This window comes from Mobula birostris, chromosome 21 (genome assembly GCF_030028105.1).
Source record: "Mobula birostris isolate sMobBir1 chromosome 21, sMobBir1.hap1, whole genome shotgun sequence".
NCBI lineage: Eukaryota > Metazoa > Chordata > Chondrichthyes > Myliobatiformes > Myliobatidae > Mobula > Mobula birostris.
Window position 1 is genome coordinate 14,651,501 of NC_092390.1, and position 72,089 is coordinate 14,723,589.

A 72,089-nucleotide genomic window follows, 5' to 3' on the forward strand; every position below is an offset into this window, starting at 1 on the left:
GGCTAGTAACGGGGAACTTCAGTACCTCACTGACTGTGTGACGTTTTGGGACAGAACAGTACAGGCCGTTCGGCCCACAATGTTGTGCCAGCATTTTAACCTACTCCAAGATTAATCTAACCCTTCCCTCCCACATAGCCCTCCAGTTTTTGTTAATTCATGCGGCCACCTAAGAGTCTCGTTAATATGCTTAATGCATCCGCGTTTATCAGCACCCTGGCAGTGCATCCCCCATTCCCCACACTCTGTGTAAAAAAAACCTACCCTGACATCCCACTAATACCTTACTCCAATCATCTTAAAATTATGCCCCCTCATGTTAGCCATTTATGCCCTTATCATCTCATATTCATCTATCAGATCACCTCTATGCTCCTTTGCTCCAAAGAGAAAAGCTTTCCTCACTCAAAGCTTCCTCATAAGACATGCTCAGGTAGCATCCTGATAATTCCCCTCTACCCTCTCTCTAAAGCTTCCTATAATGAGGCCACATGTTAGGAATGCAGATCTGTGGCATGGCAAAGAGACTCCATGAATTGAAATGAACGAGGTTCCCAGGAGGTACCTTACGGTTCACACAGGCCTGTAGGCTCTGAACCAAGCACTTGCAACCTAGTCTGTAATTGTCTAAATCTAGCACTTGTACCTTTCTTACTCATAAAATTATCACGTTTCCCCATAAAATAAGCTGTTGACCCATCTGGGGTCAATGGCCAATCTGGGCAGCGTAGTATCGTAGTGATTAGCATAATGCTTTATAGCTCTTTTCACCCAGAGAGTGGTGGATCTGTGGAATGTTCTGCCTCAGAAGGCAGTAGAGGCCAAGTCTCTGGATGCTTTCAAGAAAGAGATGGATAGAGCTCCTAAAGATAGCAGAATCAAAGGTTATGGGGATAAGGCAGGAACTGGATACTGATTGTGGATGATCAGCCATGATCACAGTGAATGGCGGTGCTGGCTCGAAGGGCTGAATGGCCTACTCCTGCACCTATTGTCTATCGTCTATTGTCTATAGCACGCCAGCTGTAAGATCGGGATTCAATCCTGCTGCTGTCTGTGAGGAGTTTGTACGTTTTCCCAGCGATTGTGTGGGTTTCCTCCAAGTGCTCTGGTTTCCTCCAGGTGCTCTGGTTTCCTCTCACATTCCAAAGTTGTACGGGTTTGTAAGCTATGGGCATGTTATGCCGCCGGTGGAAGCTTGGCGACACTTGCCGGCAGCACGTTCTCAGTCTCTTGGCTGTTGCTGTGAGTGTCACCTTTCACTGTATATTTTGATGTTTTGATGTACATGTGACAAATAAAACTAACCTTCAGTCTTTAATCAAATCTACCTCAGTTCTCAGACTAATCCCTCATTAATCCCATGGTTCACAATTCGCTGTAACCTCCTGTTGGAAGCTTCGGTAGGGTCTCAAAGGCGAGGACTCTGGACACGCAGCCTTGGTAGTAAAGGATTTCATTTACAGAAGGCAAACGTGGAAAAGTGGCAACAGAAGCAACACACACACGAACACAATTTACAGTAGTCGGATTGGCAATAAAACACACGTGGACAATAACGAACATGGGAACGAAGTACACGCACGTGCACACATACATACAACCAAGGGAAAAGTCAATACGATACCTGACACCCGTTGACTCTGTGCAGGCACGGCTCTCTGCTTTTAGGGACAATAACCAACGCTCCCAACCCTACTCAATGCACAACTCACCAATAATTTCTCCAGCGCTGTTCCACGGTTCTCAGCCTGGAGTGAAGCAGGGTGGTCCCTTGGATGGCAAAGAGAGAAAGGGTCCAGCACACATGGCACCTCTTTATAGTGCAGCAGGGCTGGAGGTAATTCACCGGGGGGGGGGGGGGGCAATGGCTCAGTGCCAGCCGAGTTAAGCTGATTATAAAGACCAATTGCCCGAGGCCAAGTACAAGGCTAATTAAAGGGACCAATGGTTAGGTCTGCATTGATGGGCGAGGAGGGGTCAAGCCTTGATTGGCAGGTGGTGTGTCTTTCGACAAGGTAATGGGCAGTGCTGTCACGTGACAGTCACGACCCCTCCAATACACCTCCTTCTCTCTATTTCGATCTACCACCCCGTCTTACCCACAGATTCTACCCCTCACCCATACACTCAGGATAATTTACAGCCACGAATATTAACCTACCACCTCGCGCACTTTGGGATGTGGGAGCAAACTGAAGCAAGCTGAAGAAACTCACGTGGTCAGGGGAAGAGCCGGCAAACTCCACATGGACAGTGTCCAAGGGCAAGATTGAATCTGAGTCACTGGAGCTATGAAGTTGTGGCTTGATTTGCTGTGCTTCTGTGTTCGATGATCATGCACTTTGTGGAAGGAATAAAGTTGTGAACTACTTTCTAAGTGGGGAGAAAATTCAAAAATCAAAGGTGAAAGGGGAATTGGAGGTGCTTATGCAGGATTCCCTAAAGGTTAACTTGCAGGTTGGGTCAGTGAAGAAGAAGGCAAATGCAATGTGAGCATTCACTTCGAGAGGACTAGGATACAAAAGCAAGGATAGAATGCTGAGGCTTTATAAGGCATTGGTCAGACCAACCACACTTTGAAGTGATGTGAGTTCGGAAGTTTTAGGCACCTTATCCAAGAAAGGATGGGTTGGCTTTGGAAAGATTCCAGGAATAAAAGAGATAATGTACGAGGAGTGTTTGAGTCTTTGGGCCTGTACTTGAGGGAGTTCAGAAGAATGAGGGAGGATCTCACTGAAACCTATCAAATGTTGAAAAGCCTAGACAGAGTGGATGTGGAGAGGATGTTTCCTACCATGGGTGAGTCTAGGACCAGAGGGAACAGACTCTGAATAGAGAGATGGCCATTTAGAAGAGAGATAAGGAGGAATTTCTTCAACCAGAGGGTGGTGAATCTGTGAAATTCATTGCCACAGACTGCTATGGAGGCCAAGTCATTGGGTATATTTAAAGCAGAGGCAGGTTCTCGATTAGTAAGGGCATCAGAGGTTACGAGGAGAAGGCCGAAGAATAGGTTTGAGAGGGATAATATATCAGCCATGATGGAATGGCGGAGCAGACTTGATGGGCAACATGGCCTAGTTCTGTTCCTCTGCCTTACGGACTTGTGGTTTTATCTTGAGTATCTCTTGCTTGATGGTGTAATGAGAAGTGGGCAGGATCCTCACCATCTTCTCAACACAGCCATCAGGGAGGAGGTACAGGAGTCTGAAGACCCACACTCATACATTCAGAAACAGCTTTTTCTCCTCCTCCACCAGATTTCTGAATGGTCCATGAATCTATAAACACTATCTCAACAATCCCTTTCTGCACTCTTTAGTTATTCCCTAATTTATAGTCATCTTATGCCTATGCACTCTCTCGCTGTTGCAAGACAGTAAATTTTGCATCATAAACCAATGAAATTCTGTAGCCGCTGGAAATCCAGAGCAGCATGTACAAACTGCTGGAGGAACTCAGCAGGTCAGGCTGCATCTATGGAAAAGAATAAACAGTCAACATTTCAGACTGAGACTCTGATTTGGGACTGGAAAGGAAGGGGGAAGATACCAAAATAAAAAGGTGTTGGGAGGGGAAGGAGGATGGGACCCAGTGGGGTGATGGGCATGTGAGAAGAGGTAAGAGGCCAGAGAGGGGAAGAGAAGAAGAAGGAGGTGGAGGGATTTTTTTTACCAGAAGGAGAAATCGATCTTCATGCCATTAGGTTGGAGGCTACTCAGATGGAATATAAGATGCCTCTCCTCCACCCTCAGTCTCCTCCATCATTGTGGCGCAAGAGGAGGCCATGGACCGACATGTTGTAATGGGAATAGGAGACTGACATGTTGGAATGGGAATGGGAGACCAACATGTTGGAACAGGAATGGGATGAACGGATGAACTGGAAAGGGAATTACGATCATCTAAAAAAGTGATAATAAATCTGATTCCGATTTGAGGTATCTGGCATATGTAAAATTCTGGGAATTTGACTGATTTTCCAAATTGGAGGTAGCTCTCCGCTGTGGATGAATTCAGGGTGTGGAGTCTGTTGCGAATACACTGGAATAGCAGGGAACTGCTAGGCCTGCCTTTACTACATCGGAAAGCTGTCTCTCTGAGCAAATCGCTTTGGGAATACCTTTGGCCTCATAGAGTCACACAGTCATACAGCTGGGAAACAGGCCCTTTGACCCATCTTATCCATGCTGACCACAATGTCCCCCAAAGTAATCCCATTTGTCCACATTTGGCCCATATCCCTCCAAACCTCTCCTATCCAAAATCCTTTGAATGTTGCTATTGGTAGAGGTATACAAGATGAAAAGAGGAATGGATAGAATAGACAGCCAGAGACTTTTTCTCAGGGAGGAAATGGCTAATATGAGAGGGCATAATTTTAATTGGAGGGAAATTCAGGGGGTGATGTCAGATGCAGGACTTTTACACAGGGAGTGATGGGTGCTGGCAGGTGCAGTAGTGGAGCAGATTCATTCAAGATATTTAAGAGACTCTTAGATAGGCACATGGATGAAAGTAAAATGGAGGGTTATGGGTGGGCGAAGGGTTAGATTGATCTTGGAGCAGGTTAAAAAATTGGCACAACATCATGGGCCAAAGGGCCTGTACTATGCTATAGTATTACATGTTCTATGTTCTACGCATCTGTCTCAAGTACACAGCACCCTTCCCCTTCCCTTCTAAATTGTTCACCTCTCATCTTAAACCTAAGCCCTTTAGTCTTAAGTCCCCCTTCCCTGGGAAATAGACTGTGCGTTCACCTATCAAAGCCCCATATGATCACTAGGAGCAAGGTCCTAGCCTGCCCAACCGCTCCCTGTATCTCAGGCTCTTGTATCCTGGCAGTGTCCTCATTAATCCTCCCTGAACTCTTTCCATTTTAATGATATCTTTCCTGCAAGACTCCCCAGGCTGAATTGTTGGTAAAGAGGGTAAAGAGCATTCATTTCAAGAGGACTAGAATATAAGATTAAGGATTTTATGCTAAGGCTTTGTAAGGCAATGGTTAGACCACTCCACAGCCATCTGTAGCAATGAATTCTACAGGCTTACCACCTACAGGCAAAAGAAATTCCTCCTCATCTCTGTTCTAAAGGGACATGTTTTTATTCTGAAGCTCCCCTATTATTGGAAATATCCTCTCCACATCCACTCTATCTAGACCTTTCAATATTCAGTGAGGTTTCCCAGCTTTCTTCTAAACTCCAGCGAGTCTATGTGGAGCTTTGTGCCCTTTATCTAAGAAAGGATGTGTTGAGATAGGAGAGGGTCCAGAAGAGGTTTATGAGAATGATCCCAGGAATGAAAAAGTTAACGAATTAAAAGCATTTTATGGCCCTGGTCCTGTACTCACTAGAGTTTCGAAGCAAACAGTAGCTGGGATGTGGACTACAGACTACAACAAGAAATAGAAAGGGTGTGTCATAAGGGCAATGTTACGATAGTCAAGGGAGATCGTAACATGCAGGTAGATTGGGAAAATCAGGTTGGTAATGGATCTCAAGAGAGTGAATTTGTTGAATGCCTATGAGATGGCTTTTTAGAGCAGTTTGTTGTTGAGCCTACTAGGGATCAACTATACTGGATTGGGTGATATGTAATGAACCGGAGGTGATTAGGAAGCTTAAGGGAAAGGAACCTTTAGGAGGCAGTGATCACAATATGACAGAGTTTAACTTGAAATTTGATAGGGAGAAAGTAAAGTAAGACATAGCAGTATTTCAGTGAAGTAAGGGCAATTACAGTGGTATGATAGAGGAGATGGCCAAAGTAAATTGGAAGGAGATGCTGGCAGGGATGACAGCAGAGCAGCAATGGCATGAGTTTCTGGGAAAAATGAGCAAAGTGCAAAATAATTTGTATTCCAAAAATGAAGAAATACTCAAATGCCAAAATAGTACAACTGTGGCTGATAAGGGAGGTCAAAGCTAATGTAAAAGCAAAAGAGAGGACATACAACAGAGCAAAAATTAGTGGGAAGATAGAGGACTGGGAAGCTTTTAAAAACCTACAGAAAGCAACTAAGAGAATCATTAGGAAGGAAAAGATGAAATATGAAAGCAAACAATGTCGAGGTGGTAGAAAAAGCTTTTTCAGGTGTATATAAAAAAAAAGAGAGATGAGAGTGGATATAGGACTGCTAGAAAATGAGGCCAGAGAAATAATAATGAGGGACAAGTAGATGGCAGCTGAATGAAATGAGTATTTTGCATCAGTCTGCACTGTAGAATTTTTGTTACAGTTATTGTTACGGGGGAGAAGGTGCTCAAAAAGCTGAAAGACCTAAAGGCACATAAGTCACCCAGACCTGATGAACTGCACCCTAGGGTTCTGAAAGAGGTAGCGATAAAGTTGTGAAGGCATTAGTAATTATCTTTCAAGAATTATTGGACTCTGGCATGGTTCTAGAGTACTAAAAAATTGCAAATGTTGTTCCACTCTTTAAGAAAGGAGCAAGGCAGCAGAAAGGAAATTATAGACCAGTTATCATGACAGTGTTTGTGAAGATGTTGGAGTCAATTAAGGATGTACTTGATGAGACCAGATAAGATAGGACAAAGTCAGCATAGTTTCCTGAAGGGAAAATCTTACCTGACGAACCTGTTGGAATTCTTTGAGGAAATTACAAGTAGGGTAGATAAAGGGGATGTAGTGGATGTAGTATATTTGGATTTTCAGACGTCCTTTGACAAGGTGCCACACGTGAGGCTGCTTATCAAGCTAAGAGTCCATGGTATTACAGGGAAGTTACCAGTATGGTTAGAACATTGGCTGATTGGTAGGAAGCAGTGAGTGGGAATAAAAGGATCCTTTTCTGGTTGGCTGCCAGTGACCAGTGGTGTTCCGCAGGATTTAGTGTTGCGACTGCTTCTTTTTATGCTGTATATCAATGATTTAGATGATGAAATAGATAGCTTTGTTGTCAAGTTTGCAGATGATAGGAAGATTGGTGGAGGGGCAGGTAGTGTTGAGGAAACAGGAGGCTACAGAGTACAGATAGATTAGGAGAATGGGCAAGAAAGGGACAAATGAAATACAATGTTGGAAAATGCTTGGTCATGCACTTTGGTAGAAGATATAAATGTGCAGACTATTTTCTAAATGGTGAGAAAATCCAAAAATCTGAGATGCAAAGGGACTTGGGACTCCTTGTGCAGAACACCCTGAAGGTTAACTTGCAGGTTGAGTGAGTCGGTGGTGAGGAAGGCAAATGCAATGTTAACATTCATTTCAAGAGGTCTGGAATACAAGAGCAGGGATTGATGCTGAGGTTTTTTAAGGCACTGGTGAGGCCTCACCTTGATTATTGTGAACAGTTTTGAATTCCTTATCTAAAAAAAGGTGCTGGCATTGGAAAGGGTTCAGAAGAGACTCACAAGGATGAATCTGGGAATGAAAGGTTTATCATATGAGGAATGTTTGATGGGTCTGGGCCTGTAAACACTGCAATTTAGAAGGACGAGGGGGATCTCGTTGAAATCTTTTGAATGTTGAAAGGCCTAGACAGAGTAGATGTGGAAAGAATGTTTCCCATGGTGGGGGAATCTACGACAAGAGGGCACGGTCTCAGGATAGAGGGGCATCCATTTAAAACAGAGATGTCAAGAAATTTCTTTAACCAGAGGGTGGTGAACTTGTGGAATTTGTTACCACAGGCAGCTGTGGAGGCCAGGTCGTTGGGTGTATTTAGGGCTGAGATTGATAGGTTCTTGAATGGCCAGGCATCAAAGATTACGGGAAGAAGGCCAGGGAGTGGGGCTGAGTGGGGGAAAAGGATCAGCCATGATTGCATGGCAGAGCAGATGGGCCAACTGGCCTAATTCTGCTCCTATGTCTTACGGTCTTATGTTCTAATGATGGAGAATCCCATTGAATATTAAAAGGCCTAGGTTGAGTGGATGTGGAGAGGATGTTTCCAATAGTGGGAGAGCCTCAGAATACACTGTCCATTTAGAACTAAGATGAGAAATTTCTTTAGTCAGAGGCTGGTGAATCTGTTGAATTCATTGCCACAGACAGCTGTGGAGGCCAAGTCATTGGGTATATTTAAAGCAGAGGCAGGTTCTTGATTAGTAAAGGCATCAGAGGTTATGAGGAAAAGGCAGAAAAATGGTGTTGAGAGGGATCAGCCCTGACTGAATGACGGAGCAGACTTGGTGGGTTGAAAATTCTGCTCCTCTGTGGTCTTATAGATCAAAAACAGGACACAATATTTTCAGGAATTAAACTGTTAAGAGTTTAACCTCATAAGCAATTAACACATGTTGTCTGAACGAAGCTAGTGCTCTTGGTTTTGTGTTGTCAGGAACCCCTGCCTTTCTCTGTCACACTGCCCCACCAGCATTGTGCTGCAGTTCACCAAACAAACAGGAGCAATTACAACAGAAAAGACAAAGCAGATATTTATAATATACCATCATGCTAATTCTGTTATCTTCCTTTTATTTAATGTGAGTAGGTTCTCGACTGTGGCAATATTGATAGGCATTTAAAAAATTTTTAAAAGATGGCAAACCAAAATAATATTTAGATAAAAAGAACAAAATAATCACTGTTGATAGGTAGCTTTAAAATACAATATGACATATAAGTGTAGACTCCCTAGTCACTGTGCCTCAGGAGCAGAGTCACATCTTTTCACATTAGTGGTTCTAATACGTACAAACACTTAATCCACAGTAGATGACCAGGGTGATTATCCCCATTCCCAAATAAAGCATAATCAACAATTCTTGTTATGTGGCATGACACTATATGACAAAATAACTATACCCTCAAGATCATTTTGGGTGTCCCATCTCTTTCTGTACCCAACAGCTATGCATTTCTGTCAATTGTTGTCATTCACAATCCCAAGCATGTGCTGTGTATCTTTAACCCATGTCACCCCTCACCCAAGGAGTCTGTGACCGCCCCCCCCTCCAACCCCAACCCCACCCCGGAGAGTCATCTCTTGACTATAGCAAGTTTATGCTGCAGCAGATCCACGGAGCCTGCTCTTCTCAGGAGTACTTGATCTGAATCATGTCATACATTCCAAGACGCTGATTTATTCCAACATGTTACGTCAAAGGATATTCCTGCTGCCAAGGTATCAAGGCCATATTATCTCTGGAGAGGAAAGAGAGATATCTATAGAGACAGAGAGAAAATTGGACTTATTTTTAACCCCTCAGATCTGGAACTTAAATCGTCCATTCATTGTTCGCATCCACTTGGAGCAGACTTTCACTTTCTTTCTGGTTATTGGCACAAGAAAGACTATAAAGGAATTGCTATATATGGATAAGATCATTTGGTAAGGCTTGCAGAATCAAGTGTGTTTTTTTTCTTAAAGGCGCTATAAAAGCAATTTTTGTGATTTTGCATAAGACTTTGTCCCAAGCGACTGGGTTCCGCAAGAGGAGTCACTGGAAGATGTGGTGATATGTCGGACACTGGTAGGTTTTCATCAGTTTCAGTGCATGCTTCAAATCCTTGTTCTTCTTGTCCCATCTGTGGATGACAGTGAGGAGAAACTGGTTGTCCCACTTGCGTCCCATGATGAGGAAGCTGCTGTTGGGGTTGTCCAGCTGGTTGCAGGGACAGCTCGCTCCATTCTTTATATACAGAACTAACTTTTTCAGGTCCTTCTTCCTCAAAGGTCCCATCTTCAGCACCTTCTTTCTCTTCTGGGAGATGATTTTGCGATCTCCCTTCTCCCTCTTCACCTCCTTGATTTTCATTCTGAGTGCTGTAAAGGCAAGATACCAGAAATCATTAACCATCGCTTTCATCCACCGATCCAAATCATCATTACAGAGTCATAGCAACAGACCCTTCAGCCCATCTACTCGGTACAATCTACCAATCACCCATTTACACTAATCCCATGCTATTCTCCTGAATTCCCATCAAGGCAACCACCTCCCCATTCTACCTCTCATTTACTACAAATAATGATGTTCCTCAGAGTGACCATCATGGATAGCCTGCCCTGGTTCGACCACAATGATACCACAGCCTAGAAAACTCACCAATGCTTCGACTGCCTTAGGAGACTAAAGACATTTGCCAGATTCCTGTTGACCCTCACCAATTTTTAATTGATGCATGTTAGAAAACAACCTAACATGATGCAGATAATTGGGACTTGGTTAGATAGGCAGTTTGGTGAGCACAGAAAGCTCAGTTTCTGTGCTGAGTGACCTCTATGACTTAACGAGGCAACCACTGGATTTTCTCTCTCTCAACACTGACACTTGTGGTTTATGTTCTTACACTTACAGCTGTCTTGTGAACAATCAGACCCTGTGTGTGTGAATCCTGCCTCTGGGTGAAGAGATTGCGGAGGCATTAGTAATGATCTTTTAAGAATCACTAGATTTTGGAATTGTTTCAGAGGACTGGGAAATTGCAAACGTCACTCCACTCTTCAAGAAGGGAGGGAGGCAGAAGGTCCCAGGAGGAGGTGAGGGGGGGAGGAGGTTGTTGTGACACACAGGAATCTGAGGCAGAAAAGGAGGGAAGGCAGACCCTGTACGAGGGGTGAGGCGGTGTCCTGTATGTGAGTGTGACTGAGTGTTTGGACATGAGTGGTATTTCTGCTTCATACTGTGTGTGTGTGTGTGTGTGTGTGTGTGTGTGTGTGTGTGTGTGCGCGCGCATGTCTGTGCATAATTCAATCAAATCTGATTGTTTCCCTTAAGGTTTTCATAAATAAAAAGGCAGAGGCTTTTAAGTGTAAGAAAAACCTCAACATTCCCTTTATTGACAACCAAACACAGTACATAAAGCATGGTAAAAAAAAATCATGCCATTACATCATCATGGCATTACATGGTGTTCATGCCATTACATCATCATGGCAGACCAGCCTCTCAAAGTGAGCCCCAAATCAAAGTCAGTAGCTGTGAACTATGGGTGGTTCCACCCATTAGCCTACAGGTCATCAAGGCCAACACAAAGAAATGAGACTGAAGGTTGATTTCAGGAAGATTGGACATAGAGAGGTTGTGTTAACGCTGCCTTGTACCCTGGTCGGACCACAGGTGGAGCATTGTGTACAATATGAGTGATGTAGTGACACTGGAGAGTATGCAGAGAAGGTTTTACAAGAATGACCCCTGAAATGACCAGATATTGAGTGAGGATGAACAGACTGGGTCTCTTTCCTCCTGAGAGAAGAAGGGAGAGGAGACATCCAATATGGAGATCTGTAAAATGCTGAGGGGCTTTCATTTAGAGATAGCGCATGGTACTGTACGTACTTGGAATGCGGGAGGAAACCAGAGCACCTGGAGGAAACACACCCAGTCATGGGGAGAACGTACACATTCCTTAGAACCCTGCTGCTCCAGGTTTTGGGAGAGCCGATTCAGAGAAAGTGTTGCCGCTTGTAGGGGAAGAGGGGAACCAGAGGTCATCTGTATCAGAGAGTTAACAACAAATCCAACAGGAAATTCTGGAGAAACTCTGAGAGAATAGTGAGATTGTGGAACTCAATCCAACAAGGAGAAGTGAGGTTGGAGAGGAAAGATGTGCATAAGGGAAGCCTTACAACAGAGGAGAGAACAAAGCTGAGAGATGGAGATGTGGGGGAGCACATACACCATTATGGACTGGTCTGGCTGAACAGCCTGTTTCTACCCTGTATAATCCCATAAAAGGGCAATCACTGGTGCTAACTCTCATGGCCTAATAAGACCATATAACACACATAAGAGCAGAATTAGGCTATTTGGCCCATCGAGGCTGCTTTGACATTTGATCATGGCTAATCCATTTTCCTCTCAGCCCCATTCTCCTGCCTTTCTCCCGGTAACCTTTGCCCAGACTTATCAAGAATCTATCAATATTCACCTTAAATACACCTAATAGGCCACCACAGCTGCCCATTGCACCAAATTTCACAGATTCACCACCCTCTGGTTAATGTAATACCTCCTCATCTCCATTCTAAATGGGCAGCCCTCTATTCTAAGGTTGTGCCCTCTGGTCTGAAACTCCCCCACTATAGGAAGCATACTCTCCACATTCACTCTATCTAGGCCATTTAACATTTGATAGGTTTCCCTTCATTCTTCTAAATGCCAGGCCTAGAGCCATCAAACAATCTCTCTTCATATGCTAAGCCATCGAATAAACTCACCTCATATGATAAGCCTTTCATTCCAGAATCATTTTCATGAACCTCCTTTGAACCCTCTCCAATGTCAGCACATCCTTTCTTAGATAAGAGGCCAAAAAGTGCTCACAGTACTCCAAGTGAGGCCTCACCAGTGTCTTATCCAGCCTCAGCATTACATCCTTGCTTTTATATTCTGTTGTTGAGCTGTAGACGACTTTATGGATAGTTAGTTGTCCATAGGATTTTCATGGCAAGTAGATTGCCAGGCCTTTCTTCCCTTTTATATTCTAATCCTCTCAAAATGAATGCTAACAATGTACTTGCCTTCCTCATCACCAATTCAACCTGCAAGTTAACCTTTAGGGAACCCTGCACAAAGATTCCCAAGTCTCTTTGCACCTCTGAATTTTGAATTTTCTTCCCATTTAGAAAATTTATTTCTTCTATCAAAGGTCATGACCTACCTCTAACAAAGCTTCTACCAAGGTGCAGAGACTTGCCTTGGACCCATCATCATATATATATAGCTGCGAAGAAAGCACGACAGTGCCTCTACTCCCTCAGGAGTTTGCGGAGGTTCGACGTGTCATCAAAGACCTTAGCAAACATCGACAGATGTGTGGTGGAAAGTGTGCTGACTGGCTGCATTACAGCCTGGTGTGGGAACACCAATGCCTTTGAGCGGAAAATCCCACAAAAGATAGGAGATTCGGCCCAGAACATCACGGGCAAAACCCTCCCAACCATTGTGTACATCTACATGAAACTTTGCCGTAGAGAAACAGCATCCATCATCAAAGATCCCCACTGCCCAGGCCATGCTTTTTCCTCACTGCTGCCATCAGGAAGAAAGTACAGGAGTCTCAGGACTCGCACCACCAGTTTCAAGAACAGATACTACCCCTCAAACATTAGGCTCTTGAACAATAGGGGATAACTGCATTCATTTAAAGAATGTGTTATGTTGTTATTTCATGCTTGTTCTTTACTGCTATTTATTTATATCTGCACTTGTACAGTTTATTTATAGCTCACAGTTCCTGATGTTAATAGTTTACAGTTATAGTTCTATACATTTGTTAAATACGACCACAGAAGAAGAATCTTGAAGAGTGGAGTGACATTTGTGGTGACATGTATGTACTCTGATAATAAATTTACTTTGAACTTTGATATACTTTACCTCATTATATTCCATCTGCCACTTCTTTGCCCATTCCCTTAATCTGTTTAAGACCTTCTGTAGCCTCTCTGTTTTCTCAACACTACTTGCCCCTCCATCTATCTTCGTACTGTCCACAAACTTTGCAACAAAGACATCAGTTCCATCATCATTGACATACAGTGTGAAAAGAAGCGGTCCCAACACCAACCCCTATGGAATACCACTACTTAACGGCAGCCAATCAGAAAAGGCTCTCTTTGCCTCTTATCAATCAGCTAATGCTCTATCAAGCTAATACATTTCTGTAATACCATGGGCTCTTAACTTGATAAGCAGGCAAGTTAAGAGCACCTTGTCAAAGGTCTTCTGAAAATCCAAGTACACAACATTCACTAATTCTCCTTTGTCTATCCTGCTTGTTATTTCCTCAGAGAATGCCAACAAATTTGACAGGCAAGATTTTCCCTTAAGGGATTCCTGCTGATTATGGGCTGTTTATCATGTGCCTCCAAGTACCCTGGAACCACATCCTTAACAATTGACTCCAACATCTTCTCAACCACTCCAACATCTTCCGACCAACTGGTCTATAATTTCTTTTCTTCTGCCTCCCTCCCTTCTTGAAGAGTGGAATGACATTTGCAATTTCCCAGTCCTCTGAGACAATTCCAAAATCTAGTGATTCTTGAAAGATTATTACTAATGCGGCCACAATCTCTTCAACCAGACTCCAGCCCTGTGGCTCAGATGGGTAGGGAAGGGAAGAGAAAGGCAGTAGTGATAGGGGACTCGATAGTTAGGGGGTCAGACAGGTGATTCTGTGGACGCAGGAAAGAAACTCGGATGGTAGTTTGCCTCCCAGGCGCCAGGGTCCAGGATGTTTCAGGTCACGTCCACGATATCCTGCAGTGGGAGGGAGAACAGCCAGAGGTCGTGGTACATATTGGTACCAATGACATAGGTAGGAAAAGGGAAGAGGCCCTGAAAGCAGACTACAGGGAGTTAGGAAGGAAGTTGAGAAGCAGGACCGCCAAGGTAGTAATCTCGGGATTACTGCCTGTGCCACATAACAGTGAATAGAACGAGGTGGAGGATAAATGTGTGGCTGAGGGATTGGAGCAGGGGGCAGGGATTCAGATTTCTGGATCACTGGGACCTCTTTTGGGGCAGGTGTGACCTGTACAAAAAGGATGGGTTGCACTTGAATCCCAGGGGGACCAATATCCTGTTGGGGAGGTTTGCTAAGGCTACTGGGGAGAGTTTAAACTAGAATCGTTGGGGGGTGGGAATCGAACTGAAGAGACTGGGGAAGAGGCGGTTGGCTCACAAATAGAGAAAGCTTGGAGACAGTGCAAAAGGGAGGATAAGCAGGTGATAGAGAAGGGACACGCTCAGATGGTTTGAGATGTATTGTGAACAAAGCGGATGAGCTTAGAGCGTGGATCAGTGCTTGTAGCTATGATGTGGTGGCCATTACAGAGACTTGGATGGCTCAGGGACAGGAATGGTTACTTCAAGTGCCGGGTTTTAGATGTTTCAGAAAGGACAGGGAGGGAGGCAAAAGAGGCAGGGGCATGGCACTGTTGATCAGAGATAGCGTCACGGCTGCAGAAAAGGTGGACGTCATGGAGAGATTGTCTAACGAGTCTCTTTGGGTGGAGGTTAGGAACAGGAAGGGATCAATTACTTTACTGGGTGTTTTTTATAGGCCGCCCAGTAGTAACAGGGATATTGAGGAGCAGATAGGGAAACAGATCCTGGAAAGGTGTAATAACAACAGAGTTGTCATGGTGGGAGATTTTAATTTCCCAAATACCGATTGGCATCTTGGTAGAGCGAGGGGTTTAGGTGGGGTGGAGTTTGTTAGGTGTGTTCAAGAAGGATTCTTGACACAATATGTAGATAAGCCTGCAAGAGGAAGAGACTGTACTTGATTTGGTATTGGGAAATGAACATGGTCAGGTGTCAGATCTCTCAGTGGGAGAGCATTTTGGAGATAGTGATCATAATTCTATCTCCTTTACAATAGCAGTGGAGAGAGATAGGAACAGAGAAGGTAGAAAAGCATTTAATTGGAGTAAGGGGAATTATGAGGCTATCAGGCAGGAACTTGGAAGCTTAAATTGGGAACAGATGTTCTCGGAAAGGTACGGAAGAAAGTGGCAAATGTTCAGGGGATATTTGTGTGGAGTTCTGCGTAGGTACGTTCCAATGAGACAGGGAAGTTATGGTAGGGTACAGGAACTGTGGTGTACAAAGGCTGTAGTAAATCTTGTCAAGAAGAAGAGAAAAGCTTACAGAAGGTTCAGAGAGCTAGGTAATGTTAGAGATCTAGAAGATTATAAGGCTAACAGGAGGGAGCTTAAGAAGGAAATTAGGAGAGCCAGAAGGGGCCATGAGAAGGCCTTGGCAGGAAGGATTAAGGAAAACCCCAAGGCATTCTATAAGTATGTGAAGAGCAAGAGGATAAGACATGAAAGAATAAGACCTATCAAATATGACAGTGGGAAATTGTGTATGGAACCGGAGAAAATAGAAGAGGTTCTTAATGAATACTTTACTTCAGTATTCGCCATGGAAAAGGATCTTGGTGATTGTAGTGATGACTTGTAGTGGACTGAAAAGCTTGAGCATGTAGATATTAAGAAAGAGGATGTGCTGGAGCTTTTGGAAAGCATCAAGTTGGATAAGTCGCTGGGACCGGACGAGATGTACTCCAAGCTACAGTGGGAGACGAGGGAGGAGATTGCTGAGCCTCTGGCGATGATCTTTGCATCATCAATGGGGACAGGAGAGGTTCCAGAGGATTGGAGGGTTGCAGATGTTGTTCCCTTATTCAAGAAAGGGAGTAGAGATAGCCCAGGAAATTATAGACCAGTGAGTCTTACTTCAGTTGATGGAGAAGATCCTCTCAGGAACATTTGGAGAGGTATAATATGATTAGGAATAGTCAGCATGGCTTTGTCGAGGGCAGGTCATGCCATACGAGCCTGATTGAATTTTTTGAGGATGTGACTAAACACATTGATGAAGGAAGAGCAGTAGATGTAGTGTATATGGATTTCAGCAAGGCATTTGATAAGGTACCTCTTTCGAGGCTTATTGAGAAAGTAAGGAGGCATGGGATCCAAGGGGACATTGTTTTGTGGATCCAGAACTGGCTTGCCCACAGAAGGCAAAGAGTGGTCATATTCTGTATGGAGGTCAGTGGCCAGCGGTGTGCCTCAGGGATCTGTTCTGAGACCCTTACTCTTCGTGATTTTTATAAATGACCTGGATGAGGATGTGGAGGGATGGGTTAGTAAGTTTGCTGATGACACTAAGGTTGGGGGTGTTGTGGATAGTGTGGAGGGCTGTCAGAGGTTACAGCAGGACATTGATAGGACGCAAAACTGGGCTGAGAAGTGGCAGATGGAGTTCAACCCAGATAAGTGTGAAGTGGTTCATTTTGGTGATGATGACAGAATATAGTATTAATGGGAAGACTCTTGGCAGTGTGGAGGATCAGAGGGATCTTGGGGTCCAAGTCCATAGGATGCTCAAAGCAGCTGTGCAGGTTGACTCTGTGGTTAAGAAGGCATACGGTGTATTGGCCTTCATCAACCGTGGAATTGAACTTAGGAGCCGAGCAGTAATGTTGCAGCTATATAGGACCCTGGTCAGACCCCACTTGGAGTACTGTGCTCAGTTCTGGTTGCCTCACTATAGGAAGGATGTGGAAACCATAGAAAGGGTGAAGAGGAGGTTTACAAGGAAGTTGCCTGGACTGGGGAGCATGCCTTATGAAAACAGGTTGAGTGAACTCGGCCTTTTTTCCTTGGAGCGACGGAGGATGAGAGGTGACCTGATAGAGGTGTATAAAATGATGAGAGGCATTGATCGTGTGGATAGTCAGAGGCCTTTTCCCAGGGCTGAAATGGCTGCCACAAGAGGGCATAGGATTAAGGTGCTTGGGAGCAGGTACAGAGGTGATGACAGGGGTAAGTTTTTTACGCAGAGAGTGGTGAGTGTGGGAATGGGCTGCCAGCCACTGTGGTGGAGGCGGATACAATAGGGTCTTTTAAGAGACTTTTGGATAGGTACATGGAGCTTAGAAAAATAGAGGTAGCGACATGTTCGGCATAACTTTGTGGGCTGAAGGGCCTGTATTGTGCTGGGGTGTATGGGGTGTCAGGGAGGGGTAGCACCTCCGGTGGGGAACATGTCACGTCCTTTTCAAGGCAGTTAGTCCACCTTTGGTCCCCACCTTTGGCACTCAGCTCTCACCTGTGGTTCCCCGTAGCTGTTTGCATGCGACAGCGGCTACACCCCAGGCAATGGCTTCGACAAGCTGGCTAAACCAGGTGAGGGCAGCCGACGGGTCTCAAACCCTCGGTGAGATAGGCAGTTGTCTATCCCAGCATGTGAAGACAGACTCCGGCGGATTGAGCGGACGAGACCAATGGAAGGTCCAACGGTCAAGAAGGCGGTCTCTGCAAGCGCCGTGGAATGTGTAGAGCAGGCCAAGACACAGAAGATGTCCTGGTCATCCACTGCACCTAGTCCGATCTCCAACCGTCTCGACTCTGTCTTGCCACTGGATCCGGATGGGAATTGGGAAGAGAGAGTGAGGCTGACGCTGCGTAACTCTCCCTCACTTAAATCAAGCGCTAGTCTCGACACCATCATAATGTCAACGAAGTCAACGATGGATGAACAACATATTGTGCTGTAGGTTTTCTATGTTTCTATGTTTCTAACCACCTCTTTCAGAACCCTGGGGTGTAGTCCATCTGGCCCAGGTGACCTATCTATCTTCAGATCTTTCAGCTTCCCAAGCACCCACCACCTAGTAATAGTAACTACACTTACCTCTGCCCTCTGATACTCTTGAATTTCCGGCATACTGGTAGTGTCTTCCACAGTGAAGACTGATGCAAAATACTTAATCAGTTCATCTGCCATTTTCTTGTCCCCCATTACTACCTCTCCTGTTCATTTTCCAGTCTTACTGTTACTCTTTACATATCTTCACAAATATTTTGGTATCCTCTCTGATATTATTGGCTAACTTACCTTCATATTCCCCATTTCCTTCCTTATGGTGTTTAGTTGCCTTCTGTTGGTTTTTAAAAGCTTCCCAATCCTCTAACTTCCCAGTAATCTTTGCTCTATTATATGCCATTCTTTTGCTTTATGTTGGCTTTGACTTCCCTTGTCAGCAATTGTTGTGTCTTCCTGCCTTTGGAATACTTCTGCCTCTTTGAGATGTATATACCCTGTGTCTTCTGAATTACTCCCAGAAACTCCAGCCATTGCTGCTCTGTTGTCATCCCTGCTTGTGTCCCCTTCCAACCAAATTTGGCCAACTCCTCTCTTGCCTCTGTAATTCCTTTAACTCCACTATAATACTGATGCTTTTAAGAGATTAGTTGCTCCTTTTCACTCTGTCTGGCTCCTGATTAATCTACCCTCAGTTCCTTTGGTCTAAAGAGACTAACCCCAGCACAACCATCCATTCCAAACAACAATCAATCGGCCCTGCTCATTCCTTGGCTGACTTCCTCCATACCTTCTCTCCTGGTGACCCATTCCGCCCTGACCACAAAGGCAGTCATTGTGGCTGAGCTCATGTTTTATTCATTTCCAGCAGAAGGAACTGGATACTAATTGGAATCTGATCTGAAGTTTGGTGGGTTTATATATAACAGAAGTACATACCTGGGCATGGGTTACAGGCTGGGATCTAATCCAGAGGTTTGTGGGGTTTATAGATTAAATGACAGAACCCCAGGATTGGGTTACAGGCTACGATCTAATCCAGGGGTTTTGTGGAGTTTTTTACAGTATGCAGAATAACTGATCCCCAGGAATGGGTTACAGACTGGGATCTATTCCAAGGATTTGGGTGTTTACATACAGGCTAACATTTCCCCTTGAAGTTGAACTTCTTAAGAATACATACTGGGATCTAATCCAAGGATTCGGAGGAGTTTTATATCGAATAACAGTTTCCTAATAAAGCTTATCTCTGGCATTGAGTTACAGGCTGGTATCTAAATGAGGCATTTATCTGGTGATGGGAGAGTAACATGTCCCTGGCAGTCACTTACAGGATGGAATCTAACCTGGGGTTGCGGGGTGGTTTTGTGGAGAATACCGGGTATCTGGAAGTGGGTTACAGGCTGGGATCTGATCCCGAAGCTGGGGGGAGGGTCGTATCTAGAATAACAGGGACCTGAGAGTGGGGCTGGCATCCATTCAAGAGGTTTGTTATCTAGAAAAGCAAATCTAGAGGACCAAGTTACATTGAGTCGAATTGAGTGGTATAGGGAGGGGGGTGATACTTAGAATAATGCTGCAGTTTCCTGGGAGTGAGCTACAGACTAGAATCTAATTGAGGGGTTGGTTTGGCGAGAGGCTGGGTGTGTATCGAGTAACATGTCCCTGGCCAGGAGCTACAGGGTGGAATCTAATGGAAGGGCTTGTCTGGGGGAGGGAGAGTGATTATGTACAGAATAACTTGTCCCTGGCAGTGAGACACAGACTGGAATCTAATCTTCAAGTGCAGATAGATGATGTAGACACTTGTCGATGGACAAACACTGAAGTCTGGCCTCTGCCTGGATGTAACACACTGTGGCTTACTGAAGCAGTAACAAAGGAGGATGAAAGGGGAACATGCTTCCGAACTGTGTGGTCGTTTTGCGAGCTCTCCAGAACGAGCTGTGAACAGCACGAACTTCAGGGACAGTCTGGCTCGGGATGAAATGTTAAACTGCATATTCTGCCTGGCTGAGGGCTCCGTTGTGTCTTGTGGGGCTGGCCCATGGGAATCCAACGCTGGATGGGAATTCTGTGCTGACTGGCATGTTCTTCATCCGGAACAAATCTTCTTACGGATAGAAAAATATCCTGGCTGCCTGTTGCAATGCAATTCCAGCATCAAATTGTGCAGATATTTTCATTTAACCTATCTTGGCTGATTTTCTCAGCACAGGTGGGTCCAAGAAAGTCCCTTCTGTTATTTATTCTGAGTACGTGGATATTGCCGGAAATGCTGGCCTTTTTGAACACTCTCAACATTGGATGACCCAGTTAGCTACTAAACACATCAATGGTCTGGAATTATTTAGAGTTTGGGGTGGGTAAGGAAGGTGGGTGGCCCTCGCTGATGGGTTTTAATAACAGACTCATACTTCATTACAACTGAGAAGGCCATTCAGTCCATCAAGTGTGGTACAGTGGTGCAGTTAGTACGACTATAAGACCCAGGAGCAAAATAAGGTCGTTTAGCTCATGGAGACTGCTCTGCCATTCCATGATGGCTGATTTATTATCCTTCATGACCCCGCTCTCTTGCCTTCTTCTCGTAACCTTTGATACTCTTGACTAACCAAGAACCTATCACCTCTGCTTTAAATATACTCCACAGCCATCTGTGGCAATGAATTCCACAGATTCACTGCACCCTGGCTAAAGAAATCCCTCCTTATCTCCATTCTAAATGGACGTTCCTCTAGTCTGAGGCTGTGCCCTCTGGTCCTAGACTCACCCACAATAGGAAACATCACATCCAACTCTGTCTGGCCCTTTCAGTAATCAATAGGTTTCAATGAGATCCTTCCTTCTTTCTTCTAAACTCCAGCGAGTACAGGCCCAGAGGCATCAAATGCTCCTCATACGTTAATCTGGAATTACTCTTGTGAACTTCCTCTGGACCCTCTCCAATGTCAGCAATCTTTTCTCAGATAAAGGGATCAAGCCTGCTCACAATACTCCAAGTGTGGTCTGACCAAAGTCTTATAAAGCCTCAGCATTACATCCTTGCTTTTATATTTCAGTCCTCTGGAAATGAATTCTAGTCCTTACTGTTGGCTCAACCTGCAAGTTAGCCCTTAAGGAATCCTGCACAAGGACTCCCAAGTCTCTTTGTGCCTCTGATTTTTGAATTTTCTCCACATTTAGTAAAAAGTCTATGCCTTTATTCCTTTTGCCAAAATGCTTAATGAAACAGTTCCCTGCACTGTATTCTATCCGGTACTTCTTTACCAAGTCCCCCAATCCGTCTAAGTCCTTCTGCTTACTCCTTGCTTCCTTAATATTACTTCGTATTGCCCGCAAACTTGGCCATAAGGCCATCAATTCCAACATCCAAATAATTCATATATAACGTGAAAAGTAGTGGTCCTAACACTGAACCCTGTGGAACACCACTGGTTACCGGAAAAGGTCCCCTTTATACCCACTCTTTGCCTCCTGCCAGTCAGCCAGTCTTTCCTCTATGCTAGTACCTTTCCTGTAATACCACGGGCTGCTACCTTGTAAAGCAGCCTCATGTCAAAGGCCCTCTGAAAATCCAAGTTCATTACACAGCACTTTATCCAAAATTGCCTTTCCCCTAGTAGGCTCAACCGTAAGCTGCTTTAAAGAGCCAATCTCATAGGCATTTTACAAGTTCCCTCTTGTGGAATCCAGAATGAATGGTTATTTCCAACCTACCTGGATATTGAAATCTCCCACTACTATTGTAACAGTGCCCTTTTTACATGCCTTATCTATCTCCCATTGTAATTTGTACCCCACATCTTGGCTACTAATTGGAGGCCCATCAGGGTCTTTTTTAGCCTTACAGTTTCTTAACTCTTCCCAGAAGGATTCCGCATCTTTGTGGGACAAGGCAGAGAGTGGTAGCAGACGGTTTTCTTTCTGAGTGGAGGCCTGTGACTTGTGGAGTGCTGCAGGGACTGTTCCTGAATCCATTGTTGTTTGTCATCCATGTCAATGATCTGGATGAAAATATGGTTAACTGGATCAGTAAATTTTGGGATGACACCAAGATTGGGGGTGTGGTGGACAGTGAGGAAGACTATCAGAGTGTGCAATGGGATCTAGACCAGATGGAAAAATGGCAGGTGAAACTTAATGCAGACGAGTGGGAGGTGTTGCACTTTGGTAGGACCAAGCAGAGTAGGTCTTATACAATGAACAGTAGAACAAAGGGATCATAATTCATTGAAAATCACATCATAAGTAGATAGGGTCATAAAGAAAGCTTTTGGCATATCGGCCTTCATAAATCAAAGTACTGACTATAGGAGATGGGATGTCATGTTGAAGTTGTATAAGATATTGCTGAGGTCTAATTTGGAGTATTGTGTGCAGTTTTAGTCACCTACCTACAGGAAAGTTGTAAGATTGAAAGAGTACGGAGAAAATGTACAAGGAAGTTGTTGGGTCTGGAGGACCTGAGTTATAAGGAAAGAATAAGTTAGGACTTGATTCCTTAGAACGTAAAAGAATGAGGGGAAATTTGATAGAGGTATACAAAGTTATGAAGGCTATAGATAGTGTAAATGCAAGCAGGCTTTTCCTACTGAGGTTAAGTGGACTCCAAATAGAGGTCATGGGTTAAAGGTGAAAGGTAAAAAGTTTGAGGGGAAGATAAGAGGAAATTTCTTCGCTCAGAAGTTGGTGACAGTGTGGAATAAGCTGCCAGTGCAAGTGGTGATCATGAGCTTGATTTCAATACTTAAGCGAAGTTTGGATAGGTACATGGATGGTAGGGACATGGAGGGTGATGGTCCCAGTGCAGGTTGATAGGAGTAGGCAGTTTAAATGGCTCAGCATAGCCTAAATGGGCTGAAGGGCCTCTTTCTGTGCTGTACTTTTCTATGACTCTATGGCTCTATCCTATGTCATCCTTTCCTAAAGATTTGATTTAATTTTTTTACCAACAGAGCCACACCACCCCTCTGCCTTTTACACCTCTCCTTTCGATATATGGCATTTCCTTAGATATTAAGCTCCTAACTACAATCTTCTTTCAGCCACAACTCAGTGATGCCCATAACATCGTACCTGCCGATCTCTAATTGCACTATATTCATCTACCTTACTCTGTATGCTGCATACATTCAAACATAACACCTTCAGTCCTGTATTCATCACCCTTTTCAATTTTGCTTCCATGTTAAACTTCAACATTTTGCCCCATCATCAATCTGCCTGTCCTTACAGCCCTGGAGACAATGGTTTGATCCCGGTCCCACAGCGTTAACGTGGAAATGGAAACAATTAATAATTCAGTCAAGCACCCTTCATCTGATGAAAACTGGAATAGTAAAGTGCAGGAATGGGCCATTCGGCCCATTAAGTCTGTGGTGCTTCTGCCTGCACGTGATCCACATCTCTCCGTTCCCTGTACATCCATGTGCCTATTCGGTGGCACTATCATATCTGTCTCCACCACCGCCGTAGGTAGTGTGTACCAGGCACTCACCACTCTCTATAAAACTCACTCCGTGTATCTCCTTTAAACTCTCCCCCTTTCATTTTTAAGCTACCCCTCCGGCGTTTGACATTTTAACCCTGGGAAAAGACTGTCTACCTTATCTACGCCTCTCATAATTTTATACACTGTTATAAGTTCTCTCCTCAGCCTCCAACATTCCAGAGCAAACAATCCAAGTTTGTTGAACCTCTCCTAATAGCACATGCTCTCTAATCCAGGCAGCATCCCAGTGACAGCCTTCTGCACCCTCTCCAGAGCCTTCCATCCGTTCTGTAACGGGGTGGCCAGAACTGCACACAATACTTCACTGACTGTTCCTCTCCCCACAGATGCTGTCTGACGTGCCGAGTGTTTCCAGCATCTTCTCTTTTTATTTCAGCTTTCCAGCATCCGCAGTTAAGTTTTGATTTTCCCTTCTCCTCAGCCAGTCACCCTGGATGAAGTGAAGTGTGTGGGGGTGGGGGGAGCGTGGAAACAACAAGTTCAGCAGGGACGGATGGACATGCTTGACCAAGCTTGTAGAATCCTTTGAAGAAATAAGGTACTTGGATCAGAGAGAAACAGTGGATGTGGTTTATACGGAGTTTGAAAAAGATACCACAAAAGAGACTTAAATCAAGAGACCAGCAGGAAAAGTTGCGTGACCACACAATTAGAGCAAAGGAACTGAAGGAATGGCTTGGTAGGTCAAAAGAAATATCCTGGATTGAAGTGGTTTATCTTTCTATGCTGGATCTATGCTGAGACCGGTCCAAAGGACTGAAATAGTCTTCCTTGAGGAATTTAGACGATAAAACATAGGAGTAGAATTAGGCCACTGCGTGTATCATGCCAGCCATTCATGGCTCATTCAGTTTCCCTCTCAACCCCACTCTCTTGTTTTCTTTCCATAACCTTTGACTCCCTTTACTAATCAAGAACCCATCAACCTCCACTTTAAATATACACAATGACCACTTCAGCATTCTGTGGCAACGAATTCCACAGATTTACCACCCTCTGGCTAAAGAAATCCTTCGCCATCTCTGTTCCCCGGACCTGGGGTTTCCCAGTGTTTGAAACCTCCCCTGCACACCCAGTCTATCATTCAGTATTCAATGAGATCCCCTCTCATTCTTCTAAACTCCAGTGAGTACAGGCTCTGAGCCATCAAATGCTTTTCATGTGTTAACCCTTTCATTTCCAGGATCGTTCTCATGCACCTCCTTTCATATACTGAAATTCCAGCACATTCTTACATACGGCCTTTTATGGAGACAGCAAAGTGCATGAATGGCAAGGTCTACAGAAAGTGGTGGATGCAACTCAGTTCATCGCAGGCAAAACCCTCCCCACTGTGGATCACATCTACAAGGAGCATTGCCACAAGAGAGCAGCATCCATCGTCAAGGAAGCCCGCCATCACGGCAATGCTTTCTTCTGGCTAGTACCATCAGAAAGGAAGTACAGGTCCCACCCCATCAGGGTCAGGAACAGATATTACCCTGCAACCATCAGGCTCCCGAACCAGCGTGGATAACTTCACTCACCCCAACGCTGTTCTGATTCCACAACCTACGGACTCACTTTCAAGGACTCTACAACCCCTGTTCTCAGTATTGTGTAGTTGTTTATTTGTTTGTTCATTTATTTCATTTGCATTACTTGTCTTCTTTTTGTGGACTGTCAGCCTGTTTCACTGTTCACCAATTTCAGCTCTGATCTATCCTCCCTACCAAATCCCTGAATGGAAATATATCAACTATTCCCTCACTATCCCTGGGTCTAACTCATGGAATTATAGGGAGAAACTGCAAGGAAGCAGGCCATTCAGTCCTCTAGTCCATACTAGATACCAACCAGCAATTTACACTCATCTGACATTAATCGCATTTTTATTCTCCCTACAGTCCCATCATCTTGCCTCAGATTCTAGACCCACAACCACTACCATCTAGAACAGCAAATACCTGGGAACACCATGTGGAAATCCCCCTCCAAGTCACTCACCATCCTGACTTGGAAACACATTGCTGTTCCTTCATTGTCGCTGGGTCAAGGTCATGGGATTCCCTCCCTAACAGCACTGTGGGTGTACCTACACCTCAGGGACTGCAGTGGTTCAAGAAGGCAACTCATCACCACCTTCTCAAGGGCAACTTGGGATGGGCAATCAATGCTGGCTGCGCTGGCGATGCCCACTTCCCGTAAATGAATAAATAAATAAAATTCTACCCCTTCACCTACAACCTAGGGGGCAATTTAACCCACTTACCTCCCTGTCTTTGGTACGAGGGAGGAAAGCAGAGCACCTGGTGAAAAACCACACGGTCACAGCGTTCAATTCCACCTTGGGCACCGTCTGTGTGGAGTTTGCACGTTCCCCCTATGACAGTGTGGGTTTTGGCCGGGTGCTCCAGTTTCCTCCTATATCCCAAAGACAGGGAGTCTGGTGGGTTAAATTGATTCTAGGAGGAAAGGTTATAGGTGAGACCAGTGTTGTGTTACGTTTAGGGTTGCTTTAAGGAGCAAAAATGAAAAGTTTTAATGAGTTAAAGGCCCTGGTAACGTCCCCAAGCAAAGGATGGTTGTGGTAATACAGGACGTGTGGCACGGCAAGCTCCCACAAGCAGCAATGTGCAAATGCTTGGGTCATCAGCTTTGATAAGGGAATGAATGTTATTCCACTGGGGAGAGTCCCTGCAGTTGCTGGAGGAGTGGTGATGGGACTTTGCACTGTACCTGCGTACAGTACCGAACTAGGTGGACAGGTCCTTGAGCGCAGCATGCCACTTGTAAAACTGCACTACAAAGGCACAAAGTTGTGGAGGATCATTTATTCATTGTGTGCCATGCCGTATGACCAAGGCGATCATGACCCCTTCCATCACCATGATTGTTCTTGGACAAATTTTACTGCAGAAGTGGTTTGCCACTGCCTTCTTCTGGGCAGGGTATCTTTACAAGATGGGTGACCCCAGCCAGTATCAACACCCTTCAGAGAATGACTGCCTGGCATCTGTGTTCACATAACCAGGGCTTGTGATTTACACCAGCTGCGCATATGCCCACCCACCACCTGCTCCCATGGCTTCCCGTGACCCTGATCAGGGCGCTAAGCAGGTGCCACACCTTGCCCAGGGCTGACCTGTAGGCTAGCAGAGGGAAGGAGCAGCTTACAAATACTTTGCTAGAGGCACATCTCCACCCTGCCATCCTGTAGAGGACAGGGATGTATAAAAGGAAACCTTTCTCTTCCCTTAACCCTTTAATGAATATGTTAACGTATACGGAACGTTTAGTGGCTCTGGGTCTGTACTTGCTGAAGTCTATAAGAAAAAGGAGGTATTTTATTGAAATCTATCAAATATTGAAAGGCCTGGACAGAGTGGATGTTTCTTGTAGTGGTCCTAGTAGTCCAGGAACAGGGGACACAGCCTCAGAATAAGAAAAGAAGGATGTCTCTGTAGAACGGAGCTGAGGAGGAATTTCTTTAGCTAGAGGGTGGTGAATCTGTGCACAGTTGTGGATGCCAAGCAATTGGGTATTTTTAGAGCAGAGGTTGATGAGTCCTTGATTAGTTTGGGCGTCAAAGGTTACGGGGAGAAGGTAGGAGAATAGGGTTGAGAGGGATAATAAATCAGCCACGATTGAATGGTGGAGCAGACTTGATGGGCTGAATGGCCTAATTCTGCTCCTATGCCTAATGGTTTTATTGTCTTTCCCATTACTGTTGCCTGAACTTTTGAAGCCAGGAATTCAGAGAAATAAGCTTCAACAAATTTGGAGAGTGTGACTCCAATTTTCCATCAATGAAATCCAACATTGCATGGTTAGGATCTGAGATGTCTCACCATCCCAGGCTGCCTTTGAAAGACTCAAATAGCACACTGTAGTGACCCAACCACAACCACATTGCTCAAGCCCCAAGGAGATTCCGAACCCTTGTTTTAATTATGCTGATCTCAAGGAGCCCCGGTCTGCTGGGACACACCCTTAGCATATCCTGCGCACTCACGCTACCCCGAGAGGTTCTCCTGGTTACTTGCCGGCTCATTCTCCGAGGTTGGAGCAAGGGACTGTCATGGGGTCTGCAGTTTGCAAGAGAGTCAGCAGGCGACAAACTGAGTTTCTTCTTTGGGAACGAACAGTGCCTTTGCACCCAACATTGCACTTGTTTGGAGTCTTAGAGTCACACAGCATGGAAATAGACCGTTCGGCCCATCTCCTGCATTCTGACCAGTATGCAAACATTCATATTAATATGGAATGGTAGCATAATGCCCTGCAGGGTTGGTGAGAAGCGGCAGATAGAGTTCGATCCGGAAAAGTGTGCAGAGATTCACACTTTGGAAGGTCGAATTTGAAGGCAGAAAACAGGGTTAATAGCAGGATTCTTTGTAGTGAGGAGGAACGGAGGGATTTTGGGTGTACATCCATAGATCCCTCAAAGTTGCTGTTCAAGTTGATGGGGTTGTTAAGACGGTGTATGGTGTGTTGGCCCTCATTAGTTGGGGTATTGAGTTCAGGAGCCATGAGGAAATGTTACAACTCTATAAAACCCTGGTTAGACCACATTTGGAATACTGTATTCAGATCTGGTCACCTCATTACAGGAAGGATGCAGAAGCTTTAGAAAGGGAGCAGAGGAGATTTAGCAGAATTCTGACCTGGATTAGAGAGCTGCTTGATCTGTTGAATTCCTCCAGCATTTGTATTGTGTTCCTCTGCAGTTCCAGCATCTGCAGGATCTCCCTCCTTGTCTGTCTGTCTATCTCTTTCTCTTCTGTCTCTGTTTTTCTCTCTCTCTGTCTCTCCATCTGTCTATCTGTCTCTGTCTCCTGCTCTCTCCTCTCTCTGTCACTCTCTCCACCCTCTCTCTCTATCCAGTTCACTCTGCAGTTCTCTGTCTCTGTCTCTCTCTAGCTTTCACTATCTCTTTCTCCATCTCCCTCTCCCCACCTCCATCCCTCTGTCCCTCTCACCATCTATCTCTCACTCTCTCCTCTGATGAAACACTCCCTCTTTACCCAAGCTTCTGGTCAGAAGTCCTAACATGTTTGATAGCCATCGTTCACTTTTTCCTTATGAGGGAAATCTAATAATCATGTTTTTTTTTCTTTAACAGCTGCACGATACATTCATTAAAATGAAATCTGAGTAACTGAAGCTTATTTAGTGTCTAGGTCCATTATTTGGACTGAACATAGAGCCAACAATTCAGTGTGTCACGTTCCACATCTGGCAATCTCCCTGCTGAGGTCTGTCCTGTGGTGTGGTTGGGGCTTCTCATCCCAACAGTATTGCTCACTGGGCATTTTTTCAGAATATTCCTAGCCAATGCTCCATCTGAGCGCGAGTTTTTGTCAGGCACATTTTTCCAGTTGTTCAGTTTAATGTAGAAAATGCGCCTTTCACAAACTGCGGTGGCAAGAGTTTTAAGTTTAACCACAGGAGACAGGGTGAGGAATATGGAGCCAAGGAACTTTGGTTTCCTGCGACAGGAAGTAGGGCGCCACAGTCGGACAACCTGACGGCTCGACTTTTCCTCTTGGTGAGCCCAATGCTGTGCCACTGATGTGTGGTAGGATCTGTCTCTCGACATCTTATGTCTTTGGCCCCACCAGCTGCCACTACCATCAGAGACTTCAGACAGCAAGAAGAGGCTAAAGAAATTTGGCATGTTTCTGTCGAAACCAACCCCCCCTCCCCGCCCAACCAATTTTTACCAGTGTACCACAGAAAGCATCCTCTCCGACAGCATCACAGCTTGGTTTATCAACTGGTCTGCCTGGAGCTGCAAGGAACTGTGGAGAGTTGAGGACACACCTCAGCACATCAGAGAAACCAGCCTGTCCTCTATGAACACTGTCTATACCTCACTGCCTCGGTAAAGCAGCCAGCATAATCAAAGACCCCACCCACTCCAGATAGACTCTCTTTGCCCTGTCTGTACCCTCAGAAGTTACAAAAACCTGAAAACATGTTCCACAAGGTTCAAGAACAGCTTCTAGCCCACCGTTACAAGAGTAAAGAACAGCCCTTTAGCATGATAAGATGAAGACCTGACATCACAACCTACCTCATAATGGTGTTGTACCCAATTGACTACCCGCACTGCACTTTCTCTGTTACTGTTACACTTTATCCTGCATTCTGTTATTGTTTTGCCTTGCCTCAGTATGCTGCTGTAATCAATTGATCTGTAAGCAAGACAAGTTTTTCGCTGTACCTCAGTACATATGACTATAATAAACCAATATATGTTGAAGAGCACTATTTTGTCAGAGGCACCGCCCTTCCAGTGAGATGCTAAACTGGGGCGTTATTGTCTCCCTTGGGAGCAAAAGTCCTCCAGGAAACATAATATCATTCAACGCTGATTGACAGTACTAACACAGGTGATCCACACTTTACAGACAGATCCTTCAGCCCATCACAATCCTACCTGCAATCAAGAAAAACGTATATTGTCACAAAATTGTGGATTCCTGGTTCGTGGGTAGGAAGAATTTAGAAGGATTTGGGTCACTGCAGGCAAATGGGACTAGGAGGCACCTTGGTCGGCAAGGACCAGTTCAGCTGAAGGGCCTGCTTCTGTAACAAGTGACTCTTTGACTCCAAATTGGGGGGCATTGAAGGGCAATGAGAGGTCAGATCTTCTAGGGCTCTGGCAATAAGATGACAGGCATGCCCTAATTCCAAAAAAAAATTATATAAATAAAAAAAGTTCTTTCTTCAATAAGACCGAAAAATTGTAAAAATCACAAGGAAATAAGACAAAAATTATCTATAAATCACCTTTGACCTACTGAATCCATGCAGGTGAATGGGGTTGGTCTAGCTGGGTACCAGATAGTTGGGATGGAGTTGCTAGGATATGATCCCATGGCTACAGGACATGCTTTCTTCCCCAAACCTGGACTGTTTGTTTACCATTTGGTGAAAATCGAGAAACCTGGACAAGTTGGAAGCCCAGAACAGGTTGAAGAGAAAAGGCTAATTATGAACGATTTCAGAACAAAGCCCTGTATTTATGAGTTTCACATTTTGTAGGAATTAAATGCTGAGGAAAAGTAAGTCTAGACTGTATCAGAAGAGAGAATTTTGGATCATTCAAATACCTGTCAATGTTCAAAGTAAATTTGTAATCAAAGCAAGTATATGTCACCATATAACTACCCTGCGATTCATTTTCTTGCAGACATTTATAGGAAAATGAGATACAATAGAATTTATGAATAACTATACAAAGATTGACAAATAACCAATGTGCAAAGGAAGACAAGCTGTGCAAATAAAAACTAATATTAAAAACAGGAGTTGTAAAGAGTCCTTGAAAGTGAGTCCATAGGTTGTGGAATCAGTTCGGAGTTGAGGTGAGTGAAGTTATCCACACTGGTTCAGGAGCCTGATGGCTGTAGGGTAATAACTCTTCCTGAACCTGGTAGTGCAGCACCCAAGGCTCCTGTACCTCTTGTCCAATGGTAGTAGCGAGAAGAGGGCACGACCTGTTCAGATCCCTCTGAGATGTTGTTACTGTTCCTGCCTCTAACTCCTCCCATTCCAGATACCATCTACACAGCCTGTGAAAAGTTTACCTCAGCTCATCTTTAAACCTTCTCCCTTTTGTCTTAAACCTATGCCCTCTGACCATAGACATCCTTACCATAGGATAATCACTGGGTCTTTAGTCTGTTATAATTTTATATACCATTCAGCTTCCTTCGCTCCAGGAAATGACATGTCATGAAGGAGAGGGAGGAGCTGGGAGAAGGGAGGAAACAAAGGTTAATTTGGAGGATGCATCAGTGGATGAAGGAGTAGGATCATCTTGGAATTACCACCAGAGGTGGAGTGTGGTGGTTGGAAATGTGGGAAGCAAACTTATTCTCCAAAAGAGCAGAGGGATCTTGGGGCCCAAGTCCATAAATCCCTCAAAGTTGTTGTGCAAGTCAGCTGGTGGCGCAGTGACATCAGCGCTGGACTCCGGAATGGAAGTTCCTGGGTTCGAATCCAGTCGGGGCTGCTCGCGAGTACGCTTTCCATCCGTGCCAAGTTGAGTGTTGAGCTCACAACTTGACCTCGTAAAATAAAGAAAAATACTGCGAAATGTCTGTGCGAGGAGTGGCTCCCCACACAGCCTTCCGATCCGCGCCTTGTACAGCATGAAAATGCCTGACGCTGGCCTCTCAGGCCTGAGTTGACGTCACCATCATCATCATCATTTGACAAGGTTCCACACGGTAGGCTTATTCAGAAAGTCAGAAGGCATGGGATCCAGGGAAGTTTGGCCAGGTGGATTCAGAATTGGCTTGCCTGCAGAAGGCAGAGGGTGGTGGTGGAGGGAGTACATTCAGATTGGAGGATTGTGACTAGTGGTGTCCCACAAGGATCTGTTCTGGGACCTCTACTTTTCGTGATTTTTATTAACGACCTGGATGTGGGGGTAGAAGGGTGGGTTGGCAAGTTTGCACACGACACAAAGGTTGGTGGTGTTGTAGATAGTGTAGAGGATTGTCGAAGATTGCAGAGAGACATTGATGGGATGCAGAAGTGGGCTGAGAAGTGGCAGATGGAGTTCAACCCAGAGACGTGTGAGGTGGTACACTTTAGAAGGACAAACTCCAAGGCAGAGTACAAAGTAAATGGCAGGATACTTGGTAGTGTGGAGGAGCAGAGGGATCTGGGGGTACATGTCCACAGATCCCTGAAAGTTGCCTCACAGGTAGATAGGGTAGTTAAGAAAGCTTATGGGGTGTTGGCTTTCATAAGTCGAGGGATAGAGTTTAAGAGTCGCGATGTAATGATGCAGCTCTATAAAACTCTGGTTAGGCTACACTTGGAGTACCGTGTCCAGTTCTGGTCGTCTCACTATAGGAAGGATGTGGAAGCATTGGAAAGGGTACAGAGGAGATTTACCAGGATGCTGCCTGGTTTAGAAAGTATGCATTATGATCTGAGATTAAGGGAGCTAGGGCTTTACTCTTTGGAGAGAAGGAGGATGGGAGGAGACATGATAGAGGTGTACACGATAATAAGAGGAATAGATAGAGTGGATAGCCAGCGCCTCTTCCCCAGGGCACCACTGCTCAATACAAGAGGACATGGCTTTAAGGTAAGGGGTGGGAAGTTCAAGGGGGATATTAGAGGAAGGTTTTTTACTCAGAGAGTGGTTGGTACGTGGAATGCACTGCCTGAGTCAGTGGTGGAGGCAGATACACTAGTGAAGTTTAAGAGACTGCTGGACAGGTATATGGAGGAATTTAAGGTGGGGACTTATATGGGAGGCAGGGTTTGAGGGTCAGCACAACATTGTGGGCCGAGGGGCCTGTACTGTGCTGTACTATTCTATGTTCTATGTTCTATATCATTATGTGTTCAAGTTGATAGTATTTAAGAAGATGCATAGTGTGCATTGTGAGTTCAAGAGCCACGAGTTAACAGCCATTTCTGCCCTGGGGAAAGGTTATAGTGTACTGTACATGGAAAGAATGTTCCCTGTAGTGGGGGAGTCAGCCTCAGAATATAGAAGGATATCCCTTTGGAGCAGAGGGAAAGAGCAATTTCTTTAGGTGGAGGGTGGTGAACCTGTGGAATTCATTGCCATAGACAGCTGTGGAGGATCAAGTCAATGGGTATGCTTAAAACAGAGGTCAATAGGCTCTTGATTAGTCAGGGCATCAAAGGGTAACAGGAGAAGGCAGGAGAATGGGGCTGAGAGGGATAATAAATGAGCCATAAATGATGGAATGTTGGAACAGACATGATGGGCCAAATGGCCTAGTTCTACTCCTATGCCTTATGGTCTTACAGTCTTATGATGATATTGCAGCTCTATAAAACTCTAGTTAGACCATACATGGAGCATTGTGTTCAGTTTTAGTCGTTTATTGTAGGAAGGGTGATGGAGCTTCTTAGAGGGTACAGTGGAGATTCATCATGATGCTGCCTGGATTAGACAACATGTCTTATGGGGATAGGCTGAGCGAGCTGGGCCTTTTCTCTCCAGAGCAAAGCTGGATGAGAGGTGACTTGATAGAGGTGTACAAGATGGTAAGAGGAATAAGTAGGGTGGATAACCAGATCCTATTCACCAGAGAGGCCATAGTGTGTGGAATGCACTGCTGAGGGTGTGATGGGGCAGATACATTGGGGGTATTTAAGAGCTTCTTGGGCACATGGATGCTAGAAAGGTGGAGAGCTATCTGGGGGGGAAGGGTTAGATTGATCTTGGAGGAAGTTAAAAGTTTGGCACAACACTGTGGGCCGAAGGACCTGTACTGTGCTGCAGTGTTTTCTGTTCTGTGTTGTGTGTACACTGGGAAAACAATGAGAGGTGTTGTCAGCCCAGGCACTGCAGAGACTCGAACACTTGATGGAAAAGTGCTGACAATATTCAGCAAAACAAAAGATGATAATAACTATTGTTCCAGTGGCTGAAGGAATGTGGTGGTGAGTCGGCCTGACTTGTGGGATATCATTCTTCCTTTGGAGAATTTGTTCGTTAATTCGGATGTGGTTTGTGCTTGCCCAAACTAATTTCCAACACATTCACATATGGAGCCCTTTAGTGTTGAAGCCCACGTCACTTTCCAATGAAGTACACATCTGATCTCCACATTTTCTGCCAATTGCTCTTACTGCAGGAGCATCTTAGACTATGCACCTCTACAGAACCATGTAACAACTACAATCCATCTATACAAGCCACACTAAAGAGCACCAAAGACACCCCAAAGGGGGTAAAAATTGACACCGGTGGCGGTGCGAGTATGGAATGAGCTGCCGGCTGAAGTGGTGGATGCAGGTTTGATCGCAACTTCTAAGAGAAGTTTAGATAAGTACCCGGATGGGAGGGGTATGGAGGTTATTGTCCAGGTGTAGGTTGAGGGCATGAGACAGAGTGAGAGCTCAGTACAGATTAGATGGGCTGAAGGGCCTTTTTCTGTGCTGCAGAGATCTAAGACTCTATTGAGAACCAGAAGAAGATCAGGGCAAGCGACTCAAACTACAAAGGAAGAGTTAGAGATCAAGGAGCATCATTGCACAGGTGACATAGGGAGAGATTTTAGGGTGGGAATTCCAGAAATCAGGTTCCTGCCAACTTGTACATAGAAGTTTACCATGCCAACCTTCATTGGTCTTGTCATTAAGTTTATGGGTAGGAGCATGTTAATGCAGAAGTTGCTGTTGCGGGTGCATTTGGAGTACAGTGTGCATTCTGATCACCCTGTTATAGAAAGGCTTTGTGAAGCTGGACGGTGTGCTGAAGAGATCTACGAGGATGCTACCTGGCCTGGAGGTTCTGGGTTACACTGAGATGTTGGCCACACTGGATCTTTATTCCCTGGAGCATAGGAGATCTCACAGAAGTTCATAAAATCGACATAGGAGCAGAATTCGGCCATTCTGCCATTCCATCATGGCTGATCCCAGATCCCACTCAACCCCATGCATCTGCCTTCTCTTCATATCCATTGATGACCTGACCAACCAGGAAATTATCAACTTTCGCCTTAAATATCCCATGGACTTGGCCTCCACTGCAGTCTGTGGCAGAGCATTCCACAGAATCACCACTCTCTGGCCAAAAAAATACCTCCCTACCTCCATTCTAAATGGTTGCCTCTCCATTTTGAGGGTGTGCCTCTAGCTCTGGGCACCCCCACTGTGGGAAACATTCTCTCCACATCCACCTTATCTAGTCCACTCAACATTCAGTGCCAAACGCTCTCATATGTTAACCCTTTCATTCCTGGAGTCATCCTTGTGAACCTCTTCTGGATTCTTTCCATTGACAACACGTCCTTTCTGAGATAAGGGGCCCAGAACTGTTGACAATACTCCAAGTGTGCCCTGACTAGTGTCTTATAAAAGCACAACATTATCTCCTTGCTTTTATATTCTATTCCCCTTGAAATAAATGCCAACATTGCCTTTGCCTCCTTTACCACAGACTCAACCTGTGAATTAACCTTCTAGGAGTCTTGCACGAGGACTCCTAAGTCCCTCTGCATCTCTGATGTTTGAACCTTCTCCCCATCTGCACTATTGTTCCTTTTATCAAAATGAATTTTCATACATTACCCAAAGCTGTATTCCATCTGCCACTTTTTATCCCCATCTTTCCAATTTGTCTAACTCCTGCTGCAATCACTTTGCTTCCTCAGCACTACCTACCCCTCCACCTATCTTCGTATCATCTGAAAACATTCCCATAAAGCCTTTATTCCATTTGTCTAGATCAATGACAAACAATGTGAAAAGTAGCAGTCCCAATACCAAACCCTGAGGAACACCACTAGTCACTGGCAGCCAACGAGAAAAGGCCCACTTTATTCCCACTTGCTGCCTCCTGCCTGTCAGCCATTCCTCTATCTATGCCAGTATCTTTCCTGTAACGTCATAGGATTTTATCTTGTTAAGCATGTTATGCATGGGTAAGGTTGAACAGTCATGGTCTTTTCCTCATGGTTGGGGAATCAAACACTACAACAAGATAAGAGGAGAGAAATTTTAAAGAGACATGAGGGGTAACTTTATTACATAGAGGGCAGTGTGCACCTGGAATGAGCTACCAGAGGAAGTGGTCAAGGTCGGTACAATTTTAGCACCTAAGAGGCATTTGGATAGGTACGTGGAGAGAAAGGGCTTGGAGGGTTATAGGCCAAACATGCGTGACTGGGACCAGAGAACATGAAAAAGTACAACACAGGAAGAGGCCCTTTGGCCCGTGATATTATGCCAACCTAATTAAATTAGTATTCAATGCCCTACTAAACTGATCCCTTCTGTCTACACCATGTTCCAATTGATCTGCATTGCTCTATGACTAAAATCAACTGCTTACAACGTGTCAAAACTTGTATGGTCTGTGCCACAACAAACAAGAATTCCTGTTGGCTATTCTCACCAAACTAGTCCTTTAAAGGCATCCGTTAGTCTTGCGAGACCATGGATCTGCGCCTGGAAAGTCTTCACTCCCAAGGGCACAGGCCTGGGCAAGGTTATATGGAAGACCAGCAGTTGCCCATGCTGCAAGTCTCCCCTCTCCACGACACCAATGTTGTCCAAGGGAAGGGCATTAGGACCCATACAGCTTGGCACCAGTGTCGTCGCAGAGCAATGTGTGATTAAGTGCCTTGGTCAAGGACACAACACATTGCCTCGGCTGGGGCTTGAACTCATAACCTTCAGGTCGCTAGTCCAATGCCTTAACCACTTGGCCACGTGCCCACACAACTAGTCTAATCACCTCCAAATAAGGGGACGTGCGTAAAATTCATGATTCTGATCCTGATTCTAAATGATGGCAAATGGTTCAACTGTGATCTAATGGAATGGCAGAACAACTTGAGGGGCAGAGCAGCCTTCTTCTCCACCCACTCTCGACAAAGAGGAGACAAAGATGATGACTGTTCCTCCAGCAGGCCCTGTGTGGTCAGATTCCCAATCCTACCACCAAAGAGCCTAGAATCTACCGTACCTGAAAAGGCAAATGATGCTTTATTGTTTTAATCGCCCCCCCCCACCCCCCCCCCCCAGCACCGCACAACAGAAGTAGCCTGGATTCTTGGATTCTTGTGCTCAGGGCTCTAGAGTGAAGCTTGAACCTAGGACCTTTTACCTCAGAAGTGACAGTAACCCTGAAATTCAGGGAACTGAAATACCTATAAGCAAATAAATCTGGTTTGGAAAGAAGGTCTTGGTGGTGGTGACCACAAAACTCATAAAAACCCATCTGGTTCGATAAAGTCCGACACTTTATTGATAAAATAAGAGCAAGGATTAGCAGTTGGAATAACGCTGTTGCTGCAACCATGGAAACATGGTTGAGGGAAGGGCAAGGTCCAGGGGACATGACTGAAGGGAATGCAAGTGAGAAGAGGGAACCACGTTGATGATTGGTTTAGAACATGATGGGAGTACTTGTCCTTGACGACATGGGTAGACATTAGAAATAAAGGTGGGATATCCCAGGAGGCAGTCATTTTAATTCTACTTCCCATTGCCACACTGGCTAGCTGTCCTTGACCTCCTCCACTGCCAAATTGAAGCTGTAGAAACTAGAGGACCATTTTCAATCTGGGCTGTCTCCAACCTGAACACTGAATTCTCAAACTTCTAGTAACCACACCCTCTGTCTCTCAACTGCTTTCTCCTCCTGAGAAGAATTATGTCCAGCTCGGAGTATTGTGTTCAGTTCTGGTGGCCTCATTATAGGGACGACGTAGAAGCTTTGGAGAGGGTGCACAGGAGATTTTCCAGAGTGCTGCCTGGATTAGAGAGAGCATGTTTTAAGAGGATAGATTGAGTGAGCTGGGGTTTTTCTCTTTGGAGCAAAGGAGAATGAGAGGTGACTTGCCAGAGGTGTATAAGATTATAAGAGGCATTGATAGAGCGGACAGCCAGCAACTTTTTCCTCAGAGCGGAAATGGCGAATACAAGATGGAATAATTTTAAGGTGATTGGAAGAAAGTATAGGAGGGATGTCAGTGGTATGTTTTTTAGACACAGAGTGGTGGGTGTGTGGAACACTTCGCAAGGGGCAGTGGTAGAAGCAGATTAATCAGGGACATTTAAAAGACTCAGATATGCACAAAAATCAAAGTGAAATTAAGAGCTATGTGGGAGGGAGTTGGTAGATTGATCTTGCAATAGGCTAAAGGTCAGCATAACATTACAAGCTGAAAGGGCTGACTGTTTCATGCTCTATGTTCTTGGATCCGCCAACCTCCATCCTATCTCTTTCTCCCCTCCACTCCATCTCCCCTTCACCCACACAAGCCTCCCTCTGTTTCCATCAGCTCTCCCCACCCCCCTTATTTGGTTCCATGATCCACCTTCCTCTCCTATCGAGTTCCATCACCTGCAGATCTTTGTCACCTCCACCCATCATCTGCCAGCCTCTGCCATTATTCCCACTCTCCCCTCCTCCATCTGCCCATCATTCCTCCTCACCTGGATCCACCCATCACCTCCCAGCCTGTGTCACTATTCCCACTCTCCCCTCTTCCATCTGTCCATCATTCCTCCTCAGCTAGATCCACCTATCACCCACCAGATCCACTCTTTACCCTTCCCTCGCTTCTTTCCTCTGACTATCTCTCCTGTATCTTTCGGTCCAGGTGAAGAGCCTCGAAGCAAAATATAAACTTCATCGAAGGTATTTTATTTTTTTCCCGTCCCCCATTTCCACCTCGCCATCCCCTTCTGGCTCCATCTGCCTGTCATCTGTTGCCCCCTCCTCGGTCCACCTATCACCAGCTGACACCACCTCTTCTTCATACTGATCATCTCCCCTCTCCAATCTCAGTCCTGATGCAGGGTTTCAAACCAAAAAAAATTGACAATTCCAATACCCAACTCTGTACAGATAATGCATTGCTCCAGATTCCAGCATCTGCAGTCTCTTACGTCTCCCTGAGAATCAGCACCTTGTCCATTAGGAAATGTGCTGCCAGAGGGGATGATGGAACCGGTTAAATTCATTATCTTTCTGAGACATTCAGCCAGTCAGTTAATTAGGCAAGGCATAGAAGAATATAGACCTACTGCAGGCATATGGGATTAGTGTAGACAGGGAAAAGGGTCAGCATAAACCTGCTGGGCTGAAGGGCCCATTTTTATGCTGTACAACACTACACTCAGTGGCCATTTTATTAGGTGCCTCCTGTACCCAATAAACTGCCTCTGGGTGTGTGTTCCTTGTCTTCTGCTGTTGTAGCCCACCCACTTCAAGGTTTGACATGTTGTGAGCTCAGAGATTTTCTTCTGCACACCACTGCACCAGTGTAACACGTGGCTATTTGAGTTACTGTCATTTTCCTGTCAGCTCGCTCGAACCCGTCTGGCCATTCTTCTCTAACCTCTCTCCTTAACAAGGTGTTTTCGCCAACAGAACTGCTACTCACTGTTTTTCACACCATTCTCTGTAAACTCTAGAGACCGTTGTGTGTGAAAATCCCAGGAACTCAGCAGCTTCTGAAACACTCAAACCACCCCATCTGGCACCAATGATCATTCCATGGTCAAAGCAACTTGGTTCACATTTCTTCCCCCCTTCTGATGGTTAGTCTGAAAAACAACTGCAGCCCTTATCCACAGCATGTCTGCGTACCTTTATGCTTTGAGCTGCTGCCACATGATTGGCTGAGTAGATATTTACATTAACGAGCAGATGTACAGGTGCACCTACTGAAGTGGCCTCTGAGTGTACAACACTTTATGTTGGCACTAATGTCTGTGGATAATCAAAGGTTTCCAATTCACCTCTAAGCCATCATTAATCCATACCTCTCCATCGCTATTTATGATCTTTGGTATCCCAGGCTGGCTAAAAGCATCACTCGACACTTCAACTGCCTGTGACTGAAAAGTGCTCTACGAATTATAAACACAGGAAGGTCTGCAGATGCTGGAAATCCAAAGCGACACACACAAAGTGCTGGAGGAACTTAGCAGGCCAGACAGCATCTATGGAAATCAACAACTAGAGAAGGGTCTTGGCCTGAAATATCGACTGTTTATTCATTTCCATGGATGCTGCTTAGGTGGTGAATCTGTGGAATTCATTGCCACAGATAGGTGTGGAGGCCAAGTCATTGGGTACACAGTAGAGTCTACTTAATTGGGACACATTAAGGTCAATACTTTTTGGCCCAATTAAGCAGCTGCCTTAATTAGCCAAAGTTTAATGGTAATAGTTAAAAAGCTGTTAAAAAAAGACAACCAAGTAACAAATTATGTATTTGAGTTTGCCCACAAGAAAATGAATCTCAGGGTTGTATATGGTGTCATATATGTGCTTTGATAATAAATTTACTTTGAACTTTAATGAAATTCAGAACAAATTAGAACACTACTAGTATACAGTACTATAAAACTGTGTATTAGTTTCTAATAGTTATCAACAGAGGCATTTATCCAGTGTACACCGCTGTGTTCTTTTGACTAGAAATGAACAAATTCAGCGCAGACACCTTGTGCAGATAATGGACATCATTCATAGGATGTTGTCGACAATTGCACCCTCCAAATCTTCATATTCATTACATCATTCAAGATGATTGTCGATACCTTCAAATTCTTTGTAGTTGGTAACTTGTTGAAGTAGTGAAATGGTTTTATTTTCACACTCAGCTGTTTCTGGCAACTCCAACCCTCAATGCTTGAAGGTGCAGTGAACAAAGTGGTTTGGAATTGTCTTTCTGCTTATTTCTTGTCAATTATCAGTGGTAAAAATCATTGCTTTTTGTACACAAATGCACACAACTAATGTGAATAAGAAACTGCTTGGCAACGGTCTCCTGTCCTAATTAAGCGGCATAGTGTCCAAAATAAACAAGAGGAATCTCAGCTATTTTCTTGATTAGGTTTGGTAGCCTCCAACCTGATGGCATGAATATCGATTTCTCCTTCTGGTAAAAAATTTCCCCTCCCCTCTTCTTCTGTTCCCCACTTTGGCCTTTTATCTCATCTCACCTCCTCCTGGCGCCCCTCCTCCCTCCATTTCTCCTGTGGTCAACTCTCCTCTCGTATCAGATACCTTCATCTCCAGCCCTTTACCATTCCCACCCACCTGGCTTCGCCTATCACCCTCTAGCTATCCCTCTTCCCTCCCCTTCCCCCATACTTATATTCTGGCATCTTCTCCTTTCCTTTCCAGTCCTGAAGAAGGATCTGGGCCTGAAACATCTACGGGTTTGTTCGATTCTCTGGATGCTTCCTGGACTGCTGAACTCCTCCCCTATTTTGTGCGTGTTGCTCTGGATTTCCAGCATCTGCAGAATTTCCTGTGTTTATGATTTGTTGCTTTGCAAGAATTGTCCCAGATAAGTGGCTGTCCCAATTAACTGATGGCCCAATTAACCAGAAGCCATTGTATTTAAAGCAGAACTTGATAGGTTCTTACTAAGTAAGGCTGTCAACGGTTACAGGAGAAGGCAGAAAAATGGGGTTGAGAGGGAAAATAAGGCAGCCATGATTGATGATGGAGCAGACTCATTGAGCTGAAGGGCCTAATCTTGCTCCTATGTCTTATGGTCTGATGAAATCAAGGGATTTGGGGTTAGTGCTGGAAAATGGTGCTGAGGTTGCATCGAATGGGGGAGCAGGAACAAGGGGTTAAACATGTTACTCGTTCTTCTATTATAATCTTCCTTGCGTGTCTGTTGGGTGTTTTGTTGAGTGTCAATGGAGAGTTGACCCCAGTCAAGGTGTCTGATCAACACACACAAAATATTGAAGGAAATCAGCCGTTCCAGGCGCATTTATTGAGGGGAATAAACAGTTGACATTTTGGGCTGAGACACTTCATCAGAATTGGAAAGGATGGGGTGGGGGAGAAGCTGGAATAAGAAAGTAGGGGATGGGGAGGAGCTGGCAGATGATAGGTGAGACTAGGTGAGGGGAAAAGTGGGTGGAGAGGATGTGAGAAGCTGGGAGGTGATAGGTGGAAGAGATAAAGAGCTGAAGAAGAAGGAATCTGGTAAGGAGAGATAGTAGAGCAAGGGGAAGGAAGAGAGGATACAGAGGGAGGTGATGGGCAGTGGAGGAGAAGAGAAGGAGTCTGAGTTCCTCCAATATTTTGTGTGTTTTGCTCAAGATATCCAGAATTTGCAGAACCTCCTGTGTTTATGAAGTTGTGTGGTCAAACAAGATTAACAGGACAGGGCAAACAAAGAGAAAGATGTGAGTCTGACCAGAACAGGGTGACTGGGAGGTGATAAACATTAACATAGCCAAGTACTGTCTAGTGAAAAAGACTGACTGCTTAAAAGTAATTCTAGAGATTAAAGAGTAGCTTGAATTGTCACGTACATCGAAACACTGACACATACAGTGATATGCGCCGTTTGTGTTAATGACCAAAACAGTCTGAGGGCGTTTGATCCAATCTTCCAGCGCCAACATAGCATGCTCACAATTTGCTGATCCTAACTTGTATGTCTTTGCAATGTGGGAGGAAACTGGAGCATCTGGAGGAAATGCATGCAGTCACCATGACAACTTACAGACGCCCTACAGTCAGTGGCGGGGCGCAAGCCTCAATTGTTGGCGCTGTAAAGCGTTGTGTTAGATGCCTCCCTACACCACACCACCCTCAGCCATTGGAAGGGGTAGGACAGACCATCCATATGCCATGGAGATACTTATTTCACTGAGCCATAGCTTGGTTCTGAATCTATGTACATATGACTGGCCTCGCGAGGCTCTGTCCTTTAGTCTTTTTACTTATTTTTGCACTATTTAATTTTTAATATATATTCTTATTGTTATTGCATTATACTGCTGCCGCAAAATAATAAATTTCACGATATACAGTATGTCACTGATAATAAAGTTGATTCAGTTCCCCCAGATGGATGTGAAAGTACCATTGATTCAACAAGAAAATTTAATCTCTCCAATCCGTCACCAACATTATCACCAAATCACCCCCCATCAGCATCCTGGCTGTCTGCATCGGCCTGAAACCCAACCGTTCCAACTTCATAAATATTGTGGTCACAAGGGCAGGCCAATCTGGCCGGGGATCTCACCTCCTAGCACCCTAAAGCCTTTCCTCCATCTAACGGGGACACATCAGGAGTGTGATGGAATACTCTCTACTTGCCTGATGAGTGTGGCTCCAGTGACTCTGAAGAAGCTCATATCCAGGATAAAACAGCCTCGTGATGAGCTTCACAAGAAACAACAGAGTCGTGGACACAGCTCAGCATGTCGCAGAAACCAGCGTCCGCTCCGTGGATTCGGCCTGCACTTCTCGCTGGCGCAGTACTGCAGCCAACATAATGCCAGACACCACCCACCCAAACACCTGAAAACATGTAGCACAAGACAGCGTCTCTTCCACTTCTATAAAACTAATGAACAGTCCCCTAGTATGATAAGATGTTCCCTTGATCACCCAGTCTACCTTGTACTTTATAGTCTGCCTGCACTACACTTTCTCTGTAAGTGTAACACTTTATTCTGCAGTCTCTCCTTGCTTTCCGTGTGCTGTCTCAATGCACTGTGTCATGAAATGATCTGTATGGAAGGCACTAGCTAGTTTTCCACTGTATTTTGCAACATGAGACAATAATAAACCAACTTATTGAATTACCAATTCAATTTACCCTGGCGGCAGTGTATACTGTCTACACGTTCATCCTTCCAACACTCTCCCTGCAAACCTCATTGTGGATGGGCTCAGTCAGTGTGGAAAAGGGATGGACTTCTGAATATCTGGAGAAAGGAGGATTGTGTGGGAAAATGCTGCCGAGATGTTAGATCACCTACAATCTGCCATTCTTACACCAGCTGGCTCTCAACCAACTATTCAACCTTCAGATGGCCCCCCACCCCACCGAAACAGAAAGCACTTGTGCAGAACGAGGACTCACCAAACTCGCTGGCGCAGTAGTGCTCAAGAATGATGTCCACCTTCATCTCGTTGTCACACGGTGGGCAGACCTTTGAGACTGCAGAATGGGGAGAGGTGCATACAAGGGGAGAAGGATAAAGCAGTTTAGTTTTTTGCACTGTTAACAGAAACAAGAAATAAGAACAGGAGTCACCCACTGGGATGCTGAACCCTGTTCTGGCATTCAATAACATCAAGACTGGTCCTATTCCCTCAAGCTCGTTTTCCCATCTACACCATCGAGTTATAGAGTCATCCCTGCACCCCAACAACAGACCCTTCAGCCCATCTAGCCCTTTCTGAACTGTTATTCTGCCCAGTCCCATTGACCCACACCTGAATGATAGCTCTCCATACCCATCCCTTCCATGTACTTATCCAAAGTTCTCTTAAAGGAGAGGAGAAGATGGCGGCGCGATGCAGCTCGCAGCGGCCACTCCGGTGGTGATGTCTGTTATCTGTCAAGTAGGGTGCCGTGCACAATCCTGATTTGATGGAGACGGACTTGACAGCACGGAGGAACATCTGGAGAAACTTCTGAAATGCCTGCTTCGCTGCCGCTGCTACTGTGAGATCCAGAATCTCCGGAGGGGAAGGCCCCGAGTCCTCAGCTTTGCTTGTTGCTCGGTGGCCAGGGCGGGGTTGAAGCGCTCGGCAGAGGATGGTTCTCGGAGAGGCTGTGTCGGAGGGGCTGGTCAGAGGCTCGAAGTTTTCGGACGGACTCAGAGTCGGCTGCGGTCAGGTGCTTCCAATGCATCGGCAAGTTTGTGGCGCTTGGAGGTTCATGGCAGGAAGAGATTCTCCCTTCTACCGTCTGTGTGAGATGATGAGTCGATTGGGGACTTTGAGACTTTTTTTTACCATGCCCATGGTCTGCTCTTTATCAAATTATGGTATTGCTTTGCATTGTTGTAACTATATGTTATAATTATGTGGTTTTGTCAGTTTTAGTCTTGGATTGTCCTGTTTTTTTTGTGATATCATTCTGGAGGAACGTTGTATCATTTTTTAATGCATGCATTTCTAAATGACAATAAACGAGGACTGAGTGTCCTCATAATCTAATCTAAATGTCACAAACAAACCCACATTCACCACTTCCATATGCAGCTCGTTCCACACTCACACTACTCTCTGAATGGAGAGATTTCCCTCTCAGGTTCCCCTTAAATATTTCACCTTTCACCTTTCTTAACCTATGCCCTCTGGTTCTAGTCTTAGTCAACCTTAGTGGAAAAAGCCTGCTTCTATTTACACCGCCTATACCATTCATCATTTTGTATACCTCTATCAAATCTCCATCCATTCTCTTATGCTCCAGAGAATAAGGTCGTAACTTATTCAAACTTTCCCTGGAAATCAGGTCCTCAAGTCCTGGCAACATCCTTGTAAATTTCCTCTGATACCTTTCTTGCAAGTAGGTGACACAATGCTCCAAATCTGGCCTCAATAAATTCTTATACAACTTTCACAATACAATATCCCAACTCCTGTACTCAGTACTTTGATAGGTCAAAAGCTGTCTTTATGACCCTATCTACCTGTGACACAACTTTCAAGGAATCAAGGATCCATATATCCTAATGTCCAAGAAACAATTGACGTTAGCTATATACAGAGACTTATGAGTATGGTCCCTGAGTTGAGAAATCCAAGCACATCTAAGAAATGATATTACTCCTGAACTCAGTCCTAATTGACTGTCCCGAGACAATACACCAAGAGAAAGCCTCCTCCTGGCATCTACTCTCTGAGAATGGTACCTACCTCACTAATGTCACCTGTCATTCTTCTAATCTCAAGTATGGCCTTCCTTCATTGGTCAATGTCCTCACTGTAGGAATTGATCTTATCTATCTATGATGAGCTGAGTCCAAGGTCACAGTCTCCCTCTGCTACCTGGATATAGTTCTCCATGTGTGGCCAGGGCAGCCTGCAACCTCAGTAAGACATCCTTACTTTGTTATGAATGCCCATACATAGAGATCTTTCCTTGGTACTATTGGCTCTATCTACAAAAGGCACTGCCTCAAGACGGCAAGATCCATCATCAAGATCCCAGCCATCCAGGTCATGTCATCTTCTTGCAGGTACCTTCAGGCAGGAGGTACAGAAGCAAGAAGTTGCCCACCACCAGGTTCAGTACCAGTGAAATCCCCCTAACCATTTGTTTCATGAACCAAACTGCACAATCCTAATCACTACGGTTTAGCAACACTAGGACCACCTTGATCTAAAATGTTTGTTTTTTTTTGGTCTAATTGTGTTTATTATTATTTTATTATCAGACATACAGCATGGTATCATGCCCTTCCAGTCTAACGAGCCCATGTCACCCAATTACACCCATCTACCCATGTGATCAATTAACACACTAACCCTGAAGTCTTTGCAATGTGGGAAGAAACTGGAGCACCCAGAGGAAACCTGCATGGTCACAGGGAGAACATTCAAAATTCTTACACACAGCGGCAGAACTTTTAATAATAAAGATTAGCTTTATTTGTCACATGTACATTGAAACATCGAACTGTACAGTGAAAGGCGTTGTTTAGTGTCAAGTTCCAATGCAGTCCATGACGTGCTAGGGGCAGCCCTCAATTGTCACGATATTTCCGGTGCCAACGTTGCATGCCTAGAACTTGCTAACTCTAACTCATTGTCTTTGGAATGGGGGAGGAAACCAGAACACCCGGAGGAAACCCGTGTGGTAACGGGGAGACGGGACAAACCCCTAACAGACAGTGGCAGGAATTAAACCCTGATCTTACAGCTGGCAGTGTACAGTGTAAAGATACATAACCATGCAGGCTGCTGGTGCTGTGGTAGGATCATGTTAACGGCTATGTTACTGTGCTGTGTCTTTTCTTAAACATTATTTATGTTCCGAGCAACACATTCAAAATGCTGGGAGAACTCAGCAGTTCAGGCAGCATCTATGGAGGGAAATAAACAGGTGACATTTCGGGTCAAGACTGCCTGATTAATTACGCTAATGTTTCTCCCTGTGAATGCTGATTGTGTGATATTATGTGCCTGTGATGTTGCTGAAAATAAATTTTTCATTGTACCTGTGTACATGTACTTATGCAGATGACAATAAACTTGAGATTTTACTGGTTTGAGAATGTCTAACTTATGGACCCCATATATATGAACAAGCTCCCATAAATATTATTAAGTTCAAAAGAGAACTAGTCTTTGCACAAATCCTGTTTACATGTAATGTCCTCACAGTAGTCAGACACAATTATTCCCATGAAGGTGCACAGTCTCTTTCTACATTCCATCCACCATGTTCTTGCCACCTCAGCTACCCTTTGCAGACACTTTAATGATCTCACTTTCTCAACCACACTTCTCCTATCAATAAACTTTCATAGAACACAGAGCATAGAAATCTACAGCACGTTACAGGCCCTTCAGCCCACAATGTTGTGCCAACCATGTAACCTACTCTAGAAGCTGCCTAGAATTTCCCTACTGCAGAGCCCTCTATTTTTCTAAGCTCCATGTACCTATCTAAGAGTCTCTTAAAAGACCCTATTGTATCCGCTTCCACCACCGTCGCTGGCAGTGCATTCCATGCACCCACCACTCTCTGTGTGAAAAACTTACCTCTGACATCTCCCTTACCTACTTACCTACTTACCTACTTCCAAGCACCTTAAAACTGTGCCCCCTCATGTTAGTCGTTTCAGCCCTGGGAAAAAGCCTCTGCCTATCTGCACAGTCAATGCTTCCCATCATCCTATACACCTCTCATCCTCCGTCGCTCCAAGGAGAAAAGGCCAAGTTCGCTCAACCTATTCTCATAAGGCATGCTCTCCAATCCAGGCAACATCCTCGTAAATCTCCTCTGCACTCTTTCTATAGTATCCACATCCTTCCTGTAGTGAGGTGACCAGAACTGAACACAGCATTCCAAGTGGAGTTTGACCAAAATCTTATATAGCTGTAACATTACCTCACGGCTCTTAAACTCAGTCCCACGGTTGATGAATGCCAACGTACCACAGGCCTTCTTAACAACCCTGTCAACCTGCACAGTAGCTTTGAGTGTTCTGTTGACACGGACACCAAGTTCTCTCTTATCCTCCACACTGCCAAGAGTCTTACCATTAACATTATATTCTGTCTTCAAATGTGACCAGCAAAATGAACCACTTTCAACAAAATCCTTTCAGGCAAGTGGCTCTTGACTGAACCTGCTGAACATCTTGTCCACAAAAGGAGCATTTTGTAAGTCAACTGGTTCCCTAGTATAAATACAAGCAACCGCAGTTGCTGGATATCTGGGGTAACACACATAGAATGCAAGAAGAACTCTGCAGGTCAGGCAACACCTATAGAAAGAAATAAATTGGCACTTTGGTCTTCATTATATTATCCCTACTGTGATATGTTCTTGACTTCACAATCTACCTCATTATGACCTTCTGACTTATTAGTCACAGTCATAGTCATAGTCATACTTTATTGATCCCGGGAGAAATTGGTTTTCGTTACAGTTGCACCATAAATAATTAAATAGTAATAAAACCATAAATAGTTAAATAGTAATATGTAAATTATGCCAGGAAATAAGTCCAGGACCAGCCTATTGGCTCAGGGTGTCTGACCCTCCAAGGGAGGAGTTGTAAAGTTTGATGGCCACAGGCGGGAATGACTTCCTATGACGCTCTGAGTTCCTATGACTACCTATACTGCACTTTCTCTGTAACTGTTACACTTTACTCTGCATTCTGTTACTGGTTACCTTGTTCTACCTCAATTACTATGTAATTGATCTGTGTGGAGAGTACGTAGACAAGTTTTTCACTCTACCTTGGTACAATAATAAACCAATCTACTTTGAGAGGGGTTATAACCAGATGAGAAAGGATGGAAAATTAAAGAGGATGTTGAAGATATAGACTGTGGTGACCTTAATGATGGGTGAGTGGTGCGGGCCAAGGGGAGACAGAAAGGTTCTGAGGTGGGGTATCCAAGGCTGAGAGCAGGGGAACTGGGTGCAGAGCTGCTAATGGGGAAATGATCATAGAACGTGGAACAGTACAGCACAGTACAGTACAGCCCTTCGGCCCACAATGTTGGGCTGACCTATATAAACCCACTCCACAATCAATCGAACCTTTCCCTTCTCTACAGCCCATAACCCTTCACGTTTCTTTCAACTGTTGCTTATCTAAGAGTCCCTTAAATGTCCCTAGTGTACCACACCACTGGCAGTACATTCCACGCAGCCACCATTCTCTGCGTAATAAACCTCCCTCTGACATCTCCACTCACCTTTAACAGCTGCCCATCAGTACTGGCCATTGCCACTCTGGATAAAAAGCACAAATGCCCGTTCTATCTGTACCCCTCATTATCTTACACTTCTATCACGTTGCTTCTCATCTTCCTAACTCCCCAGCTCTCTCAACCTTTCCTCATAAGAAGATGCTGATACAGGATGAGCGAGAAACCGGAATGGGATGGACATGGAATTCTTGAGGTGCTTGTACTCAGATCAGTCAATCTGGGTGAGTGGTGCCACAACAAAAACCTCTCACTCAATGTCAGCAAAACCAAAGAACTGATTATTGATTACATGACAAAAAGCCAGAGGTCTATGATCCAGTCCTCATTGGGCACTTGAAGGTACAGAGGGTCAGTAGCTTTAAATTCCTTGGCATTATCATACCAGAGGATCTGTCCTGGGACCAGCATATGGTACCATCACAAAGAAGGCACCTCTGCTTCCTTAGAAGTTTATGTAGATTCAGCTTGTTACCCAAAACATTTGACGAACTTCTATAGATGCGAAGTGGAGAGTATCGGAACTGGTTGCATCATGGACTAGTATGGAAACACCAATTCCCAGGAATGAAAAAGACTGCAGAAAGTGCTGAATACGTCCCAGTCCATCACAGGCAAAGTCTTCCCCACCATTGAGCACGTCTACAAGGAATGCTGCCACAAGAAAGCAGCATCCATCATCAAAGATGACCCCCATCCAGGCCATGCTCTCTTCTTGCTACTACCATTGTACGGGAAGTAAAGAAGCCTTTGATCCCACACCACCAGGTTCAGGAACAGCTATTACTTTACAACCATCAAGCTCTTAAACTAGTGTGGATAGCTTTACTCACCTCATCTCTGAACAGGTTCTACAAACTACAGACTCACTTTCAAGGACTCTTTACAGCTCATGTTTTCAGTAGCATTTCGGATCCACAGACACGACCCGGCCAGGTGCAGGCAGAGACAAGTGGGGCTGGACATATTTGAAGAAGTTGGGAGGGGCAGGCAAGAGGTTTAACTATCAGGACGAGAACTCCGATCTACCCAGTCCTTCCTAACCCTTCTCAGCCCCCACCCCCTCCATCTGTCCATCACCCACACACAACTCCCACTCAGCCCCTTGCTCCACTGTTCCCACCTGTCATCCCACCTCCCTTATTTGGTTCCATGCTCCCCCTTTCTCTCCTATCAGATTCAGCAAGGTTTATGATATACACCAATGAAAAAATAATATCCATCAAATGGTTCATTTGCTTAAAGCTCAAATACACAGTTTACCAGTTTGGGTGACAGTTTGTAGTGGAAAACTAAATCTCATTTGTCTAATTATCCTAATAATCTCATCCGATTCCCCAATCTGCAGCCTTTATCCCCTCCACCTATCACCTCTCCACCCTGGTCACTACTCTCACTCTACACCTCCATTGTTCTCTCACTGGTTCACCTCTTCACCTCCCTCTATTCCATGTTCCTCCTTCCACTCCTATCAGACTCACCGTATGCAGTGCCGTGCCACCTCCACCTATCGCCTCCCACCCTACTTCTATTGTTCCCTCCTCCATCTGCCCATCATCCCTCCCTCACCTGGATCCACCCATCACCTCCCATCCTCTGTCACTATTCCCACTCTCCGCTCCTCCATCTGCCCATCATCCATCCTCACCTGGATCCACCCATCACCTCCCAGCCTCTGTCACTACACCCATTCTCCCCTCCTCCATCTACCCATCGCCCCTCATCACCTGGATCCATCCATCACCTCCCATCCTCTGTCACTACACCCATTCTCCCCTCCTCCATCTGCCCATCATCCCTCCTCACCTGGATCCACCCATCACCTCCCATCCTCTGTCACTATTCCCACTCTTCACTCCTCCATCTTCCCATCATCCCTCGTCACCTGGATCCACCCATCACCTCCCATCCTCTGTCACTATTCCCACTCTCCCCTCCTCCAACTGCCCATCATCCCTCCTCACCTGGATCCACCCATCACCTCCCAGCCTCTGTCACTACACCCATTCTCCCCTCCTCCATCTGCCCATCATCCCTCCTCACCTGGATCCACCCATCACCTCCCATCCTCTGTCACTACACTCATTCTCCCCTTAACCATCTGCCCATCATCTCTCCTCACCTGGATCCACCCATCACCTCCCATCCTCTGTCACTACACCCATTCTCCCCTCCTCCATCTACCCATCATCCATCCTCACCTGGATCCACCCGTCACCTCCCATCCTCTGTCACTACACCCATTCTCCCCTTAACCAGCTGCCCATCATCTCTCCTCACTGGATCCACCCATCATCTACCAGTTCTTGCTTCCCTAGCTTTACACTGACTGCTTCCCCTCTACCTAGATGAAGGTCCTGGACTTGAAACGTCGACTGTCCATTTTTCTTCATAGATGCTATCTGATCCACTGGGTGCCTCCAGCAGTTTGTTTTTCATTTGAGAGTTTTAAAGGTGAAGAGTGCCTTGCCCCTCTCAGGCAGTAAGTACCAAAACCCTCTGGAGGAAAGAATTTCCCTGCCCTTCTAATCATTCTACTAATTACTTTTGTAACATAGGGGCAGCACTTTACAGCACTGGTGATCAGTTATTAGGGTTCAACTCCCACTGCTGTGAGTAAGGACCTTGTAGGTTCTCCCTATGACTGTGTGGGCTCCCTTGGGTGCTGCAGTCTCCCCCATATTCTAAAACTTTCGGTAAATTGTGAGCATGATATGTTGGTGCTGGAAGCATGGTGACATTTGAGGGCTGCCCCCAGCACAATCCTTGGACTCCGTTGGTCCTTGATGCAAATGATACATTTCACTGGTTGTTTCCAGATTTTGACATTCCGGTGACAAATAAGATTAATCTTAATCTTAATCTTAGATTCCCTGCCCTGTTTCTGGACTCTGTGCTGTCGGTTCTTCCTATTTATCCCATCCGAAGCTCTTTCCCTCGTCTGCTCTGTATGAGCCAGTTAGGTCCAAGTGGGCCTTACCGCATTCTGGGAGCAGATACCTTCTCTGCCAGCCCTTCAACCCTCACATCAGAATCAGAGCCATATTTATTATCAATATCTTTTATGAGGCCAAATTTGTTGTTTTGAGGCAGCAGGACAGTGCAAAGACATACAAATACTATAAATTATGACAAATTACATATTGAAAATTGGAAATATTGAGGTAGTATTCACGGGTTCATGGACTGTACAGAAATTTGATGGTGGCAGGTATTTATAACTAAATTGCTAAGTGTGAGTGTTGTGCCTCCTCCCTGATGGTCGTAATGAGAAGATGGCATGCCCCAGATGGTGAGGGTCTTTAGTGGTGGATGCTGCCTCCTGGAGGCACTGCCTCTTGTAGGTGCCCTTGGTAGTGAGGAACTCAGTAGGTCAGGCAGCAGCTATGGAGAGGAATAAAGGGTCAATGTTTTGAGCCAACCCTTCATTCAGGTCGTGGCCTGAAACGTCGACTCTTTATTCTTCTCCACAGATGCTGCCTGACCTGCTGAGTTCCTCCAGCATTTGGTGCGTTTTACTCTGGACTTGCAGCATCTGCAGAATCTCTTGGATCCTTGATGGTGAGGAAGATTGTGACCGTGAATAAGCCAGCCGAGTCTGCAGCCCCTTGCAGACACCCGTGGTCCTGTGCATTAGAACCTCCATACCAGGGGGCCATGTAGCCAGGCAGAATGCTCTCCACCCTCCATAGAAATTTGTAAGGGTCCTTGGTGACTCTTACATGTTCTGCCAACCTAATGAAGACTCCCCCTCCCCATCTTCCTCTGCTTCAACTCTGCCTCCCTCTCTTCCTACACCCCTCTCTCTGCTCCTGCCCAAAGCACCGTAAATCCAACGGTTCTTCGACTGCCAATGATGAGACAGAATCCAAAGACGGGCAGATAAATCTGATCTCAGATTGAACAGGAGTTTCAGAAATGAACTCTTAAAGCCTATAAATCCCTGGAAAGATTATATTGGGGGAACTTACAGAAATTAAATTGACCTTACTGCAAATATTAAGGTATGGTTATCTTAACTATATTCAAATCTGCCAAGGCAAGTATACTACTTCGTACTTAGATGTTTTTCATTTGAAGTGCGGTCCCTGTGTACAGGACACATAGCGTTTATCTCCTGAGGTTCAATCCCATTGCTGTCTGTAAGGAGTTTATACACTCACCCTGCAGCCACATGGTTTACCTCTGGGTGCTCTGCTCATCCTAAAGACATACACATGACAATAAATCTGAGTATAACTCTCTCTCCTTCTCACGCAATACACACAAACTGCAGGAGAAACTCAGTAGGTCAGGTAACCCTTCAGCAGGGTTTCAGCCTGAAACGTCAACTATTTATTCCCCTCCGTTAAAGCCGCTTGACATGCCCCCAGCATTTTGTCCATGTTGCTCAAAATTTCTAACATCTGCAGAGTCTCTCGTGTTTTTATTACCTCTTCTTCCTACTTTTTGTTCTTCATTCCCCAGACTTTTAGATCTTCCTGCGCTGTTCTTTAACTAAGTGGTGGCTGTTGCCACTGCCTCCGTGTCATTGATTGCTGGGGTCATGGGGGCATGGGAGGTTGGGGTGACTGTTGAGGATAGTTGATGGAACAGGGCAGGGAGAGGGCTTGGTGTAGCCTCAAGGCACCAGCGAGCCTGAAGCCGACACTTCTGACTCTGTAGGTGTACCTTATACCAGAGGATTTACGGTAGCAGCCAAGCACTCAAAGCGCACGGAGAATTGAAGCAAGAATTCTCAATGAAGGGTGAGAATTCCTGGCAAATTACTTATTCATACATAATATAAAGAAAGGAACCAGAGACCAAAGCAAAACAAATCATGCCTGAAATGTTTTCATAGCCATACCTACAGTCTCTGTTACCTCAGCAATATTCCAGCAAAGCTCTGTCCCAAAGTGGCATTGACCTGCTCTCCTGAATTAGCCCTCCTGTCCTTCGCTATCCTTCCCTCTTTCCATTTGGCTGTCTCTCTCTATCTCTATTATCTGTCTCTCTTTTTCACAGTCTCTCTCACTCTCTTTGCCTCTTTTTCTATATTTATCTGTCACTCTCTCTGCCTGTCTGTCTGTATCAGTCTCTCAGTCTCTGCCCCTGTCTCTCTCCTGTCTTATTCTTTCTTTTTATCTCGCCCTTTGTCTATCTCTCTGTTCTAACTGTGTACCTGCCTGTCAGCCTCTCTTTCTTGATTCATCTTCTCTTCAGTTACATGTCACCCTCAGTGCCTACACCTTCCTCTCACCCCTCTCCCTGTCTCTCTCCTGCCCCCTGCCGTCACTCCCCACCTCCCTCGTTCCCATGCTGTTCCCCCTCCTCTGCTCCCACCTCCCTGCTGCTGACAGTAGCCATACTTTACTGTGTGACCCAGGCTCAGGAAAGGCAACATTACTTTGTAATGTCTCTGTTTTGGCTTCCCCCACCTCTCTCTCTCTGACTTTCACCAACTTTCTTCTCTCTTTCTCTTTCTCTCCATCTCTCTCTCTTTCTTTCTGTCTCTCTCTCTCACTCCCATTCTCTCTCACACCGTCTCTCCTTCTCACTGTCTCTCTCTCACTCTCCCATTCTCTCTCACACCGTCTCTCCTTCTCACTGTCTCTCTGTCACTCTCCCATTCTCTCTCACACCGTCTCTCCTTCTCACTGTCTCTCTGTCACTCTCCCATTCTCTCTCACACCGTCTCTCCTTCTCACTGTCTCTCTGTCACTCTCCCATTCTCTCTCACACCGTCTCTCCTTCTCACTGTCTCTCTGTCACTCTCCCATTCTCTCTCACACCGTCTCTCCTTCTCACTGTCTCTCTGTCACTCTCCCATTCTCTCTCACACCGTCTCTCCTTCTCACTGTCTCTCCGTCACTCTCCCATTCTCTCTCACACCGTCTCTCCTTCTCACTGTCTCTCCGTCACTCTCCCATTCTCTCTCACAGCGTCTCTCCTTCTCACTGTCTCTCTCTCACTCTCCCATTCTCTCTCACACCATCTCTCCTTCTCACTGTCTCTCTGTCACTCTCCCATTCTCTCTCACACCGTCTCTCCTTCTCACTGTCTCTCTGTCACTCTCCCATTCTCTCTCACACCGTCTCTCCTTCTCACTGTCTCTCTGTCACTCTCCCATTCTCTCTCACACCGTCTCTCCTTCTCACTGTCTCTCTGTCACTCTCCCATTCTCTCTCACAGCGTCTCTCCTTCTCACTGTCTCTCTGTCACTCTCCCATTCTCTCTCACACCGTCTCTTCTTCTCACTGTCTCTCTGTCACTCTCCCATTCTCTCTCACACCGTCTCTCCTCACTGTCTCTCCGTCACTCTCCCATTCTCTCTCACACCGTCTCTCCTTCTCACTGTCTCTCCGTCACTCTCCCATTCTCTCTCACACCGTCTCTCCTTCTCACTGTCTCTCCGTCACTCTCCCATTCTCTCTCACACCGTCTCTCCTTCTCACTGTCTCTCTCTGTCACTCTCCCATTCTCTCTCACACCGTCTCTCCTTCTCACTGTCTCTCCGTCACTCTCCCATTCTCTCTCACACCGTCTCTCCTTCTCACTGTCTCTCTGTCACTCTCCCATTCTCTCTCACACCGTCTCTCCTTCTCACTGTCTCTCTCTCACTCTCCCATTCTCTCTCACACCGTCTCTCCTTCTCACTCTCTCTCACTCTCCCATTCTCTCTCACACCGTCTCTCCTTCTCACTCTCTCTCTGTCACTCTCCCATTCTCTCTCACACCGTCTCTCCTTCTCACTGTCTCTCTGTCACTCTCCCATTCTCTCTCACACCGTCTCTCCTTCTCACTGTCTCTCTGTCACTCTCCCATTCTCTCTCACAGCGTCTCTCCTTCTCACTGTCTCTCTGTCACTCTCCCATTCTCTCTCACACCGTTTCTCCTTCTCACTGTCTCTCTGTCACTCTCCCATTCTCTCTCACACTGTCTCTTTCTCGCGCTGCACCTTTAATTATTTTTGTTACCTCATTTGTCCCTTTCCCTGTGAAACCGTTCACTTGTCTCACTCGCTGTCCACGTGTTTTAATCTTTCTCTTTCTCACAGAGCTTTTTATTTTTTTTCTGTTTCCCTCATATCTCTCTCCTCTTGATCTCTCTACCCATTCTCTTTTTTCGCTTATTGTTTCTTTCTCTATTTCTTTTTTCTCTGTTGGTCTCAGGCTCTCTCTCTCTCTCTCTCTCTCTCTCTCACATTTCTCCCACGCTCTCATACCTTAACTGTTAGTTTCTCACATTCATTTTTTATTCTTTCCACTATTTCGTTCTTCTCTCTCACTGGTTTGTTCTGTCTCTCCCCTTTGCTCTTCCACAGACACATTCTGTTTCTCTCTGTTATTAACTCTTTCATTTCTCTGTCTCTTTCTCATTCACACTGTCTGTTCATCACTCCTTCTTCAATCTCTTTCGCACGCTCTCTCCCCCTTTCATTCTCCCAAAAAGTTATTTCCTCTCTCCCACACCCTCTTTCCCGCTCACTGCTCTCTCTCTTGCTCTCAGATATTCCTTTCCTTTACACTGCAATCTCCCCTTCTCTCTCCCTCACAGCCAATGTCTCCCTTCCACCCTCTATTCCTCCCTCACTCTCACACACTCTCTCCCTCTCTCCGCTGTTCTTTTTCTCCATTTCTCATTCTCTCCCTTCCAATCCCTCCTCCCATATTCTCTCTGCCCTCTCTTACCCCTCTCATAAACTCTCCATCTGTCTCTCCCCCCTCCCCTTTCTCCTTCCTAATCTTCTCTCTCTCCCTTTCAGTTTCTCCATCTTTCCCTTCATTCTCTCACACTCTCCCTTCTGTCCTCCCTAATCCTTTGAGGTCTCTCCCTCATTCTGTCCCCTCTCTCCCAATCGCTCCATCTCTCCCATCCTCTCCTCATCTCTACTGTCTCTTCCTTAAACTCTCGATTCTCTCTCCCTCTCTCGCATTCTCTCCCCTCTCTGCCCTTCTCTCTTCCCCCTTTCCTCCCTCTATCTGTCATTCCAGATTCTATGACCCCATCCCTCTGTAACCTCCACACCCCCACTGACTCTAGACGCTCCCCAATCACGGTCCATTAGCCTGGTAACTAAGGATAGCGAGCCTCGGCCTTCCCCCGACAGGTGCAAGGCCTCCTGCCCCTGCCGACCACCCGCGACATCCCTCCTCCCCACTGCAGAGCCTTACCTGGCGGCAGAGTGGCAGGGTTGGCCGGAGACTGCATCGAGACGCAGAGGTCGTTGTCGAGAGGGAAGCGGTCGCACCTCAGCATTTCGGGCCAGGGGAAGCCGAAGGAGCCCATGACAGGCGAGCAGCCGTCCCTGACGGCCTGGCAGAGGGAGCGGCAGGGGTAGATGGGCCGGTCCAGGCAGATGGGGGCGAAGAGGGAGCAGAGGAAGATCTGGGTGTCGGGGTGACACTGCTTGGCCAGGAGAGGCACCCAGCTGCTGGCCTGATGCTTGATCTCGGGGAGGGTGTCATGCTCCAGGAGGTTAGGCACCCTCATCTTGTGGTACCCGATATTGTGGCAGAGGCGGAGGTCGGCGGGGATGTCCACACACTGCGGCTGCTTGGTGTAGAGCCGGCCAGCTGGGAGGTGTTCCGACTGCCAGCCGTAGTACTCGTACTCCTCCGCGCTGCTCGCCGAGGTGGTCCCTACCACGAGCAGCAGCAAGGCTGCAGTCAGGAGGCTTCGCATTGCACCGGCTCGTGCCCCGAGCCACGGGGAGCAGAGGGTTTGTCCTTGTCGCCGGCCCTGCAGCGCACTGACTCCTGGCAATCTCCCTCTGGTGCTGGGGGTCCGGGGGAGTCCTGCGGTTTCTGGAGTGCCGCCGCTCCGAGGCACGCCCCTCACCTCCACGCGGTCCCTCAGCCTGCCCGAGGGGCGCTGTCCTGTTGGCTCACTCCGTGCCGGGTCTCGAGCTGGGCAGGGTGCACGAGGTGTGACACACGCCAGGGGCACACGTGCACACACATAGACGCACACACACGCGCGGAGCACACACATAGACGCACTCACACGCGCGGAGCACACACACGCACTCGTACACAAGTGCACTCACGCTCGCACACCCATCCACACACGCGCTCGTTCACACATACACACACTAGTGCATACACAGCACACAGTAGTGCATGCACATACACACACACACACACACACATACACACACACACACACACACACACACACACACACACTAGAATGCACTCACACTCACACACTCGTGCACGCTCCCACTCACACACACGGCCAAGGTAGCTCTGGCAGGCTGAGCAGAAGGTGCCAGTATTTAGCTGCTCCCTCCCTCCTCGCTCTCTCTGCAGACGGAGTCCAGCCCCATGGCCTTCCCCACAAAGCCAGGAGGATTTCACAGCGACCAATCAGCTCGTGAGCAGTCGGCTGCTGCTAATCTGGCTGCGTGCTTTGCCCCGTCAATCAGCTGCAGCAGATAGAGTCTGTCCCACACTGACACACTACTTGTCAAAGACAGCTCCCTCTCTCCCTTTCTCCACTCTCTCTCTCTCTCTCTCTCTCTCTCTCTCAATTTCCTCTCTCCCTTCCTCCCCACCTCTCTGGTTATATCTCTCCCCCTCTCCCTCGCTCCTCTCTAACTCACCCTCTGTCCTCTCTAATTCTCACTTCCCTCTCTTTCTGTCCTCTCCCTCTCTCCTCTCTAACTCTCCCTCTCTCCTCTCACCCTCTTTCACACCTCCTTTCTCTCGCTTTCTCCTTTTGATTCTTTTCTAAATCTCTCCCTTCCCTTTTCACGTTTCTCATTCTCTCACCCTCATTTTACTCTCCCTCTCCCCCCTTTCCACCTCTCTCCAGACTGTCACCTTGCTCTCTGTTCCTCTCCTTTCTCTCTTCACTCCCTCCTTTTTCTCTCTTTTTCCACGCTCTGCTTTTCTTCTCTATTCCTTCCCGTTCTCTCCCCTTTTCTCCCTATAACTTTCCAGTGACCCCCCATCCCCTCTCCCCACCATCTTTCTTTCTCCGGTCACTCACATTCTCTCCCCGGTCCTCTCTGCTCTGCTCTCCTTACACTTTCGTTCCTCACTTCCTTCACAGAGTTATTCACTCACACAGCCTTTGTCCTTGCTGGTTCTCCCTTTGTCCATCGCTCTGTTGTATGTTCCTGCTTCTCTTCTGTGTGTGGTCTCCCTCTGTAGCTCAGGCCACGGCAGTTTAGGGGTGTGTGTGTTGATTTGTGCTCTGTCTGTGTGTGAATGGCTTTGTGTTTGTCTCTGTGTGCGCATGTAAATGGATATTTTTCACTGTATCTGTTTTTCTCTTTCCCCTCCATCTCTCTTACTCTCCCCACTCTCCTTTTTCCTCTCCCTCTTCCTAACTTCCTTTCCCATCTGCTATCTTCCTCTCTGTGTGTCTTTTTCTCTATCTCTCTGTCATTCTCTCTCCTCTCTCTGTCTGTCTCTCTCTGTCATTCTCTCTCTTTCTCTCTCTCTGTCTGTCTGTCTCTCTTTCTTTCTTCCTTTCCCTCTTCCTCTCTCTTCCTGTTACTGTTATTTTCTCTCTCTTCATCTCTCTGTCATTCTCTCTCCTTGTCTGTCTGTCTGTCTCCCTCTCCTCACTCCCCCCTCCCTCCTCCTCGGCTTTTCATTCTCCCCATTGGCTCCACGCCATGCACCAGGCCACACTGATCTTCAGTGCCAGACCTCTGCAGGGGTGGACAGTGAGGAAGCCCTAGAGGAAGAGGTGGGACAGATACAGAGACATCGTTTCCCTATCTGGGCTATCGAGAGCCAGGGTCACATCCTCAGAATAAAGAGGGTGACACTCCGAGAGAAGTTGAGAAGAAATGTCTTTCCCCAGGGGGTGGCGGCGATTTTGGAACTCGCTCTTCCCAAGGAGCTGCAGAGGGGCTCAGTCACTGAGTGTGTTTGAGACAGATTGATAGGTTTTGGCTATTGAGGGGATTGAGTTAGTGTTAGTGAAGTTAGTGTTGGAATTTTCATATCCCAGAGGATATAGCTTTAAGGTGAGAGGGCTGTTTGTCAATACCAGAGAACATCTGTTTAAGGTGATTGGATGAAAGAGAGGTTCTCTTTTACATAGAGAGTGGTGGGTGAGTGGAACACACTGCCAGGGATAGGAGTTGAGCCCGATACATTCAGGACATGTAGAAAACCCTTAAATAGCCACATGGACGTACGAGAAATGAAGGGTTATGGGCTGTGTAGGAGGGAAGGGTTAGATTGATCGTGGAGTAGGTTTATATACAGTAGTGAGCACAACATCATGAGCCAAAAAGCCTGTCCTGTGCTGTGCTGTTCTATGTTTTGTGTTATTAAAGGAGATGTGCAGGGTATTTTTTTGTTACAGAGCGAGTGGTGGGTGTCTAGAATGGGCTGCTAGGACTAGTGGTAGAAGTAGATGTGACAGAGATGTTCAAGACTCTGTTAGATAGATGGACTCCTGAGCAGACAGGGGAATGGAGCGATGTGACAGAAGAGATTGAGATTAATTTAACATTGTGTTCAGTACAGACATCGTGGGCCGAAGGGCCTGTTCCTGTGCTGTACTGATCTGTGCTGTCTTCTATGAAAGTGCCGATGAGTTCAGACATCAGTCGCGATCTTACTGAATGGTGGAGCAGGCACAATGGCGAAGTGGCCTCCTCTGCTTCCAGGTTGTACGTACTCTGGGATACGAGGCCCTTCTGCCTCTGGATCTGCTCCTGCCGAGGAAGGAGCTCACCGAGCAGGTAGCAGTTGGAAAACTGATGATGGGAGGGGGTGGCACGCTGGCGTAACGGTTAGTGTAACGCTTTGGAGCGCCAGCGATTGAGGCTCGATTCCTACCGCTGTCTGTAAGGGTTTGTATGTTCTCCCTGTGACCGTGCAGGTTTCCTCCGGCTGCTCGGGCGTCCTCCCACATTCCAAAGACACTTGGGTTAGGGCTAGCGAGCTTTGGGTACACAACGTTGGCACTGGAAGCTTGGTGACACTTGCGGGCTGCCCCCGGCACATTGTCGGAGTGTGTTGGTTGTTGGCACAAGCAATGCCCTTCACTGTATACTTGGAATTTGCTGTGTACAAGTGATAAGTAAGGCTAATCTTTAAATCTCATCTGGAGTTGATCTTCCGCAGCAGCTCAGTATATTACAAGACGAGGACAAGCAGAAGTTAACGTAAACTTTAACATAAATTATCCATAACTTACACGGGGCATTGGGCATAAACTGTGAAAACACAAGAGATTCTGCAGATGCTGGAAACCTTGAGCAGCACACACAAAGTGCTGGAGGAACTCAGCAACTCAGGCAGCTTCTATCCTGATTGAAGAGACTCGACCCAAACAATTCCCTTCTTTTTCTACTGCCTGGCCTGCTGAATTCTTCCATCATGTTCTGTGTGTTGGACATAAACTGTAGGGGGTTGTAAACCCAGCCAGGCCCAGCTCCATCATGGGCACAACCCTCCTCTCCGTCGAGGACACCTTCAAAAGGAAATGTCTCAAGTTAGAACCCATCATGAAGGATCCTCACCACCCAGGACATGCCTTCTTCTCACTACTACCACCAGGGAGGAGGTACCGGCGGCTAAAGATGCCCACTCAACATTTTCAAAACAGCTTCTTCCCGTCTGCCAGCAGATTTCTGAATGGCCAATAAACCCCTGAACACTCACCCGCTATTTTATTCCTCTTTCACACGATTGTAACTTACAGAAACTCTGTTAGTGTATTGCACTGCACTGCGCCACAGAACAAAAAATATATATAATAAACCCAATTCTGATGCAAAACTGACACCGGGAGATTGGAGACGGGGGCTCAATTCTTCCTTTGTCACCGGTACAGCGAAACATCGATACATACAGTGAAATGCTTCGTTTGCGTCAATGACCAACACAGTCTGAGAATGTGCTGGGGGCAGCCCACAAGTGTCGCGTGCTTCCAGCACCAAGGCCGTGTGGCCACAACGCACGAACTGTGACCTGAGCATCTTTGGGATGTGGGAGGAAGCAGGAGCACCTGGACGAAACGCACAGAGTTATGGGGGGGGGGCGGGGAAGAGTTTGCAGACTCCTTACAGACAGCAGTGAGATTGAGCCTGAAATAGTCTTATGATATCTGCTACATTACGGTGGCCCCTCCCACACCATTTCCCCCTTCCCACAGCGATCCCAGTGCTAAGTGCCAGGCCAGCAGTGACCATTGTCCCCAGGTTCTCCGATGCCGTTCGGACACTAGCAGCTGTGCATCCCTTCAACATCTGCCCCAACATCAGTCTGCCTTTCCTGTTCCGAATCCAGCTGTATCCTGCTCGATAAGGGCAGAGTTCTGGCTCTTCCGCAGAGCATGGGTGCTTAGAACCGGAGGGTCCAGGACTAGGGTAAGAGGGGAGAGGCTTTCAGTGGATCAGAGGTTTTTTCACCTCGATGGTGGCTGAAACCTGCTACATACTGGAGGTAGAGACGCTCACAACATTTAAGAGCTGTCTAACTAAGGAGACTGAGGTATGGTCTATGGACCAAGTGCTGCTAATTATGATTGGCATAGATAGGTGCTGGAGAGCCAGCACGGACACTGTGGGCTGAATGGCCTGTTTCTGTGCTGTGTGACTCCAGTTCTGATTGCCTGGTCACTGAGCTCTGAAACCAAATTTCTACCTCTCTCCTTGATGACGATCCTGAAGATCCGCCTTTTTTGACAAATTTTTTTCATATTGTCCCATTTATACCCAAACTTCAGAGGAATTAGAGCAGTGACTGTCCAAGGAGAAGCACATGAGACGGCCAGAGTCACACAGTTAATCCTCCATTTACCTCTGCGAACTCACAGACACTAACTCAATATTATGCTCTCTTATTTTGCACTGTTTGTTTCATAATTCATCATAATTTTGATAGTATTGCACTATACATCTGCCACAAAACAACATATTTCACAACATATTTTATGTCGGTTATAGTAAACCTCATTCTGATATTTTGCTGTTCTATGCCTTGCCTATGTAAGCGTTATCTAAGTGACTCTTAATTGAGCCATTCTATCTGACTGACAGCAAACCCCAGATATCAACCACTCTGTGTAAATTGCTCACCCCTCAGATCCCCTTTACAACTCTTTCCTCAGCTTAACCCTCTGCTCTCTTGTTTTCGATAGCTCTTCAGCCCCTCTGCACCACGGAGCTGCTACACTCCTGCTAAGTGTGCTCAGCATTCCCACCAAGGGTGCTGACATCTTTCCCCGAGTGCAGAGCCCAGAGCTGGAGACAGTCAGGAACCAGCTGGAGAGTTTAATAAGTGCCCCTGTTTGTGCCAGATCCAAGATACTCTTACTCTCTATCTCCATCCACATCTGTCTCTCTCCTCTCTCCCTACTCCCCAACTGCCTTTTTCTCTTTCTCTCTCTCTTCCCCAACATCTCTATCTCTTTTCTCTCAACCCCTTGCTTCCTCTCTCCAACGTCTCTCTCTCCTACTCACACCTTCTCTACCTATCCACTCTGTTGCTTTCTACTCTCTCTCCCCCTTTTCCCCAACCCTTTCTCTCCCTCTCTCTCCATCACCCTCCTTTTCTCTCTCTTCTATCCTCTCTCTCTCTATCTCTCCTCTCTCTCTCCCCCTCTCTCTCTTTCTATCTCTCTGCTCTCTCCCCCTCTCTCACTCTCTCTCCCTCCCACTCTTTCTCCTCTCCCTCTATCTCTACCTCTCCCCACTGCCCCCTCTCTGCCCCTCTCTCTCTCCCTCCCACTCTCTCCTCCCCCTCTCTCTCTCCCTCCCACTCTCTCTCCTCTCCCTCTCTCTCTCCCTCTATCTCTACCTCTCCCCACTGCCCCCTCTCTCCCCTCTCTCTCTCCCTCCCACTCCTCTCCCTCTCTCTCTCCCTCCCACTCTCTCTCCTCTCCCTCTCTCTCTCCCTCCCACTCTCTCTCCTCTCTCTCTCTCCCTCTATCTCTCTCTCTCTCCTATCTCTCCCTCTCCCTCTCTCCCTCTCCCTCTCTCCCTCTCCCTCTCTCCCTCTCCCCCTCTCCTCCCCCCCTTTCTCTCTCTCTCTCTCTCTCTCTCTCACACACACACTCTCTCTCCCTCTCTCTCTCCCTCCCCCCAGGGACAGCCACAGACAAAACTGTTTTATTCACAGCCACACTTAGATGGCGGTAGTTTGAAAGAAATTCAGCTGCGCAGTGACACAAAGAGTTCATTTCACATCAATGAAGGAAGACATTCGGCCCATCAAACATGTGACTTCATTTTGCATAATTTGTGTTTCATTTATGTCTGTGTAGTACTGTGTTGCCGTTGCAAAAGCAAATGTTCACGCTATTGCATTCATTTTCATGTTTGGCCAATAACAATAAACTAGCTTTCAATTGAATGATCCTGCTAAGACGATAAGAGATAGAGGCAGAATTAGGCCATTTGGCCCATCTGATCTGCTCCACCTCTTTCGTACAGTGTAGCCCATTTGCATTCGTTACTTCATCCATTTCTATTCATCGATAGACTGAGAATAGATAACATTTAGCATTCACAATCCCATTATCTAATACAATTAAATGAATTAGTATCGGATATTGAAGTCCCAGACAGAGTGGACATTGAGAGAATGTTTCCAATAGTGAGGGGGTCTGGGACTTGAGGACACAGCCTCAGAATAGAAGGATGTTCCTTTAGAACAGAGATGAGGTGGAATTTCATCAGCCAGAACGTGGTGAATCTGTGGAATTCATTGCCACAGACAGCTGTGGAGGCCAAGTCATTGGTATATTTAAAGCAGATTAGCAACAGCACCAAAGGTTATGGAGAGAAGGCAGGAAAATGGGGTTAAGAGAGTAATAAATCTGCCATGAAGAAATGGCAGAGCTGACCTGATGGGCTGAATGGCCTAATTCTGCTCCTATGTCTTACTCGGGTGAGAATTATTTTCTTTTAGCTAACGGGTCTGTAACTTAGTTCCCCTTCAGCCTTTGCCTCTCTCCGAATCTGGGTGTGCAGAGCCCAGCAGGATCTGGAATCCCCATCACCAGTTCCCAATCCGTCTGCCGGTGCACCGGACACAGGGAAGTCAATGCCCGTCTTTCCGCCCTCCCCACACACATTGAATTAATTCATCCTGAAGCCGCTTTTGTTGTCCTGCTCCAGACCACAACAGCTCGCTGGCTCAGAGGAGGAATCGACTCAACTCTCTGTTCCCCTTGCTAGTTGTTTAAATTTCCAGCTGACCTCAAGTTCAAATTTATTGTCCTCTGACTCCGTGCAAACAAGCCAACGGCATATTGCTCCTCCGGACCATGGCGCACCCGGAAAACATATATCACACACAGCACATAAAATAAAATATTACCATAAATAAGTTAACGACATATAATTCAAAATGCATGTAGTGCGCAGCACAGGTAAACAGTAAACAGCAAACAGCTCAGTGGTGGCAGGGTATGCATTAGTCTCACAGATCGAGGGAAGGATCCGTTACACAGTCTGGCGGCCCTAGTGCTGATGCTCCCGTCACCTCCTTCCTGACGGTAGTAGGTCAAAGATCTCAAAGATTTCAAAGTATGTTTTGAAAGAGTAAGCTGTGTTTCCAACAGCCTTTCGTACTCCAGGATTGTTCTTGTGAACCTCGGCTGGACCTTCTCCAGGTCAGGCCGCATTTGGAGTATTGTCAACAGTTTTGAGCCCCATATCTCAGAAAGGATGTGTTGCCCTTGGAGGAGAATTCAGAGGAGGTTCACAAGGATGATTCTGGGAATGAAGGGGTTAACGTATGAGGCACGTTCGGCAGCTTTGGACCTGTACTCACTGGAATTTAAAAGAATATGGTGGAATCTCATTGAAACCTTCCCAATGTTGAGAGGACTAATTAGGGTGCATGTGGAGAGGATGTTTCCTATGGTGGGGGTATCCAGAACTAGAAGTCCAGCTTGAAAATTGAGAGACAACCTTTTAGAACGGTAGTAAGGGGGAATATTTTAGTGAGAGAGTGGTGAATCTGTGGAATGCTCTGCCATAGGTGGCAGTGGAGGCCAAGTCCATGGGTATATTTAAAGTGGAAGTTAATAGTTTCCTGATCGGTCAGGGCATCAAAGGATATGGCGAGAAGGCAGGTGTATGAGGTTGAGTGGGATCCAGGATCTGCCATGATAAAATGGCAGAACAGACTCGATGGGCTGAATGGCCTAATTCTGCTCCTATGTCCTATGGTCTTACGGTCTGATCCTTCCTTAGATACAGGGTCCAAAATTCGTCACAATTCCTATCATTTCCCCCACATTCTACTCCTCACCCCCGTGCAAGGGGACAATTAATCCACTCACCATGATTGTCTTTGAGATGTTGGGGGGGAACCTGGAGCACCCAGAGGAACCCCATGCCATCTCAGGGACAACATGCAAATACCACAGAGACAGTGCCCAGGGCCAGGGCCAAGCTGGGTCACTGGGGTTGTGAGGCAGTGGCTCTGCAGGCTGTTTCAGTGTGTTCACCTTCCTTAGTCAATCTCTTTGCTCAAAGCACTCACTTTCTGAATGATGCCCAGCAGTGACTCAACTCTTTTTCCCTAAGATAGAGGAACACATGTTGTATCAGCTTGGGTAGGTTTCTTCCAGGCCTTCATCTACCCTACAGGCTGAGATGTTCAAGGCAACAGTTGGGTAGGGAGATCACGCTTAAGTATTGTACTTGCTTGGATGTCTGGGGTTGAGTGGGATCCAGGATCAACCATGACGGAATGTGGAAAAGACATGATGGGCTAATTGGCCTAATTCTGCTCCTATGTCCTATGGCCTTATGATTTCATGAACTCCTTTGAGATCACCCATGAAACACACTGTGAAATGTGTCATTTGTGCCAACAACCAAGACAGTCTGAGGATGTGCTGAGGGCAGCACCGCACTATTGGTGACAGCATCGCATGCCCACAACTTACTAACCCTAACTGCTGTGTCTTTGGAATGTGGGAGGAAACCGGATCACCCAGTCACAGGGAGAATGTACAAACTCTTTACAGTCAGGTGAGTCGAAATTGAAGCCTGATCACTCGCGCTACAAACCATTGCACTAACTGCTACACAACTGTGCTCTACCTAACATAAACATTCCTCCAGGTCTTTATCTGAAGACTGAGGTGTTCGAGACAATGGTGGACAGTTGGAAGGGAGACTGTGGACTGTGGGATCTTAACCTTCAGATTCAAACCAAGATCTTTCACAGCCCATCTGAGTAAAAACTATTTTTCCTTACAGCTGGGAAGAGCTGGAGAGAGTTCTCCCACAGAGGGCACACATGGAGCATCAATTAAGGAGTCATCAAATCATATAGAGGCAGGCCTTCATCCTGACGTATCCATAGCAACCATCAAATACACATCTGCACTAATGGAGACTCAAGAGACTGCAGATGTTGGAAATCTAGAGCAACATGCAAAGGGCAGTTGGTGTTTTGGGTAATGATCCTTTGCCTAGAGGTGGGTCTTGAATTTGTTCAGAATTCGTTTTGGTTTTCCTTGGTAGCTTGAAGAAGATTTTTGAGGCTCTTGAGATGGTCCCCATCAGCAGCGAGACTAAGGTAATAGAATCATTGAGCACTAAAACACAGAAACAGGCCCTTTGGCCCATCTAGTCCATGCTAAATGGTTATTCTACCTTGTCTCATCGACCTTCACTTAGACCATAGTTCTTCGTACCCCTCCCATCCCTGTATTTATCCAAACTTCTTTTAAATATTACAACTGAACCAACATCCACCACTTCTGCTAGCAGCTCATTCCACATTCGCACCACCCTCTGAGTGAAAAAGTTCCCCACAGGTTCCCCTTAAATATTTCACCTTTCATCCTCAAACTCTAAGAACATAGGAAATAGGAGCAGGAGTAGGCCATCTGGCCTATCGAGCCTGCTCCACCATTTAATAAGATCATGGCTGATCTGGCCATGGGTTCATTTCCACCTAGCCGCTTTTTCCTCATAACCCTTGTTTCTCCTACCATTGAAAAATCTGTCCAACCTTGTCTTAAGTATATTTACTACGGTAGCCTCCACCTGTTTCACTGGGCTAAGAATTCCACAGATTCACCACCCTCTGGGAAAAGCAGTTCCTCCTCATCTCCACCCTAAATTTGCTCCCACGAATCTTGAGGCGATATCCCCGAGCTCTAGTCTCACCTATCAGTGGAAACAACTTTCCTGCCTTTTTCTTATCTATCGGTATCATAATTTTATATGTTTCTATAGGATTTCCTCTCATTCTTCTGAATTCCGGTGAGTACAGTCCCAGGCAACTCGATCCCTCCTCATAGTCTAACCCCGTCATCTCTAGTATCAACCTGGTGAACTACCTCCAAACCCAGTATATCCTTCCTCAAGTACGGAGACCAGAACTGCACACAGTACTCCAGGTGCAGCCTCACCAGTACCCTGTACATTTGCAGCGTAACCTCCCTGCTCTTAAACTCAATCCCTCTAGCAATGGACGCCAACATCTCATTTGCCTTTTTGGTAGCCTGCTGCACCTGCAAACCAACCTTTTAGTGATTCATGCACAAATAATTCTAGTCTCACCCAACCTCAGTGGACAATGCCTGCTTGAACTTTACCCTAAATCTCCCTATCTTGATTTTCCAAAGCTCAGGGAATAATCCTAACCTATTCAACTTTTCCCCATAAGTCAGGACATTTGGTTTAGATTCAGATTCTGATTTATTTCTAACATTATAAATTATAAAGGATAATTCTCCTCCTAAATAAATTATTAAGGTGTCCACCACCCCTGGTGACAGCATATTCTAAATTCCAACCACCCTCTGGGTGAATAACTTCCACCTCAGATTCCCTCTTACTCCTGACATTCAACATAAGCCCTCTGGTATTAAGCACCTGTGCCATGCGTAACAAGTATAGTATCTCAAAGTTCAAAGTAAATTTATGATCAAAGTACATACGCAATAAATCCAATAACAACAATGGAGTCAATGAAAGAGCACGCCAGCAAGATGGACAACCAGTGTGCAAAAGTCAACAAATTGTGCAAATGCAAAAAGAAACAATAATAATAACAATAACAACAATTTTTGACAGGAAGTAAAACATATCTCTTATCTAAAGGAAAAATCACAATTGACCCATCAAAATATATTCCTATTACTTGTTTACAAATGATATATAAAATTGTAACATCATGTATCTCACAACTTAATGGTGTGTGTTCGTCCAGCATCAACGTCGATGAGGACCTTGACACCATTATGATGGTGTCGAGACTAGCGCGTGATTTGGATTTAAATGAGGGTGAGTTCCGCAGCGTCAGCCTCACTCTCTCTTCCCAATTCCCATCTGGGTCCAGTGGCAAGACAGAGTCTAGACGGCTGGAGATGGGACTAGGCACAGTGGATGACCAGGACATCTTCTGTGTCTTGTCCTGCTCTACACGTTCCACGACGCTTGTAGAGACCGCCTTCTTGACCGTTGGACCTTCCATTGGTCTCGTCCGCTCTATCCACCGGAGTCTGTCTTCACATGCTGGGATAGACAACTCCCTATCTCACCGAGGGTTTGAGACCTGTCGGCTACCCTTACCTGGTTTAGCCGGCTTGTCGAAGCCGTTGCCTGGGGTGTGGCCGCTGTCGCATGTAAACAGCGACAGGGAGCCACAGGTGAGAGCTGAGAGCCAGGTGGGGACCAAAGGTGGACTAACCGCCTGAAAAGGATGTGACATGTTCCCCCACCAGAGATGCTACCCCTCCCTGACACCCCATACACCCCCACAACTTAATACCATAAAGTTAAAGCAGCTAATTCAAATAGATTAAACGTTATCTAAAGATATAAACATGAACTTTGGACTAGATAGCACAGAACATTAAACATAAAGAAAGTTGCAATAGAGCTAGTAGAATATAAAACAGAGCAGCAGAATACAATACAACTGATGGATGAATATGAAACATATAGGTAATTGGGATATCAACAAGCAAAGAAAGATCTTCAAAGATCCTCACCACCCAGGCCATGCTCTTTCCTCACTGCTGCCATCGGTAGGAGGTACAGGAGCCTCAGGACTCACATCACCAGGTTCATGAACAGTTACTACCCCTCAACCATCAGGCTCTTGAACAAAAGGGGATAACTACACTCTTTCTATTTCTGGTCTTCCCACAACCGATGGTCTTACTTTAAGGACTCTTTATCCTGTTATTTCATGCTTGTTATTTATTGCTATTTATTTATATCTGCGTTTGCACAGTTTGTTGTTCATTGATCCTGTTTACAGTTACTATTCTATTGATTTGCTAAGTACGCCCGCGGGAAACTAAACCTCAGGATTGTATGTGGTGACTTTGATAATAAATTGTACTTTGAACTTTGAAAAGATCATAGCGCGATAAAGAGGAAACTTTGATCAAAATTTACTTCAAGGCTTAAGAAAGTCTACCAAGCAGAGCTCCACAGTAGAAATATAACAAAGGCAATAAACACTTTGCTGTATGCATACTAACTTATTCTTTCGGAATAATATCTTGGTCCAAAACAGATTTGGAAAACTTATAAAGAAAAATAAGAATGGAAATGACAACTTTTAGAAAATATTCTGTACACTTAGATTAACACTACCTAGGACAAAGGAGGAAGAGGAATAACAGCCATAAAAAAGTTACACAACAGCCAGACAAAACTTTTAAGGATACAGTATTGATGAAAAAACAGGTTTTGGTACTCCATGTGAGCATATGCAATACTGATATAAAGTACACACTATTAAACTTAAATGAAAGCACAGCCCAGAAAAATGAAGGAATTATCATTATACACTGTAGAAGAAGTCAACCAATGAAAGAGCATAACCCTCCATGGAAGAGATCTCCACAATGTGTCCGCAGGACAACCCCTCCATGTTTTGATGGTCAAAGTAAGTATAGAAGGCATTGTGTTTATCTGGAAGTGAAGTCCTGTTGTCACCTATGTCACATTCAAGACATGCCACAGTTTTCCAGTATCCTTTATGGATTCAAGTTTAGTGCTGAATTGCCACTTTGCCAGTGAGGTGGCTTTCTGGAGATCGTACCTGAACCTCTTGTAATGTTCTTGGTCACCAGACTGTAATGCCTCTGATCTGGCCCACAGCAGACTGCTGATCTCATGGTTCATCCAGGGCTTCTGGTTGGGTACACACTCATCTATGACTGTTTCTTGCAGACATACTCAACCATTTTGGATGCCTCCATCGGCTTGCCCCTCAACCTTCTCTGCTCCAAGGAAAGCAAGCCCAGACAATCCATTCGCCGGGGTTGGAGGTCTGTGTGAGTCGGTAAGCTCAAACCCATGATCGGCGGGCCCTGGGGTCGATCCCCTGAGGTTGGTCAAATCCAGAGGGAAAAGCCAAAGGTCGAAGACCAGAGGTCAGCGAATCCAGAGGTAGAAGCTCAAAGGTCGAAGTCTGAAGCCAGTGAGTCTGGAGGTAGAGGCTTTAAGAACTGGCTTCTCCAGAGATCAGAGCCCTGATGTGTGTGAGTCTGCAGGTGCTGGTCTTGACTTTCGAGCTCACAGTGATCTCCAGCCGCGGTGACTGGACAGTTGGGGTTTGCTTTCCTTGGAGCAGAGGACTTGAGGGGTGACCTGATGAGAGGAATAAGGGTTGAGTATGTCCACAAGAAACAGTCATAGACAACTGTGTCCCTACAAAATCACTCAGTGTCTTCCCCAAGCAGAAGCCCTGGATGAACCATGAGATCTGCAGTCTGCTGAGGGCCACAGACTGGAGGATGGAGGCCCAACGTCTGCAAGTCTGAAAGTCTGGGACCAAGGACTGGAGGTGGCCTGTCCTGGGGTCAGAGACGTGTGTGTGTGTGTGTGTGTGTGTGTGTGTACATTGTGGACATGCTACGTTGTGGCGACACTTACTGGCTGCCC

At 45.9% G+C, this 72,089-nt stretch overlaps 1 protein-coding gene across 1 annotated transcript; it reads right to left on the reverse strand.

Moving 5' to 3' along the window:
* Window positions 1-8,431: 8,431 nt before the first annotated feature.
* sfrp5 (secreted frizzled-related protein 5) lies at window positions 8,432-58,615 on the reverse strand. The gene is made up of 3 exons (XM_072239016.1): window positions 57,406-58,615; window positions 43,926-44,003; window positions 8,432-9,739 (listed from the first exon to the last, which is right to left on the reverse strand). Exons 1-3 carry the CDS (start codon window positions 58,223-58,225, stop codon window positions 9,414-9,416), a joined length of 1,224 nt encoding a protein of 407 aa, XP_072095117.1. The 5' UTR covers window positions 58,226-58,615; the 3' UTR covers window positions 8,432-9,413.
* Between the last annotated feature and the right edge of the window lie 13,474 nt (window positions 58,616-72,089).

What these genes read in the sequence shown, in the direction of transcription:
- sfrp5 (XM_072239016.1), bottom strand. Translation starts at nt 58,225, where the DNA reads ATGTGTGTGCTCCGCGCGTGTGTGTGCGTCTATGTGTGTGCACGTGTG. An exon ending in CCCTGCCACTCTGCCGCCAG is followed by an intron (nt 44,004 to 57,405) that starts GTAAGGCTCTGC and finishes CCCATTCTGCAG; the next exon opens with TCTCAAAGGTCTGCCCACCG. An exon ending in CTACTGCGCCAGCGAGTTTG is followed by an intron (nt 9,740 to 43,925) that starts GTGAGTCCTCGT and finishes TTGCCTTTACAG; the next exon opens with CACTCAGAATGAAAATCAAG.